At 46.2% G+C, this 54,785-nt stretch overlaps 1 protein-coding gene across 1 annotated transcript; it reads left to right on the plus strand.

Moving 5' to 3' along the window:
* The first annotated feature begins 19,812 nt into the window (after positions 1 to 19,812).
* Positions 19,813 to 42,938, plus strand: LOC121305741 (ephrin-B3-like). The gene is made up of 4 exons (XM_041237493.1): positions 19,813 to 20,239; positions 35,095 to 35,187; positions 37,413 to 37,520; positions 41,172 to 42,938. Exons 1-4 carry the CDS (start codon positions 19,852 to 19,854, stop codon positions 41,555 to 41,557), a joined length of 975 nt encoding a protein of 324 aa, XP_041093427.1. The 5' UTR covers positions 19,813 to 19,851; the 3' UTR covers positions 41,558 to 42,938.
* Positions 42,939 to 54,785: the final 11,847 nt, after the last annotated feature.

A 54,785-nucleotide genomic window follows, 5' to 3' on the forward strand; every position in this document is an offset into this window, starting at 1 on the left:
CCAGGGGATTAGGAGGGTACCCCAGCTCGTCTGGAGAAGCCCCAAAAGCCGCACTGAGGTTTCTTTTTTTGCACCTTCTCCCTGTTGTCTGTGTTTCAAACAGGTTGTCTTTTCAAAAAGAAACGATCCAGGAGACGATGATGTCATGATGAGGGCCTCATTGGAAAATGAATGAGAGTTATTTTTGCTTGATATAGATAAAGATAGATATACATAGATAGATAGATATAGATAGATAGTATAGATAAATATATAGATAGATAGATAGATAGATAGATGTATTCATAGGTATATACTGCATAACACTATTTGTAGGGTCTAGACTTTATTCAGTTGACACAGAGCTTGATCTGCCGTGCACACGACCCCCCCCCCCCCCCCTTAGCACGGGCGCCTCAGTGCTTTTCCATTAGTGTCGCTGGGGGTCTTTAGCAGACCAGTCGGGGGTGGGGGGGGGGAGCAGATGAAATAACCGACACCTGCCCTTCAGAGACGTTGTTACTAGAAATAATCCTGGCAGGTATTTCGTTAAAGACAGTTTTTTTTTTTGTGCTATTTAAAAAAAGCTTTGAAGACTGCCGTCACTGTAAATAAACATTCAAGAGTCCGCATTGAAACTGATGCAATGATTCCCCCTAATCCAGAATCTGTCTGTTGTGGAATTCTCTCGTTTCAAATGACTGTAAAATCTGACTGCACTGGGATGGGGGGGGGGTCTCTCCTAGTGTTTAAAACTTAGTATAAAAAACTAAAAGCAAGACACTGCCTGTATATTAACTATGAGAAACTTTAGCAAGCGTACCCTTAGAAAAAGATTCCCAGAGCGAAATGTGTGATCAAGCACAGTGACAGCATGGGAAGCATTGTAAACCACAGAGAGGTCTGGTAAAGCATAGGGAAGCATTGTAAACCACAGAGAGGTCTGGTAAAGCATAGGGAAGCATTGTAAAGCACAGAGAGGTCTGGTAAAGCATAGGGAAGCATTGTAAAGCACAGAGAGGTCTGGTAAAGCATAGGGAAGCATTGTAAAGCACAGAGAGGTCTGGTAAAGCATAGGGAAGCATTGTAAAGCACAGAGAGGTCTGGTAAAGCATAGGGAAGCATTGTAAACCACAGAGAGGTCTGGTAAAGCATAGGGAAGCATTGTAAAGTACAGAGAGGTCTGGTAAAGCATAGGGAAGCATTGTAAAGCACAGAGAGGTCTGGTAAAGCACAGGGAAGCATTGTAAAGCACAGAGAGGTCTGGTAAAGCACAGGGAAGCATTGTAAAGCACAGAGGGGTCTGGTAAAGCACAGGGAAGCATTGTAAAGCACATGGGATTTGGGAAGTTAAAAAAAAAAACAGCCAAGATTAATTCAAAATCTGTTTCAAAGTACACTTCATTTTCAAATTTGAGGTATTAATTACCCTCAATTTACCCAGTAAAGCAACAAAAGTAACAATCTGTGTGACGTCTGTAATTGCAGCCAGCTCTGACCTGACCTACAGCTGTTGACACAGATGTGTAGCTGCTACCCTGGGTGGAGATTTTCCCAGAATGCAGTTTGGTTCGATAGGGGCAAGAATTGAGTTCAACGCTCCGGATCAAGAGCCTTTTTTAGGGGGGCGGGGGACCTGGAGAGTTTGAACGGAACCCCTTTGCGAATCTCAAAGTGCTCTTGTCTTGCTGAGCTACCAAGCTTCTTCGTCAGTGTGTTGTATGTTTTTACAAATCTCTCCCTGACAATAGCTGCAGGTTTTTTTAGTTTTTTAGTTTTTTTTTAAATTATTTTTTTGTAACCAATCTACGGCATATATAGCTGCTGCCAAAAGTTTAGAATCACCCTGTAGAGTGAACTCGTTTTGCTTGATCAAGTCGAATGAAACCTGCTGAATAATGTTATGTTAACATATTGAGTTACACACAACGCTTTTGATTATGGTTTATTTCCATTAACGATAACAAGATTATGTGACATTTCGAAATCTAACATGAAATATTGCTGTACTGCTATTCTGGCTTCCAGTAGACACTTTTTGCGAGATCATTTTGTATTTTCTTTGATTACATGATGTTAAATGGGGATATCTAATTTATGTTCACATATGTATCTATTATTATGTCTCATTCTTCAAAAAGGAGAGTCCGCAGAGTTCACAAAGGTCAGCATCGCACACGTGCATTTAGGTAAGATATGTAAGACAGGCAGTGAGAGTGAGACTACCTGAATCCTCTCTAGAGCTTTCTCCCAGAACATCAGGAGACCCGATCTTGATCTGCCTTCTGTTTCCTTCTCTTTGCTGTGCCCAGTGATACAGTCTGAACTGTATGTGTGTGTAATGCTGGCTTCAATACATGAACTGACATTGCCATTGGTAAAATGCGCACGTATTTGCACAGATCAGACTAGTTTCCTTGCATTAGCAGCTATCGCACAAACAAAGACGCGCCCCTCAAAGAAATCCCGGCTCTTTGTCTCAGCGTGTCGTCTCTGATTTGAGCGAGGTCAGGAATGGGTTTTTGTTCGTTTCAGTCTCTCTCTCTCTCTCTCTCTCTCGTTGTACAGATCTGTCTTATCCCTCCACTACTCCCAGTTTCTCTTTATTTCTCTCGCTGTCTCTGTCTTTTGGTCTTAGGGTCTTCAGTGGCAATGCAATAATGCTTCTGTGTGAAACTAGAATGGGCTCTCGGTATGCTAACTGTACCCTAAACGATCTTCAATAGCAGACAGACAGACAGGGGCACTGCAGTGGCAATACAGACAGACAGACAGACAGGGGCAAAACAGTGGCAGTGCAGGCAGGCAGGCAGACAGACAGACAGACGGACAGGGGCACTGCAATGGCAATGCAGACAGACAGACAGACAGACAGACAGACGGACAGGGGCACTGCAATGGCAATGCAGACAGACAGACAGACCAGGACGTGACCCGTGACGGACAGTGGCACTGTCCAGGCAGGCAGGCAGACAGACAGACAGACGGGGTACAGGGCCAAAACTCTGTTTAAGTCACCAATCCTGTCCGTCACTTACTCTCAAGGGACAGGCAGGCAGGCAGGCAGACAGACAGACAGACCGTGTCACTGCAGTGGTTCTGTAGTGAATGAGAGTGCGATAAGAACACAAGCATTGGGCAGCTACAGTGGGATGAGGGAACATGTTATATTTTAAGCAGCACTGATGACTGTGTTGCAAAGCCATTGGTATGGCTGACAGCGATAGCATCTGTAACCTCGTGGTCCTGGTTTGCCCAGCAGTGTGTGTGTGTGCATTACGTGTGCCTCTGTGTGTATGTGCGTGCTCGAGAGAAGCACCTGCCAGCCAAGCACCAGCGCACGCTGGGCACTGCATGGAGGATCTTTTTTAACTTGTGCAATCGTTTTGCAGAATGTTATCTTTCATGATTTTATGCGTTCCCACGTTGGGGGAATTTATTAGACCTGGTGGGTGACGGTGGCACTACCATGCCAATGCAGTGGTTCTGTATTCTACGAAGGGGCAGTGGGTGAGGCTGCCCCTGCTATAATGGGACCACTGTATTACATTGCGGGCAAGAGACATTATTCTCTTCAGACTCCTGCACCTGCTATAGTGGACCAGTCTCCCCCACTCCGACGGCCAAGATATTACCTCCCCCTCCCCCCCCGTTCTCCCAGAGGGTATTTGAAGGGGGGAGATGAAACAAAGACAAGAGGACGATGCTCTCCCCCCTCCCCCCCCCCCCCACCCCCACCCGATTCTTCTTTTTTTTCAAAACGCAGAAAAAGAAAATTTCACGCCGACAAAAAAAAGTTTTGCGTCTGTTTCTGGTTTAAAGTGCGGCTGGAATGAAAGGGACCATTGTGAGAGGAGAGGAGAGAGGAGAGAGAGAGCGCACTTCACCGATCACACTGAGAGAGCAGGGAAATGTGACCAAACAAGAGTGTTGAGGGCTGAGGAGAGAGGAGAGAGGAGAGAGGAGAGAGAGAGAGGGCGTGAAGTGTGCTAGTGTGACTGTCTCGTCCCTTTACACTGGTTTGTGTGCTCACAACTCCCGACTCCTCTCTCTTCGGAGAGAGAGGAGAGAGAGGAGAGAGGAGAGGTGGCCGGAGAGCGCACTTCACCGATCACACTGACAGAGCAGGGAAATGTGACCAAACAAGAGTGTTGAGGGCTGAGGAGAGAGGAGAGAGAGAGAGAGGAGAGAGGGAGAGAGGAGAGAGGGATCAGCGACACACGGTACCGATCACACTGACAGAGCAGGGAAATGTGACCAAACAAGAGTGTTGAGGGCTGAGGAGAGAGGAGAGAGGAGAGAGGAGAGAGGAGAGAGGAGAGAGGAGAGCGCACTTCACCGATCACACTGAGAGAGCAGGGAAATGTGACCAAACAAGAGTGTTGAGGGCTGAGGAGAGAGGAGAGAGGGGTGAGGGGAGGTAGAGGGGGAGAGGAAAGTTGGAAAAAGAGAGACTGTAGTTTCAATAACACTGATGAAGGCACTAGAGCCCAAACGCTGCTCTGCTTGACTCAGTTTAGTTTCAGTAACACTGATGAAGGCACTAGAGCCCAAACGCTGCTCTGCTTGACTCAGTTTAGTTTCAATAACACTGATGAAGGCACTAGAGCCCAAACGCTGCTCTGCTTGACTCAGTTTAGTTTCAATAACACTGATGAAGGCACTAGAGCCCAAACGCTGGTCTGCTTGACTCAGTTTAGTTTCAATAACACTGATGAAGGCACTAGAGCCCAAACGCTGCTCTGCTTGACTCAGTTTAGTTTCAATAACACTGATGAAGGCACTAGAGCCCAAACGCTGGTCTGCTTGACTCAGTTTTCTAGTTTCAAACACTGATGAAGGCACTAGAGCCCAAACGCTGCTCTGCTTGACTCAGTTTAGTTTCAATAACACTGATGAAGGCACTAGAGCCCAAACGCTGCTCTGCTTGACTCAGTTTAGTTTCAATAACACTGATGAAGGCACACACACACACACACACACTCACGTTACTGCATACTGATAATCAATTTCAAACCCTTTGTTTGCACTATAATGTCAAAGATAGGATAACAGTAGGAGGACTGCTGTTAATTGTTTATTGGTTTAAACTCTCATGCATGTTTTCAGTGGAAAAGGTATACTGGTATACTGTCAAACCGATTTTGCTCCAGGAATGTTGGCGCCCTGTTGCACTGTACGAAGTCTGTATTAGTGGTGGAATTTGATATCCGTGCCAGAATGTTTTTGCATTTTGTTTTTTGTACACAGAAAACGCAGGATAAAAGACTTGCAAATATTCATGGCTTTACAGTTCTTAATTTAGAATTTATAGATTGAACAGCCTCCCTCTGCTCTGTGCTGGTGGAGCAGAGAAAGAGAAAGGGAGGCTCTTACAGTCTCTGAACAGCCTCCCTCTGCTCTGTGCTGGTGGAGCAGAGAAAGAGAAAGGGAGGCTCTTATACTCTCTCAACAGCCTCCCTCTGCTCTGTGCTGGTGGAGCAGAGAAAGAGAAAGGAAGGCTCTTACACTCTCTGAACAGCCCCCCTCTGTGCTGCAGAGGACGAGAAAGGGAGGCATTGAGTCAGGAAGAAATGGACAGAATCTGGGTTAAATTGCGAGAGATTTATTTTTTTAACCTAAAAAAAAAAAAAAAAAAAAAGCAATCCAGGTGAGAATTCATGTCTTGGGTAGCATTAGCTGCGTGTTTCCACGTGTATTAAAAGGAGACCAGGCCCCTCTGTGGCGAGTGTGAATTTATCTCAGGATCTTATCTTTTACTTTTTCCTTGAGTGTGACTGAAATCAGAGGACGACTTTTTTTTTCCTTTTGTTTTTCTTTTTCAATGTGATCGAGTGTCAAATCTATGTGTTTGTGAGCTGTAGTTAAACACTCGACATTAGCTAGCTAATATATATATATATATAATATATAATATCTATATTAATATATATATATAATATTATTACGGAATCTGTATCCCCGTGAGGGAGGTCAGTAGGTCCCTCATCACCCCGAGGGAGGGTCCGGTGCCTCTGCCTCCGTACCTTTGACGACATGGAGAGTGAACTGCTCCCTCCCTCCCTCACCCCCCTAAGAGAAAGGGGGCTCCCTCCAGTCCAGGGCAGGCTTGAGGCACGGAGAGTGAACTGCTCCCTCCCTCCCTCACCCCCCTAAGAGAAAGGGGGCTCCCTCCAGTCCAGGGCAGGCTTGAGGCACGGAGACTGAACTGCTCCCTCCCTCCCTCACCCCCCTAAGAGAAAGGGGGCTCCCTCCAGTCCAGGGCAGGCTTGAGGCACGGAGACTGAACTGCTCCCTCCCTCCCTCACCCCCCTAAGAGAAAGGGTGCTCCCTCCAGTCCAGGGCAGGCTTGAGGCACGGAGACTGAACTGCTCCCTCCCTCCCTCACCCCCCTGAGAGAAAGGGGGCTCCCTCCAGTCCAGGGCAGGCTTGAGGCATGGAGACTGAACTGCTCCCTCCCTCCCTCACCCCCCTAAGAGAAAGGGGGCTCCCTCCAGTCCAGGGCAGGCTTGAGGCACGGAGAGTGAACTGCTCCCTCCCTCACCCCCTAAGAGAAAGGGGTGCTCCCTCCAGTCCAGGGCAGGCTTGAGGCACGGAGACTGAACTGCTCCATTTCTCACTTGACGAGGTAAAAGGGATTCCTAGTGTAAATCTGTCAAGGTCATCTAAACTTGTCATAGAGGGTTTGTGATCGTGACTGACGAAAGTAGTGGTTTGCTCTAAAAGGATGGGATGAACCTCCTCTCTGTCTCTCCTCTCTCTCTCTCTCTCTCTCTCTCTCTCGCTGTCTCTCTCACACATGTCTGTAATTACTGAGGCCGTGGGAGAGAGAGAGGAACGGGGGGGGGGGGGCACGACGACTATTCCTTCCAGCTATACCGTACCCCGGGGACCGAACTGAGCGTGACACCTGCTGTGTATTATAGAAACCACTCCACTAAAAAAAAACATGCCTTCTAACGCTGAGGGAACATGAAGCCACTTTTTCAGGAACAGCGAATTATAGTTTGTAGTATTGCATTACAAATTAGTCTAGCATAGTCTAGTTCGCATAGTGAATTACAACTTAATTTAAAACTCATCGGACCTCCCCCCCCCCCCCCCCCCCCCCCGTTAAAAGCAGCGTGAAGTGGGAAAGCGTCTTTCCTCTGCTCCTGTGTTAGCTGTGATCAGTGCGTGCGTGCGTGTGTGTTTGGCGTGCTTCGTGCACGTTGAGAGTTTTGTGTGTGTGTGTGTGTGCGTGCTTGCTTTGTCGTGAGAGTGCGTGTGTGTGTGCGTGCTTGCTTTGTCGTGAGAGTGCGTGTGTGTGTGCGTGCTTGCTTTGTCGTGAGAGTGCGTGTGTGTGTGCGTGCTTGCTTTGTCGTGAGAGTGCGTGTGTGTGTGCGTGCTTGCTTTGTCGTGAGAGTGCGTGGGTGTGTGCGTGCTTGCTTTGTCGTGAGAGTGGGTGTGTGTGTGCGTGCTTGCTTTTTCGTGAGAGCGCGTGTGTCTAGTCAATTCTTATAATTTTTTCAAGAACACACGCAGCGAAATTATAGTTTGTAGTGGTGCATGCAGGACGACGATCGATAGTGTTTGGAGTGTGTGCGTGGGGGGCTTTGTCGTGAGAGGGCGTGTGTGTGTGCGTGCTTCCTCCCCCGGGAGAGTGCGTGTGTGTGTGCGTGCAGTCGTGAGAGTGCGTGTGTGTGTGCGTGCTTGCTTTGTCGTGAGAGTGCGTGTGTGTGTGCGTGCTTGCTTTGTCGTGAGAGTGCGTGTGTGTGTGCGTGCTTGCTTTGTCGTGAGAGTGCGTGTGTGTGTGCGTGCTTGCTTTGTCGTGAGAGTGCGTGTGTGTGCGTGCTTGCTTTGTCGTGAGAGCGCGTGTGTGTGTGCGTGCTTGCTTTGTCGTGAGAGTGCGTGTGTGTGTGCGTGCTTGCTTTGTCGTGAGAGTGCGTGTGTGTGTGTGCGTGCTTGCTTTGTCGTGAGAGCGCGTGTGTGTGTGCGTGCTTGCTTTGTCGTGAGAGTGCGTGTGTGTGTGCGTGCTTGCTTTGTCGTGAGAGTGCGTGTGTGTGTGCGTGCTTGCTTTGTCGTGAGAGTGCGTGTGTGTGTGCGTGCTTGCTTTGTCGTGAGAGTGCGTGTGTGTGTGCGTGCTCGCTTTGTCGTGAGAGTGCGTGTGTGTGTGCGTGCTTGCTTTGTCGCGAGAGTGCGTGTGTGTGTGCGTGCTTGCTTTGTCGTGAGAGTGCGTGTGTGTGTGCGTGCTTGCTTTGTCGTGAGAGTGCGTGTGTGTGCGTGCTTGCTTTGTCGTGAGAGTGCGTGTGTGTGTGCGTGCTTGCTTTGTCGTGAGAGTGCGTGTGTGTGTGCGTGCTTGCTTTGTCGTGAGAGTGCGTGTGTGTGTGCGTGCTTGCTTTGTCGTGAGAGTGCGTGTGTGTGTGCGTGCTTGCTTTGTCGTGAGAGTGCGTGTGTGTGTGCGTGCTTGCTTTGTCGTGAGAGTGCGTGTGTGTGTGCGTGCTTGCTTTGTCGTGAGAGTGCGTGTGTGTGTGCGTGCTTGCTTTGTCGTGAGAGTGCGTGTGTGTGTGCGTGCTTGCTTTGTCGTGAGAGTGCGTGTGTGTGTGCGTGCTTGCTTTGTCGTGAGAGTGCGTGTGTGTGTGCGTGCTTGCTTTGTCGTGAGAGTGCGTGTGTGTGTGCGTGCTTGCTTTGTCGTGAGAGTGCGTGTGTGTGTGCGTGCTTGCTTTGTCGTGAGAGTGCGTGTGTGTGTGCGTGCTTGCTTTGTCGTGAGAGTGCGTGTGTGTGTGCGTGCTTGCTTTGTCGTGAGAGTGCGTGTGTGTGTGCGTGCTTGCTTTGTCGTGAGAGCGCGTGTGTGTGTGCGTGCTTGCTTTGTCGCGAGAGTGCGTGTGTGTGTGCGTGCTTGCTTTGTCGTGAGAGTGCGTGTGTGTGTGCGTGCTTGCTTTGTCGTGAGAGTGCGTGTGTGTGTGCGTGCTTGCTTTGTCGTGAGAGTGCGTGTGTGTGTGCGTGCTTGCTTTGTCGTGAGAGTGCGTGTGTGTGTGCGTGCTTGCTTTGTCGTGAGAGTGCGTGTGTGTGCGTGCTTGCTTGCTTTGTCGTGAGACGGCGTTTACATTTTGGATAAGGTGTGTTCAGATTCACAGGTATTTTGAAATGATCCGGTTTCATCCCATAATATCCAGTGACAGTGCAGCACTGCAGCAGTCAGCCTTTATTGAGGGGCAAAGGATAGCTTTATCATCATACAGACATCTCTAATACAGCCGGGGCAAACTGGTTTGTCTTTTTCTCCTTGCTGTCCTCCAATACCCTGGTGTGCCAATTAGCAGAACCGGGAGATCGGAGGAGCCCAGCTCCTGATAGCTGTGTGACGGGGGGGCGCGTCTGCGATTTATTAAAGCGCTTCGTACGCGTGGGGGGGGGGGGCAGGGCAGCTGCACTTATTTTTGATTTAATTCACAGTGTACGACGCGCCTGTGTGTTTTCGCGCGGGTTCGAGTTAGTACTTTGTTCGGCTTTTTTGAATTAGATTTTTATTCAGAGCGGTGCACTAATTCAAATGGCCGATTTATCAAGTTGATATATTTCTCTTGTGTTACGGAATTTGTACGCAAACCCTAAGAGGTTTGTGAAGCATGGTCGCTTTTCATGTCTTTATTTACTTTTTAATTTTGTTTAAGAAATGCTAAAAGAAACTTAATTACCCTGATAAAAGTTCTCCATAGTAAAGCACAGAGAGGTGTGATAAAGCATAGGGAAGCATTGTAAAGCACAGAGAGGTCTGGTAAAGCATAGGGAAGCATTGTAAAGCACAGAGAGGTCTGGTAAAGCATAGGGAAGCATTGTAAAGCACAGAGAGGTCTGGTAAAGCATAGGGAAGCATTGTAAAGCACAGAGAGGTCTGGTAAAGCATAGGGAAGCATTGTAAAGCACAGAGAGGTCTGGTAAAGCATAGGGAAGCATTGTAAAGCACAGAGAGGTCTGGTAAAGCATAGGGAAGCATTGTAAAGCACAGAGAGGTCTGGTAAAGCATAGGGAAGCATTGTAAAGCACAGAGAGGTGTGGTAAAGCATAGGGAAGCATTGTAAAGCACAGAGAGGTCTGGTAAAGCATAGGGACTCATTGTAAAGCACAGAGAGGTCTGGTAAAGCACAGGGAAGCATTGTAAAGCACAGAGAGGTCTGGTAAAGCACAGGGAAGCATTGTAAAGCACAGAGAGGTCTGGTAAAGCAGTGTATGATAAGTGCATAGTATAACAGTAGGAGAAGCATGGGGGGGGGAAGCAGTGTGCAAAAACTGGTTAATGTCTGAGCTGCAGCTGAAACCAAAAAGTCTTCCAAACCTGCAAAAGAAGAATTGCCTTTGTTACAATATTTTGAAGCCTCTGGATGCTAGGCAGCTATATCAGTTGTCAGGTCAATTTTTCATTAGATGAGACTAATGGACTTTTTTCAAGAAGTGCTTTCGCCAGCATGTGATTTAATACTAATGAGTCCATCGTCTACACCTGGGCTATAATTAAACGATAAGGCAGCTCTCGGCTTCTAGGGAGAACATTGCTCAATAAACCGCAGGATGGTTGAGAGTCTTTTTCAATGACAGGCCTTGTTGACGACCCAGTTTGTTTCCCGGATCCAGTCTGGGAGCTTCTCTGTCTGTGTGCCTGGTATTTGTACTGTAGTTGGCTCTGTGCACACGGGACTACAGTTTCTGTTACCATACTAATTATAACAGAGTTGAGTTATTGAGCTGTTACTCCATCAAGGTGCAACCAACCGCTAACTACTCTATTTTTAATATTTCTCCTTTCCAGCAGATTCATGCACATTGCTTCAGTCATTCTGAGTTACCTTTGCAACTCTGCTTATGCCGAAGAGAGCTCTAGCAAGCTGGTTTAATGTACATTTTTACACTACATCTAGAAGTGTTCTGCAGGTAGTTCCACAAGCAAATGGTTTGTACCCTGAATTTGACCAGGAAGGAAGTCTCTCCGCCGCTCCAGTCACTTGACGACCAGCGCGCACCCTGTAATTACGTCCCCCCCCCCCCCCCGCTACGAGGGCTGTAATTTTTCAGGGCTGGCAGCTGTCCGCCCCGCCACTTGTGTTGGATTTTGCGCTGCGTGCTTTTCTCTCTGCCACGGTAATAACCGTCTGTGGAGGGCTGGAGTGAATCCCATTGTCTGGGTTTTCATGTCCAGCTGCCCCACAATAAAAATGAGGGAGGGCAGCAATGCGTTGATTTCTAGTTCATCGGAATAATGCCTGTTACAGTTAGATTTGTGTAAATCGACGCTGTAGCTCTGAAGCAGCTGCAGGGTGACTCTGACGGTGTTCGTCTTCGCCGCTCCCGAGTCAGCGCGGGGGTGGTAGCGGTGAGCCGAAAAATAATTGGACGTTCTAAATTGGGAGAAAATAATACAAATAATTAGCGATGACTACATGTTTTAAAAATAGAACGAACCATTTCAGCAGCAGAAATGCTGCCATTGCTCATTAGAGGCAAGGAGACGGCTTGGGATCCCTACCTCTAGCCTATACTGAGAGAACAGCATGAAAACATTTTCACAGACACAAAACGCTGCAGCATTAAAGCCTTCTGCCATCCTTAACTCCCTCCCCGAAGGCAAAGTCAAGTCTCCAGCAACGTGTGAGTCATTCACCCGCTATTGAGACTTCGCACAGCCTAATTCGATCTCTCCCCCTCTCTCTCTCTCTCTCCCTCTCTCTCTCTCTCTCCCTCTCTCTCTCTCTCTCTCTCTCTCTCTCTGTCTCTCCGTCTCTCACACACGCAGCGGCGTGATTAACCAGGCATCTGCACGGCATCAACACTGTCAACGCACTCTGCTCCGGCGCTCTTGACAGGGCCCGTCCGTGCCGACTTCATTTCAGCTGAAGCATTGCCAGACCCAGAAACAGGACTGCGTGCGAGCATTGAGACGAACGCCCCACCCCACTGTGGGCAGAAAGTCAAGTGACAGTTTGAAGTTAGATTATAAGAGGCAGTTTGGTCCAGCTGGTAAAGTCCAGGGCTTGTCACCAGAAGGTCCCCGGTTCAAATCCCAGCTCTGACGCTGACTGACTCGCTGTGTGTGACCCTGAGCGAGTCGCTTCACCTCCTTCAGACGTAAAACAAACGAGGTCCTATTGGAAGTGACTCTGCAGCAGTGGTTGTTGATGATGCAGAGTTCACCCCCCCTAGTCTCTGCAAGTCGCTCTGATTAAAAGCCTCTGCTGAAGGACTCATTCATGATAAGGATATCCCAGTGGCAGAAATGGGTGGATTTTCAGTGTGAGATGCAGGTTCACATTGTAACACAGACACACCCCTCCGTTCAGTCTCACGCTGCAGGCAGTAGATGGTATAACAGAACACCACTATCGGGTCCACTGCCTGAAATAATTAGTCTGCCAAACTTTTAACGAGGGCCAGAGGGGACAGGAAGCTTTAATCCCCCGTTAGTGAGGGCTGGAATACAGATTAAAAGAAAGGGGCCTTATTGCTTGGGACTGTACCGAATATTGGGTCACTTTCCTCTGATCAGTAGATTCCCCCCCAGACCTCTCTGTGCTTTGCAATGCTTCCCTGTGCTTTACCAGACCTCTCTGTGCTTTACAATGCTTCCCTATGCTTTACCAGACCTCTCTGTGCTTTACAATGCTTCCCTATGCTTTACCAGACCTCTCTGTGCTTTACAATGCTTCCCTATGCTTTACCAGACCTCTCTGTGCTTTACAATGCTTCCCTGTGCTTTACCAGACCTCTCTGTGCTTTACAATGCTTCCCTATGCTTTACCAGACCTCTCTGTGCTTTACAATGCTTTCACTGAAGGTTTAAATAGAAAGGAATGTAGATCATTACACAATTAACTGTGTAGAAAATGACATCCCAAGCATAGTAAAGATTAGAGATAAGCGAGGGTGGTTGCCATGGCATCAAAAGCCTATAAGTACCTCCACTGCTTGTTTTCAAGCACACTTTGAGAATGTGTATCGCACAGTAGAAATGCTCAGATTAATGCACGCTCTGCGTATTGGTAATGATGTGCTTCTGTATAGGTGGTCTTTAGTTGAGGCTGGACTTGAATTTGGAAAATATAGGCGCCCATAAGAGTTAGGGTTTGAGTTTGGTCTGGCGTTTTGTACTTGTGTTTGTTAATCTGAAGGGAGTCTCTTTTTGTTCTTTTTTTCCCCCAACCTGTCTCGAATCTTCCCAAAGTCTTTCAGACAGCCAGGGATTACGCTGGTTTTGAGGCTTCGTCCACACCCCCCTGAGCACAGTGCTTATTAAGTTATCACACAGCAGAGGTGGGGGGGGGGGGGGGGGGGGGGAATGCAAGTCAGAAAGGAGAGAGGCTCGGCTAGTGCTTTGTAATTACAGCCCCCAGAACACATCTCCTTGCCGGCTCTGCTTCACAAACCTGGAGATATTTTCTTTTTTTCTTGTGATGAATTCTGTTGTTTGGGGAAAGGTGCTAGAGAGAAAGAAAGAAAGAGAGAAAGAAAGAAAGAAGGAAAAACTGCCCTGGACTGGAGGGCGCCCCCTTTCTCTCAGGGGGGTGAGGGAGGGAGGGAGCAGTCTCTTAGGTGAGCATCTCTTTGCGGCCGTACACCCCCTTGAGACACAATTAAATGGAGAGGGGGGGTGAGGGAGCAGGGGGTGCCTCAAGCCTGCCCTGGACTGGAGGGAGCCCCCTTTCTCTCAGGGGGGTGAGGGAGGGAGGGAGCAGTTCAGTCTCCGTGCCTCGAGCCTGCCCTGGACCTGCCCCCTTTCTCTCAGGGGGGTGGAGGGAGGGAGCAGTTTCTCTTGACAGGGGAGAGTGGAGGGAGCAAAACCCGTTTTTTAAAATAGCGGGATTCATTTCCATTGCTTCATCACCCCTGGATTAGCCAAATATGAGTCCTGCAGCTCGGTTTAACAGCCTGCCGTGTCCTTGGCAGTTTGCCGGTACATTTCCTGGATCATCAAATCATGGCATTTTTCAGTGCATCTGGGAAATAGGACTGAATTGAAACTTGACACCAACATTCTGTATCGCGTTATACTTATAATTATTGGTTTTGTGTGCCTTTGTAATTACTTGATTTATTTTCTTCTTGAAACTGAGATTACAAGTGGGGTGAAAGGTCACTTTCCCTCTTTGGCTGCCTCGGTAAGGTTATTGGCGAGGGAGTCTCTCAGTGGAAACTGAGGCCCCCTGGGGGTTGACAGAGGTCACTGCTTGACTCTGGGTGGCTGTTCCCCCTCAAACTTTAGAGGGGGTATCTCTTCAGGGGGGTGAGGGAGGGAGCAGTTCAGTCTCCATGCCTCGAGCCTGCCCTGGAGGAGGGAGCCCCCTTTCTCTCAGGGGGGAGTGAGGGAGCTGGAGGGAGCAGTTCAGTCTCCCTCAGTGCCTCGAGCCTGCCCTGGACTGGAGGGAGCCCCCTTTCTCTCAGGGGGGTGAGGGAGGGAGGGACCAGTTCAGTCTTAAGGGTGTTCATTTAGTCTGGGGCATTCAGTGATTTCAGTGGAGAGAAATGTTTAAGGTTACAAGGGGAGAGTGGAATGGTTGCAAAACCCGTTTTTTAAAATAGCGGGATTCATTTCCATTGCTTCATCACCCCTGGATTAGCCAAATATGAGTCCTGCAGCTCGGTTTAACAGCCTGCCGTGTCCTTGGCAGTTTGCCGGTACATTTCCTGGATCATCAAATCATGGCATTTTTCAGTGCATCTGGGAAATAGGACTGAATTGAAACTTGACACCAACATTCTGTATCGCGTTATACTTATAATTATTGGTTTTGTGTGCCTTTGTAATTACTTGATTTATTTTCTTCTTGAAACTGAGATTACAAGTGGGGTGAAAGGTCACTTTGAATGATGTAGGTGGCATCATCACCCTATAGAATGAACTAATATCACTTCATAGAGTCCAGTGAAAGCTGCTGAATAATGTTCCCTTGTTAACATATTGAATTGCACCCCCTCTATATAGAATGAACTCCCTCAGCTTCATAGAGTCCAGTGAAAGCTGCTGAATAATGTTCCCTTGTTAACATATTGAATTGCACCCCCTCTATATAGAATGAACTCCCTCAGCTTCATAGAGTCCAGTGAAAGCTGCTGAATAATGTTCCCTTGTTAACATATTGAATTGCACCCCCTCTATATAGAATGAACTCCCTCAGCTTCATAGAGTCCAGTGAAAGCTGCTGAATAATGTTCCCTTGTTAACATATTGAATTGCACCCCCTCTATATAGAATGAACTCCCTCAGCTTCATAGAGTCCAGTGAAAGCTGCTGAATAATGTTCCCTTGTTAACATATTGAATTGCACCCCCTCTATATAGAATGAACTCCCTCAGCTTCATAGAGTCCAGTGAAAGCTGCTGAATAATGTTCCCTTGTTAACATATTGAATTGCACCCCCTCTATATAGAATGAACTCCCTCAGCTTCATAGAGTCCAGTGAAAGCTGCTGAATAATGTTCCCTTGTTAACATATTGAATTGCACCCCCTCTATATAGAATGAACTCACTCAGCTTCATAGAGTCCAGTGAAAGCTGCTGAATAATGTTCCCTTGTTAACATATTGAATTGCACCCCCTCTATATAGAATGAACTCCCTCAGCTTCATAGAGTCCAGTGAAAGCTGCTGAATAATGTTCCCTTGTTAACATATTGAATTGCACCCCCTCTATATAGAATGAACTCCCTCAGCTTCATAGAGTCCAGTGAAAGCTGCTGAATAATGTTCCCTTGTTAACATATTGAATTGCACCCCCTCTATATAGAATGAACTCCCTCAGCTTCATAGAGTCCAGTGAAAGCTGCTGAATAATGTTCCCTTGTTAACATATTGAATTGCACCCCCTCTATATAGAATGAACTCCCTCAGCTTCATAGAGTCCAGTGAAAGCTGCTGAATAATGTTCCCTTGTTATCATATTGAATTGCACCCCCTCTATATAGAATGAACTCCCTCAGCTTCATAGAGTCCAGTGAAAGCTGCTGAATAATGTTCCCTTGTTATCATATTGAATTGCACCCCCTCTATATAGAATGAACTCCCTCAGCTTCATAGAGTCCAGTGAAAGCTGCTGAATAATGTTCCCTTGTTAACATATTGAATTGCACCCCCTCTATATAGAATGAACTCCCTCAGCTTCATAGAGTCCAGTGAAAGCTGCTGAATAATGTTCCCTTGTTAACATATTGAATTGCACCCCCTCTATATAGAATGAACTCCCTCAGCTTCATAGAGTCCAGTGAAAGCTGCTGAATAATGTTCCCTTGTTAACATATTGAATTGCACCCCCTCTATATAGAATGAACTCCCTCAGCTTCATAGAGTCCAGTGAAAGCTGCTGAATAATGTTCCCTTGTTAACATATTGAATTGCACCCCCTCTATATAGAATGAACTCCCTCAGCTTCATAGAGTCCAGTGAAAGCTGCTGAATAATGTTCCCTTGTTAACATATTGAATTGCACCCCCTCTATATAGAATGAACTCCCTCAGCTTCATAGAGTCCAGTGAAAGCTGCTGAATAATGTTCCCTTGTTAACATATTGAATTGCACCCCCTCTATATAGAATGAACTCCCTCAGCTTCATAGAGTCCAGTGAAAGCTGCTGAATAATGTTCCCTTGTTAACATATTGAATTGCACCCCCTCTATATAGAATGAACTCCCTCAGCTTCATAGAGTCCAGTGAAAGCTGCTGAATAATGTTCCCTTGTTCTCATATTGAATTGCACCCCCTCTATATAGAATGAACTCCCTCAGCTTCATAGAGTCCAGTGAAAGCTGCTGAATAATGTTCCCTTGTTAACATATTGAATTCCACACTCACTTTGCTTAGTTTTCCAGAATGTATTCAAAACCACACCACTTTGTAGTTTTCCATATACTTCAAGACAAAAATGTGACATTTCGAAATCTAACATGAAATACTACCGCGCTGCTATTGTGGCTTCCGGTATAGACTTTTTTTTTTTTTTTTTTTTTTTTGATTAGAACAATAATGATGCTAAATAAAATATCTGATTGATGTTCATATATGTATTTTTTATGTCTCAAATCCTAAAATTCTAGGTGATGCAACACTTTTGACCATAAATGGATATAAAATGTATGTGTGTTTTTTTCTCGTAGTTTTACAGAAACAGTGCCAGTTGACAACAGATTTGATGAAATGCTCTGAAATACCATTTCACCCCAGAGAACAGGAGCTGTATATCAAGAGATTAAACCCACCCCCCTACATGCCTCCCAGATCCACAGCAGCAGTACAGCTGAGACCCAGGCTTTAGTCTGGGCTGGGCGTCCCTGTGGTGCCTTCAGACTGGCCCATTGTGGAAGCGATGCTGGGGGATTTATTTAAAAAAAATATTATTTTGAAAAAGAGCCGTCCCTTAGACAGGGCCCCAACGTTCCAATTACTGAGAGAGAGAGAGAGAGAGAGAGAGAGAGAGAGAGAGAGAGAGAGAGAGAGAGAGAGAGAGAGAGAGAGAGATAGAAAGCGAGAGAGAGAGAGAGAGAGAGAGAGCAAGACCTTTGTTATTACATGATTGGGGCTCTAACAGAGGTGGAGGGGAATGATCCCCTTACTAACCTCTCCCCAGGGGGGGGGGGGGTTTAAGGGGGGAATTTGAAAAAGAATCCCAGGGCCATGATTAAGGGCCAGATGTGGTTGGCCTCTCGAGAGCCCCCTTGCCCCACCAAGTGGACCCCCGCCTCTTGTCACTTGTCGAGGCTGGATGGCCGTGAACTGTGTGGAGGATTGCTTTAGTTCATGTGTGGGCAGACCACCGTCGATCTCTTGTTTAATCCAGACAGAGACCAAGACCCATTGCAGGTATACTGGAGATACTTTCAGTGCTGTCTAGTCCCAGTCCTGGAGGGTCATTCTTCCACTGCAGGTTTTATTTAGCAGGCAAAATGAGATGGTGAGGTCTGAGTGTGTGTGTGTGTGTGTGTCCCAGTCAGTGTGGGTGCCAAAATATTGAGTTTGTTGTCGGCTTTCACCCTGTGTGGAGTTTTGTGTGACTGGAGTTAGAAACAGCAAATAAAAATATAGTGAGAGTCAATGAGAAGACCCCACAAGTACAGGAATGCAAACTGTGTGTGTGTGTGTGCGCATGTGTGTGAGAGTGTGAGTGTTTATATTTGCCCTGGGGGTCCTCAGTTATCAGATTAAGGGTCTTTGCAGACTCAGCGCTGTTATACCAGCTCTCCAGGGTTCTGGCGCACGGAGGCATTGATCACAGATGAATCCTGCCCAGAACCCTGTTGCAAACCACAGACTTGAACTTCTCAGCAAGCTGCTTCAACAGCAGGGCTTTGCGTTGAGGTTCCAGGACCTGTGCATACCTGGTCCCGAGAGCCATGTGGTTAAGCTGAGGGAACTCCAAACCCCTTATTCAGGCAGCGAGGCTTGAAACGTGGTTCCAGGAGACAAAGTCTGGCCCCGCGTTCCAGTTGATGAAGCTTAGGACCTGTGCTCCTAAACTTAAGCTTTTCACCCCCATACATGCACGCATGCAGGCATAAATCCACATAAATATAAATTGTGGTGGATGAAGCATAGCTCCAGGTTAATCCCTACACTCAAACAGCACAAAGAAATAATTCTCATATCAGGTCAAACATAATTCTTTTTTTCAACACAGCCTCATAAATTGTGAAGCCCAGCCAAGTTCACAGGCAGTCTGACAGCGTTTTGCCTGAGGGGTGGAACTGTATATATATTATGACTGAACTCCAGAGCGCTGTTGCAAATTAGATTACAACCACATTTTCAGTGGCTCTCAGGTTGAAAAACACAGGAGCACTGAGAGACAGAGAGGTGGTGGTGAGGGGGGGGGGAGGAGGAGAGAACTATGCCTCAAGCCTATGGGAGGGGTAGTGAGGGAAGGGGGGGGCTACAGAATGATTCATCTGGCTTGTTAACCCTCTCCTCACTGGCTGGTTTGTGTGCTCCAGCTTTGTCAAAGACTCAATAAAACCAGATCTCAAGGCCCTGTTACATTTGAAGATGTTCTTTTGAGTTCTGACCTTTTATAAAAGTTTACCAGGATAAATTTACACAGTCATTTTTCGGTCCCCCCCCTCCAGACCTCTCTGTGCTTTGCAATGCTTCCCTATGCTTTACCAGACCTCTCTGTGCTTTACAATGCTTCCCTATGCTTTATCAGACCTCTCTGTGCTTTACAATGCTTCCCTATGCTTTACCAGACCTCTCTGTGCTTTGCAATGCTTCCCTATGCTTTACCAGACCTCTCTGTGCTTTGCAATGCTTCCCTATGCTTTACCAGACCTCTCTGTGCTTTGCAATGCTTCCCTATGCTTTACCAGACCTCTCTGTGCTTTACAATGCTTCCCTATGCTTTATCAGACCTCTCTGTGCTTTACAATGCTTCCCTATGCTTTACCAGACCTCTCTGTGCTTTACAATGCTTCCCTATGCTTTACCAGACCTCTCTGTGCTTTACAATGCTTCCCTATGCTTTACCAGACCTCTCTGTGCTTTACAATGCTTCCCTATGCTTTACCAGACCTCTCTGTGCTTTACAATGCTTCCCTATGCTTTACCAGACCTCTCTGTGCTTTACAATGCTTCCCTATGCTTTACCAGACCTCTCTGTGCTTTACAATGCTTCCCATGCTGTCACTGTGCTTGATCACACATTTCGCTCTGGGAATCTTTTTCTAAGGGTACGCTTGCTAAAGTTTCTCATAGTTAATATACAGGCAGTGTCTTGCTTTTAGTTTTTTATACTAAGTTTTAAACACTAGGAGAGACCCCCCCCCCCCCCCCATCCCGGTGCAGTCAGATTTTACAGTCATTTGAAACGAGAGAATTCCACAACAGACAGATTCTGGATTAGGGGGAATCATTGCATCAGTTTCAATGCGGACTCTTGAATCCTGCACAGTTAAATATCAGTTTGCAAAAGTGCTGGATTCTGGTTTTTATGCTAACCTCCCCACCCCTCTCCCCAGGTTCTCCGACGAGGCTGGCTATGTCTTGTACCCCCAGATCGGGGACCGGCTGGACCTGATCTGCCCTGCCTCGGAGCCCCTGGGCCCCAGATCCACAGAGGACTATGAGTACTACAAGCTATATCTCGTGAACACTCGAGAGGAAGCAGCCCGCTGTGAGATCGCTGGACCCCCAAACCTTCTCCTGACCTGCGACAAGCCCAGCAGTGACACGAGATTCACCATCAAGTTCCAGGAGTACAGCCCTAACCTGTGGGGACACGAATTCAAGACGCACCAAGACTACTACATCATCGGTAAGGCTGGAGGATTGTTTCGTTGTTTTTTCACGGTTTGTGATTTCTGGGAAATGTACCCACTGACGTGCAATATGCGATCTGAGAGAACCATGTAAATATACATCACCCTCTGTATAGAATGATCAAATTTGGCTTCATAAAGTGGAATGATCAGCCTGCTGAATAATGTTGCGTTAACGTACTGAATTGCACACCACTCTGTAGTGTTCCCATTTACTTCACGAAACAATGTGACTTTTCAAAATCTAACATGAAACACTACTGTACTGCTGTATAGACTTTTAAGCGATTTGTCATTTTGTAGATTCTTTGATTACATGATGTTAAATAAAAGATCTGAATTAATCTCTTATAAACAGGTCCAGCTCCTCAAACCCACTGCCTTCCACACTGCAGCCCAGCGCTTTCTTTATCTAACCACTGAGCTCCTCAAACCCACTGCCTTCCACACTGCAGCCCAGCGCTTTCTTTATCTAACCACTGAGCTCCTCAAACCCACTGCCTTCCACACTGCAGCCCAGCGCTTTCTTTATCTAACCACTGAGCTCCTCAAACCCACTGCCTTCCACACTGCAGCCCAGCGCTTTCTTTATCTAACCACTGAGCTCCTCAAACCCACTGCCTTCCACACTGCAGCCCAGCACTTTCTTTATCTAACCACTGAGCTCCTCAAACCCACTGCCTTCCACACTGCAGCCCAGCGCTTTCTTTATCTAACCACTGAGCTCCTCAAACCCACTGCCTTCCACACTGCAGCCCAGCGCTTTCTTTATCTAACCACTGAACCACTGAGCTACCTCAAAACCCACTGCCTTCCACACTGCAGCCCAGCGCTTTCTTTATCTAACCACTGAGCTCCTCAAACCCTCTGCCTTCCACACTGCAGCCCAAACAAACAGCATCCTGTATTTCTAAAGGTTTAATCTATAAACATGATGGTGTAACAGTAGATAGAAGATCATAGCGTAGTGTGTATTTTGTTCCACAAACGAAGTTCTTTCAGGAGTGCAGCTTGTATCAGTTTACCTTGTGGCAGTGGGGAACGCACGGGGAGAGAGAGAGGGGGAGGGAGAGGAGAGAGAGGGAAGGAAGGAAGAGAGGAGGAGAGGGATGGGAGGGAAGAAGATCTGAATCTGGTGACGTCAACGCTGCCTTTGGGGACTCAGAGGAGTTGTACGGAAAGGTGTGACGTGTCGGGTCGCGAAAGAAATTCGATTGGTGACTCGCGAGGAGTTTGGGTCGACGGAAGGTGTGACGTCGGGTTTTATGCGCCCAGAAAGCAGATTCGATAGCACATAAGACATCCAAAGTAGGGTAAGGTTTGACTATAGCGTAAGCGAACATTAGGTTCCAGCATGTATCACTAACATATACGTTGTGGCAGGGGCGATATTTCCAAATATATACATTGTCAACCAATGTCACACTCAGACGGTAGAGACCAGGGAGAGGGAACACCGTCGACTTGCGTCTCCTTCTACTCTCTCTCCCGCCTCCTCTCTCCAGAGGAGAGGGAGGGAGGAGGGAGAGGAGGAGAGAGAGAGGGAGGGATGGGAGGGAGGGAGGGAGAAGATCTTTGCTTGTTGATCCTGCCCTTAGGGAAGCAATTTAATTAATCCAACTTGACGCACGTTAATATATTTAAATTGAGCTAAAAGAAGTGGAACTGATATACCAGTGTCAGGGGGGGGGGGTTAACCCCTCCCTCGCTGTATAGGGTGATTCATCCACTCTGCCCTAAAGCCTGGTAAAGCACAGGGAAGCATTGTGAAGCACAGAGAGGTCTGGTAAAGCATAGGGAAGCATTGTAAAGCACAGAGAGGTCTGGTAAAGCATAGGGAAGCATTGTAAAGCACAGAGAGGTCTGGTAAAGCATAGGGAAGCATTGTAAAGCACAGAGAGGTCTGGTAAAGCATAGGGAAGCATTGTAAAGCACAGAGAGGTGTGGTAAAGCATAGGGAAGCATTGTAAAGCACAGAGAGGTCTGGTAAAGCACAGGGAAGCATTGTAAAGCACAGAGAGGTCTGGTAAAGCATAGGGAAGCATTGTAAAGCACAGAGAGGTGTGGTAAAGCACAGGGAATCACTGTAAAGCACAGAGAGGTCTGGTAAAGCAGTTGAACAAGCCCCACAATTTATTATTCCTTAGAAAGGACTGGGATTTTAAAAAGGAATCAGAATTGAGAAACACTGATTTGTCCCTCGTCTGGAGCTCCCAGCCCAGCTACTCAGAAGTGCTTCACCTTGTGATTTTCACTCTGCTACACTTGCAGTGTTCTCTCAGCTCAGCTGCTGTTGCCCTGTGCCCCAGCACTGAGACTCTCAGTGTTTCTCTTCACAGAACAGGTTAGTTGAGTTTACTGTGGTTGGCTTCTACTTAATCTCTGCTAATGCAACCAGAATGCTATTCTACTCTTGACAGGCTGTGTGTGCGTGTGTGTGTGTGTGTGTGTGTGTGTGTGTGTGTGACGACTGTTTGCCTACAATAAAAAACCTTTGGAAACCTTCACACACACACACACACACACACCCGAGAGAGAGAGAGAGAGAGAGGAGAGAGAGAGGAGAGAGAGGGGGAGAGAGAGGGGGAGAGCTCTCCTCTTCATGGTGTTTCAAAAGGAACCACTGTGATTTTGCAGAGAGATTTTACACTGTAGCAAACAAAACCATTCCACCCCCTTTAACTGTTTGGCATTGTTTTCTTTAAATTCCAATTCCAATTCCAATGACAGCAATTCTGCAGCAATTACAGAACGATACTGAAAAGTAACAAACAGCTCCACGCATGAGCACGTTTAATCCAGTGATACTAAATCATCTACAACTAGTCACAGCTACAAATACAGAAACAAGAACCTGAACTGCAATCAGTCAGTTGCAGGGTTTAATTACAATTACAGTGATGCAGGTGTGATCAGTCTCAGTGGATTAGGAGTGGCACAGTCGCATTGTAATCTCAATGGATTGGGAATGGCACAGTCGCATTGTAATCTCAGTGGATTGGGAATGGCACAGTCACATTGTAATCTCAATGGATTGGGAATGGCACAGTCGCATTGTAATCTCAATGGATTGGGAATGGCACAGTCGCATTGTAATCTCAATGGATTGGGAATGGCACAGTCGCATTGTAATCTCAATGGATTGGGAATGGCACAGTCGCATTGTAATCTCAGTGGATTGGGAATGGCACAGTCGCATTGTAATCTCAATGGATTGGGAATGGCACAGTCGCATTGTAATCTCAGTGGATTGGGAATGGCACAGTCGCATTGTAATCTCAATGGATTGGGAATGGCACAGTCGCATTGTAATCTCAGTGGATTGGGAATGGCACAGTCGCATTGTAATCTCAGTGGATTGGGAATGGCACAGTCGCATTGTAATCTCAATGGATTGGGAATGGCACAGCCGCATTGTAATCTCAGTGGATTGGGAATGGCACAGTCGCATTGTAATCTCAATGGATTGGGAATGGCACAGTCGCATTGTAATCTCAGTGGATTGGGAATGGCACAGTCGCATTGTAATCTCAATGGATTGGGAATGGCACAGCCGCATTGTAATCTCAATGGATGGATTTGTAATCTCAATGGAATGGCACAGTCGCATTGTAATCTCAGTGGATTGGGAATGGCACAGTCGCATTGTAATCTCAGTGGATTGGGAATGGCACAGTCGCATTGTAATCTCAATGGATTGGGAATGGCACAGTCGCATTGTAATCTCAGTGGATTGGGAATGGCACAGTCGCATTGTAATCTCAGTGGATTGGGAATTGCAGTTAGCATGCAGAATAAATGCCTACATTGAACAGCACAAGGATGTTCGATGGGAGCCTTGAGTTTAGCTTTTAAACGGGTTAAATAAATACATTTGTTGTTTTATTTCCACTTTTTTGCCCAGATAAATAATGCAGGGTTTGACGGGAGAGAAGTCTCACCCACCTGAATGCCAGTGTAAATTATTGATGCCCGCGGGTGGCTATCGATTCACGCTCCCTTAGACAGCCGCTGGGGCTGGCAGGAGGGAGTCTGTCTGCATGGGTCGGGCTGAAGAGCTTCTCTGAAACTCAATTCAAAGCAGATCTGTATCCTCTAGAGAATCATGATCCAGCAGAGTACTCAGTGATGAAGAAAACTAATCAATCAGCTGAAAACTCACTGTTTAGACAGACAGACAGACATAAAGATAGATATAGATATGGAGATAGATAGATAGATATACAGACAGATAGATATAGAGGTAGATGGATATAGATAAAGAGAGATAGATATAGATAGATAGAGTTAGAAAATAGATATAGATGTAGAGATAGATATACAGAGAGATAGAAGCTGGATAGATATCGAGAGATATAGATAGATAGATAGAGATATAGATAGATATAGAAAATTCAGAAACAGCGCACAGCTCTCTATCCAAGGAGAATCAGGATACTCATGAATCACTGGCAATACTCCCCGCAGAATAGTCACTAGAAACATGCTATTTTAATAGTTCTGTTCTTCAAACAGGACGGGACAAATAGCCAGGGAGACTGACACTAGTGTTTTAACTTTGAAGCATTGTTTAAACTGCACAGTGATTTACAGAAGACTGTTCCAAGACCACTGCGAATCAGACAGTGAGGAGAAGCTGACATGAAACGTTGAATCTGTATTATAAATACATGTTCAAAGGCATGGAATTTTACAAAGCATAAATACAGTGTGTGTGTGTGTGTGTGTTTAAATACAGTAGATATTGTGCAAATATAATTATTTATTTTGTTCATTCTTTGTACATAATAGAAAGAATATAATTTCAGGTTTTGGATCTAGTGGAAACAAACTGGTTCGTAAACAAGGCCTGGTTTCTGTTACCATGCACCTCATGTAATTGCATTTCAGTGTAAACTATCGTTGAAAAAAACTTCTAGTGCAAGCAGTATTCTCTCTCTCTCTCTCCTCTCCTCTCCTCTCTCCTCTCCTCTCTCTCTCCTCTCTCTCTCTCCTCTCTCTCCTCTCCTCTCCTCTCCTCTCTCTCTCCTCTCTCTCTCCTTCTCTCTCTCTCCTCTCCTCCCTCCTCTCTCCTCTCTCTCTCTCTCCTCTCTCTCCTCTCTCTCTCTCCTCTCTCCTCTCCGTCCTCTCCTCTCTCTCTCTCTCTCTCTCTCTCTCTCTCTCTCTCTCTCTCTCTCTCTCTCTCCTCTCTCCTCTCTCTCTCTCCTCTCCTCTCCTCTCTCCTCTCTCTCTCCTCTCTATCCTCTCCTCTCTCTCTCTCCTCTCTCCTCTCTCTCCTCCTCCTCTCCTCCTCTCCTCTCTCTCTCTCTCTCTCTCCTCTCTCTCTCTCTCTCTCTCTCTCCTCTCTCTCTCTCTCTCTCTCTCTCTCTCTCTCTCATCGTGTGTTCCCATCAGGTGTTGCTATTTTTTCCCCATGTACAATTTGAAACGATAGAAAATGATTGAATGGATAAATATTCACAGTTAGGAATGACTGTGCTATCGGGAGCCAGCTGGTTTAGATGAGATTGTATCCAAGCCCTGGACTTGCTGGTCAATCGATGAAGCAAAGCTCTTTCTCTGCCTCTGAGTTGTGCTGTTTGTCAGAGTGCGGGGCTGTTAATAATTCAGCAGGTAGCGCTCATTCATTTATCAAGGTTAAGATTTTCTGATTTTACAGGATCGGGCGTCTTAGAGACAAACCCACAGTTCACCGTACCACTTCTGAATATGCTTTACCACACCTCTCTGTGCTTTACAATGCTTCCCAGTGCTTTACCACACCTCTCTGTGCTTTACAATGCTTCCCTATGCTTTACCAGACCTCTCTGTGCTTTACAATGCTTCCCTATGCTTTACCAGACCTCTCTGTGCTTTGCAATGCTTCCCTATGCTTTACCAGACCTCTCTGTGCTTTACAATGCTTCCCTATGCTTTACCAGACCTCTCTGTGCTTTACAATGCTTCCCTATGCTTTACCACACCTCTCTGTGCTTTACAATGCTTCCCTATGCTTTACCAGACCTCTCTGTGCTTTACAATGCTTCCCTATGCTTTACCAGACCTCTCTGTGCTTTGCAATGCTTCCCTGTGCTTTACCACACCTCTCTGTGCTTTACCAGACCTCTCTGTGGTTTTAGTATTATTATGTGCTTTCTCACAAGACTATTTATTATTATTATTTTATTATTATATTAGTTTATTATTATTTATTTGGGAGACCCCTTTACCCCAGGAGACTCACACAGGTGTCACAGTGTGCCAGAGCACAGGGTTACAATGTACCAATCAGGGCATTGAAATATAGCTAAACACAGTATAGTTTACACTAATAATAACACTGCTAGAATACAATATGAACTAGGATGCAACAAGTTAGGATTACAATCTACAGTGACAGATTAGAAAGGATAGCGCATCAGCTGAGGATCCAGCGATGTGGTGCTGAGGTCAGGCGAGTCCAGTGCAGAGCAGGAAGGGTGGATCAATGCACTATAATCAATCAATCTTTATTTTATATAGCGCCTTTCATAGTGGACGATATGAACAGGAATCAGGCTGCATTGCAGTTGCTGGGAAGCCAGCATTTCGTGTGACTGCTCTCAGGCACCGTCTCACTCTGTCTGCCGGACTGTGACAATCTGCTCGCCGGTCGAGGAAGGGTTCCTGTGTCGCCCTGGAGCTGTGTTCTGTTCCGTGGTTGCCTAGCGCAGGGGCGGGCCTCCTGCTCTCATTGGCCGAGAGGTCTCTCTGGGCGCTGGGTGTTTTAATAAAGCTATCTGACAGATCAAGGCAGCAGTCGGGGTCAGTGCTGAAGCCGTGGCCTTTTGCAGGGTTTTCTTTAGCCTAAGATGTCAGACTTAAAGGTCATGCTTAAAAAACATAGGAGAGATTTCTCCTGAGCAATGCTTTATTTTTGTTCATCTGTAAATCTATACTGAATGTTTAGTGTAGAGAACTCTGTACTGGGGATCTGAGAGCAGCTAATACAATACAGTCTAGTGAGAGCAGCTAATTCAATACAGAGAACTCAGTGCTGTACTGGGGATCTGAGAGCAGCTAATTCAATACAGTCTAGTGTAGAGAACTCAGCGCTGTACTGGGGATCTGAGAGCAGCTAATTCAATACAGTCTAGTGTAGAGAACTCAGTGCTGTACTGGGGATCTGAGAGCAGCTAATTCAATACAGTCTAGTGTAGAGAACTCAGTGCTGTACTGGGGATCTGAGAGCAGCTAATTCAATGCAGTCTAGTGTAGAGAACTCAGTGCTGTACTGGGGATCTGAGAGCAGCTAATTCAATACAGTCTAGTGTAGAGAACTCAGCGCTGTGCTACAGTAATATATAACACAATACTAAACAGAATTCTGTTATGGTAAATTCAATGTGTAAGCATGCTGGAACATATCTCTGTAAAAATAAACACCAGATGAAAGTGACTTATTTCCTCCAGATTAAAACGGGCCACTGAGTTTTAAGATCTTAATCACCAGACCAGCTGTTCTCCAGCAGAATCCAGGGCAGTTTGTGTCAAATCTCTTTTAAAGGGGCAGAAACTGGTTGAGCTCAACGGCTTGAACACTTCCATCTATCCATTATCATTCTGCTTCTCCTGAACCCATACCTGTGCATGACGAACACAAAACTACAGTCAAATAAAACATCTTTTAGGGTGTTTTCTTTTTAATTATGTCTCAACCCTAATATATATCCTGAGCCACTCGAAAAAAAAGACAGTGAGAACACGTTCAAAATGATGTCAAGCTGGTGCGTTCGCATCTCAGAGAAACTGGAGAGGAACGGGAAATTAAAACGAGGTAAAGGCGAATCGTGCAAATAAAGGATAACGAGACGGACCGTCTGCAAAGCCCTGAAACACGAGGCTTAAAAAAACACCGGACTGACCCTCTGAACCTCGTCTTCTTTAATATCAGCATCGCAAGGGGGTCCGAGGATTAGAAAAAATAACAGACGCGCCAGGAATCCCGTCTCGGGTCTCTGAGACGGTTTAGAAACTCGCCTTCGCTCTCGTAGAAGACCTTGATGGAATTATTATCCTATAACTCACTGAAGCCCCACTGTTATTCTCTCTCTCTCTCTCTGGAAGTATAATGATTGAATTTTTTTCATTCTTTGTACATAACAGAAAGAATATAATTTCAGGTTCTGGACCTAGTGGAAACAAACTGGTTCGTCAACAAAGCCTGGTCTCTGTCTCTTTCTCACTCTCTCTCACCTCTCCTCTCTCTCACACTCTGTCTCTCTCTCTCTCTCTGTCTCTGTGTCGCTGTCTCTCTTTGTCTCTCTCCTCTCCTCTCTCTGTTTCTCTCTCCTCTCTCTCTCTCTGTCGCTGTCTCTTTCTCAGTCTCTCACTCTCTCTCTCTCATGCCCTGAGTGTTTTTCTGAGCGTGGATGTCAAGTCGCATTATTGCGGCTGGCTGCCTTTTTTTCTCTTCGTTTTCTAAACGAGAATCGCTCTTCTAAGAAAGTATTCAGCTGGGGGACAAAGGATGGAGCTTGCGTTCTGAGAGATATAGATTTTGTCCCGACCACATTTTCAGTGTTTCTTGTCATTTTAGACAGATGATAATCTCAATTTCGTGCTCAAGTAATTTTTAAAATGCTTGGTTAACTTGTAATGGATTTTAATGAAACAGCTAAAGTTGTAATGTTTAAATTATGGTTGTTTTATGATCTGCTTATTTCAACGTATTTTTTCGCAGCAGCTAATGCATTGGCAGGCGTAGAGACTCAAAGCGTTCAGATTTTTTCAAATCATGAAATGCAACTTTCCAGTCCTCTGTTTAAATCCTTATCTCGTTACTCCTAATTTTGAGAACACTCTCGGGGGGGGGGAAACAGTTGAGTCCTGAGCGCAAGCAGAGAGCTGATCGCCAGCTGTTTCTCATCCCTTGTTGTGGCTTTCTTGGTAGTCGTGCTTGTTTGAAGCAGCGGTCCGTGATTCAGGAGCTGTGGCCTGGTGGTTAGAGCTGAGGGGGGCTGTCTCGTTCTCTACGGAGCGGGGGGAGGCTGTTCAGAGAGTATAATAGCCTCCTTTTCTCTTTCTATGCAGCACAGAGGGGGGCTATTCACAGAGTATAAGAGCCTCCCTTTCTCTCTCTCTCTGCTCCACCAGCACAGAGCAAAGGGAGGCTGTTCAGATAAGAGTCTCCCTTCTTCTTTCTCTGCAGCACAGAGGGAGGCTGTTCACAGAGTATAAGAGCCTCCCTTTCTCTCTCTCTGCTCCACCAGCACAGAGCGGAGGGAGGCTGTTCAGATAAGAGACTCCCTTTCTCTCTCTGCTCCACCAGTGCAGAGGGAGGCTGTTCAGGGAGTAGAAGAGCCTCCCTTTCTCTTTCTCTTTCTCTAATGAGACCAGCATGTTGTAACAAGGGCCCCTGGCCCCTGGCTTCAACACAAGGGAAATGCAGCGAGATAGCGGAGAGAAAGACAAGAAAAGAGACCCAAGCTGCAGGAGATATGTTAGGACAGTTGCACAGCTCCGAAACATTAACAGGATCTTCAGCTTGTCTGATAACATTAGTTATAGAGAGCGTGAAACGGCCAGGGGCCGAACCCACGGCGAGCGAGAGCGTTCGTTATGAGCTGTTGCTTTATGAAGGGCATCGCATGTGTAGAGTTAGTGCCGAGCGAGGGCGCATTGAGAAGCACTAGGTAAGGCTGCTGGAGAGAGGAGGATTTAGGACACTTATTGAAGCTGAGAATGTATGTGGCCTCTTGTTTTTATTTTAAATGCATTATTATTAGCAATGACATTATTTCCAGTTTTAAAGGGCTACCTGCGAATGCTTTAGAATCAGTTTCTTTTAACCCTTTCCAGTCCGATGTTGGACCCCTAATTTAAGAGCAAGCAGGACCTGGACGCAAAATATGGGAGGGATGGATTGGAAAGAAAAAAAGATGAAAAAAATGACAAGTCAGTAACAACACAACACTGCCCAGGAACCACCCAAAAACACTCGCCTCTGCCTAATTAGGGTATAACATTTCTTGTGTTCTTGAGAGAGCAGTCCAGATTCTCTCTCTCTTCCCCTCCCGCTCTCTCGCTCTGTTTCTCTCTCGATCTCCATCTATCTCGCTCCCTCTCTCTCTCTCTCTCTCTCTCGCTCTTTCACTAACAGGGCCAGCTCTCACGTAATTCTAAAACGAAAAACAAAGATGGAAATCTTTCTGAAAAAAGAGTCCGAAACCACCGAGAAAGAACGTGCACACGAAAAGGGGGGGGGGGCGTTTTTTTTTTGACCTACGCATGACCTATTCAGGCTTTAATTTGACTTTGTAGCTCATCTAATAGGAAGACGTAGTGCCCCCCCCCCTTCATCTCCTGTCTCTTCGCGTTGGAGATTGGGGTAAACAGTCCGGAAGATTTTTATATTTTTTTTTGCACTATGTAGGTCAGCCGTGTCAGTCCAGACTGTTGCTGTGTAGATGGGGGGGGGGGGGCAGGCTTCATTAGGTAGATTCACGTCCTGCCTTTCGAAAGTATTCTCAGAGGAAAGAGATCCGATTATATGAAAAGATTCATTCTGTAGATTTCAAGAGGGAGAGAGAGAGAGAGAGAGAGTGTGTGTGTGTATGAAACAAAATATCCTTAGCTAACTCCCATACATTCCCTGAGTCCCTGCCAGCCTGCGCTGATTGAAATGTCAGTGGCAATGTCACCCCCCCCCTTGCCAGTCCTGTGCCCGCCCTTCACTCGTCCCGCTAATGGGATCGCGCTTCTTGTCTGTGTTTTTGTGGCCAGCAGCGATAGCAGCTCTAAGGGAGCGGAGATGGAGAGTCACACCTCAGTGCGCCGGGACTGCAGACAGCGAGAGAGCGACTTTCTAATGAGTTTGTAACAGGAGTGCAGACCGCTGTCATTCTGGAGAGCTTGTTCTTTTTACTGGTCTTTCTTCTTCTCATTTCTGTCTTGCAGTTTTGCACAGAAGGTTAAACTCTTGGAAAATTGCAGCCAAAGACCTTTTTTTTTTTTCACTGCAGAGGCATCATACGCAGTCCGTTCCTGTGTTGCAATTTTTGTCCCTGATGTGAGGCTATCCCACCTCTAATTTGTAGGACAGTGAAGAGACGGGCAAGAGGAGACAAAGGGAATAAAGAGTTTAAAATCGGTTTCCCCGCTCCCTCATTAGTTCCGCTTTTCCTTTTTCAGCGAATGTCTGTACAGCAGTGTGCAGGGTGTTTATCAGAGCCTCGTTTGTACAGCAGTGTGCAGGGTGTTTATCAGAGCCTCGTTTGTACAGCAGAGTGCAGGGTGTTTATCAGCACCTCGTTTGTACAGCAGAGTGCAGGGTGTTTATCAGCACGCCGTTTGTACAGCAGAGTGCAGGGTGTTTATCAGAGCCTCGTTTGTGCAGCAGAGTGCAGGGTGTTTATCAGTTTTGTGCAGCAGTGTGCAGGGTGTTTATCAGAGCACCTCGTTTGTGCAGCAGTGTGCAGGGTGTTTATCAGAGCACCTCGTTTGTGCAGCAGTGTGCAGGGTGTTTATCAGAGCCCCGTTTGTACAGCAGTGTGCAGGGTGTTTATCAGCAGTGTGCAGGGTGTTTATCAGTGCAGGGTGTTTATCAGCCCTCGTTTGTGCAGCAGTGTGCAGGGTGTTTATCAGAGCGCCTTGTTTGTGCAGCAGTGTGCAGGGTGTTTATCAGAGCGCCTTGTTTGTGCAGCAGTGTGCAGGGTGTTTATCAGAGCGCCTTGTTTGTGCAGCAGTGTGCAGGGTGTTTATCAGAGCGCCTTGTTTGTGCAGCAGTGTGCAGGGTGTTTATCAGCACCTCGTTTGTGCAGCAGTGTGCAGGGTGTTTATCAGAGCGCCTCGTTTGTGCAGCAGTGTGCAGGGTGTTTATCAGAGCACCTCGTTTGTGCAGCAGTGTGCAGGGTGTTTATCAGCACCTCGTTTGTGCAGCAGAGTGCAGGGTGTTTATCAGAGCACCTCGTTTGTACAGCAGTGTGCAGGGTGTTTATCAGAGCGCCTTGTTTGTACAGCAGTGTGCAGGGTGTTTATCAGAGCACCTCGTTTGTGCAGCAGTGTGCAGGGTGTTTATCAGAGCGCCTTGTTTGTGCAGCAGTGTGCAGGGTGTTTATCAGCACCCCGTTTGTGCAGCAGTGTGCAGGGTGTTTATCAGCACCTCGTTTGTGCAGCAGTGTGCAGGGTGTTTATCAGAGCGCCTTGTTTGTACAGCAGTGTGCAGGGTGTTTATCAGAGCGCCTTGTTTGTACAGCAGTGTGCAGGGTGTTTATCAGAGCACCTCGTTTGTGCAGCAGTGTGCAGGGTGTTTATCAGCAGCAGTGTGCAGGGTGTTTATCAGAGCGCCTCGTTTGTGCAGCAGTGTGCAGGGTGTTTATCAGAGCGCCTTGTTTGTACAGCAGTGTGCAGGGTGTTTATCAGCACCTCGTTTGTGCAGCAGTGTGCAGGGTGTTTATCAGAGCACCTTGTTTGTACAGCAGTGTGCAGGGTGTTTATCAGAGCACCTCGTTTGTGCAGCAGTGTGCAGGGTGTTTATCAGAGCACCTCGTTTGTACAGCAGAGTGCAGGGTGTTTATCAGAGCACCTTGTTTGTGCAGCAGTGTGCAGGGTGTTTATCAGAGCACCTTGTTTGTGCAGCAGTGTGCAGGGTGTTTATCAGCACCCCGTTTGTGCAGCAGTGTGCAGGGTGTTTATCAGCACCCCGTTTGTGCAGCAGTGTGCAGGGTGTTTATCAGAGTGCCTCGTTTGTAGTTTTGATTTGTTGTGCGTGTGAAATCAAACCACTGGAACTGAAAACCTGGAAAATTGTCACAATGGGAAAATTAGTGCTTCTCTAATTGAATTGATGACTTTCTTTCTTTCTGTTTTTTTCTTTCTTTCGTTTTTCCTTTCTTTTTCTTTCTTTCTCATCGTTGTTCTAGTTATTTGATAGCTGTTGTAGCATTAACAAGCAGCCACACGTGTTCCCATCTTCAAAGATGAATTTCTTAAAATGGTTAAGGAGCCCCCCGGCTGTCTTCCTGTATGAAATTCGAGTCGCTGGGTGCAGACGATTTGAATGGAATGAAAGAAAACTTTTCCGACCCGGCATTTCGGATTCTCCAGACCAGCTCAAAGCAAGAAGAAATCGACTGAACACAGAATCAGACAATCTGAAATAATACATTAAAAAAAATTATATATATAACGATGAATCAATGTTGGGGCAAGAGAACGTAGAACCACAAAATTACTGACACCTTGAAATAGTTCCACAACAAAAAGCAATTAGATCGACGGCACACTTCATAGAAACCCAGTCCAAGAGTCCAAGCGCAAGCCTGTAGGTCTAAAATTAAAAAATTAAAAAATTAGAAAAGAATTCCTCGGAGACGAGATTTTTTTTTTTTCCTTGGTCTCGTTTTTATCTTGACAGCAGCCTGATGGAGAACAGGCTCAAAAGAGATTTCACGTGGAAGAGGGAGGAGAGGGGAGGAGAGGAGAGGAGGAGAGGGGAGAGGAGAGGAGAGGAAGGGAGAGGAGGAGGAGAGGAGAGGGAGAGAGGAGAGGAGAGGGGAGGGAGAGGAGGAGGGGAGGTGAAAGGAGGGGAGAGGAGAAGAGGGGAGGGGGAGAGGAGAGGAGGAGGAGAGGTGAAAGGAGAGGAGAGGAGAGGAGGCGAGAGGAGGGGGAGAGGAGGGGAGAGGAGGAGAGGAGAGGAGGGGGTGCAGAAATAAAACGGTAGCTGGATTGCAGTTGATACATGCCGCTCTGTTTTGGAAACGTTAAAAGACCATTGAAAGATTTATGAGCGCAGATCAGTGTCGAGATGCATTTGAGGATTTGAAAGTTTGCCGCAAGGAGTGTGTCTGGGTGTGTGTATGTGTGTCTGGGTTTGTTTGTGTGTGTGTGTGTGTTGTGTGTGTGTGTGTGTGTGTCTGTGCGTGTCTTGTGTGTGGTTTGTCATTGTCTGGGTTTGTTTGTGTCTGTGTGTGAGTGTGTGTGTGTCTGGGTTTGTTTGTGTGTGTGTGTGTGTGTGTGTGTGAGTGTGTGTGTGGTGTGTGCAACATCATTGTTTTCTGTTGACATTCTTGGTGGCCAGATAAACCCTCTGGTAGCCAAACTTTGTCACAGAATGTCTCTGCCGGAGCCCCGCTTCCTCGTCTCTGCTGGAGCCCCGCTTCCTCGTCTCTGCCGGAGCCCCGCTTCCTCGTCTCTGCTGGAGCCCCGCTTCCTCGTCTCTGCTGGAGCCCCGCTTCCTCGTCTCTGCCGGAGCCCCGCTTCCTCGTCTCTGCCGGAGCCCCGCTTCCTCTGCACATTATGCTCCGGGCGCAGCACCCTGTGACAATGTTGCACGAATTATGACTCTCCCTCTGTAACCCAATATATTGCGCAACATAAGTGAGAACGGGGTGATATAGTGCAAAACCCAAGTTTGAAAATAACTCTGGAAGTATGCGGTTTGCGTGCCTAATCACGTCTGGTTTGTGATATCTCCCGACACCCCCTCGCTGCCTTCGCTGAAGCCTCGTCTCCAGCGTGGGGCTTCCGTGTTGATCAGATAGCGTTGTTGAGGGTGTGTGTGTGTTTACATTCTCCAGACTGCTTCGCTTCCTGCAGGAAACCAGGTGTTTCTGTGGAATGTCTGAACCTTTTGATCATATTTATATTTAAATTCCTTTGAAATTTAAGAGGCAGCTCAAATTTCTCTCCAAAAAAATCCCATATCAAATAAAAAGCCCTTCTTTGACTGTGTAGATAGAAAAACGAACCCAGAGCGCTGAACTTGGTGTCGTTCTGGAGTTCTGACGATGATGTCATGGTTGTGTCACGACAGAATGTTCGTTCCGGGAGGTTTCCAAAGTTCCGATCCAGCACAAATTAACCCCGCCTCTTTTGCGTTGTCTCTCCTCAGCCACCTCAGATGGTTCTCGTCAGGGATTGGAGAGCATGAAAGGAGGGGCGTGTCTAAACAAGGGCATGAAGGTGGTCCTCAAAGTCGGACAGAGTAAGTGTGATTTTATGTTTTGTTTGTTTCTTTAAACTGAGTTCCATATAATAATAATATAATAATAACATCTTTATTTTTATATAGCGCCTTTCACAGTGGACCTCCATCACAAAGCGCTTCACAGAGGCAGGCTTTGAACTGCGCACTACATGCAGAGTCACTTCCAATAGGAGATTGGTTTAACATCTCATCCGCTGAGCACAAGGAGGTGACTCGCTCAGGGTCACACACAGCTAGTGGTGGTAGATCACCCACCATTTCACCCTAAAGTCTGGAAGGAGAAGGAAGCTTGGATGGCAGTCCGCTGTGCAGGATTAGGATTCCTAGATCCCCCCCTTGGGGGGGGAACCTTAAAATGGAATTATTACAAGTTACTGAAAAAATATTATCTCGTCGGGGCAAACTGCGAGCGCTATATTAAACACGGCTCCCTTCTGCCGCGACAGAGTTTTTAGACAAAAAAAAAAAAAACAACAACTTTGTTTCTTCGATACACAGTGCTGCCCTTTGGGGGCTACGTCTCTCTCTCCTTCCTGTACGGGTCTGTTTTCTCAGACTGTGAATAAAAATCTGTGCCCATCACTAATCAGCACCCTGTGTAAACTCTTAATAGTTAGCGAGTCTTGTTTAAGAGCAGCGAAGAGGGCGTTGGGGAACAATCAGTGGAGTGACTGTCGATGCAGAGTCATCCTTTACAGGCAGAAGCGCGGTCCCAGTGCATTATCATCCCAGAGTATCACTTCAGCTTCAGCAACCCACAGCCCTCCCAGCATTGCCAGTGCAATTTCCATAGAGACCTTATTAGCAGTGGGAACTTGGAACGGCTCTGCAGTTGTGTTAGCAGCAATGAGGCTTGACTTCTTCACAGTGTTGTGTGTTACGAGAGCACAGTTGTGTTTTTATGCACCACCCCTTGCTATGTTATGGTTCCTGATCAGAAGCACGTACTGATCAATATGATTCGTTGGCTGCAGCTCATTTCAGGGAGGTGCAGTTTTTGCTTATTGCGTGTATTTTCTGGTCTCCCTGCTTGAGTCTGAAAGGGGGCTGGCTTTGCAAGCTGTCCGATAGACCCTCAGATTGCAGTCTGCACTCGGCTGCGGTCCCATCTCCTTCCGTCTCTCGTCACCCCTTAAGAACCTCTTGCAGGATTCAAGGAAAGTAAACTCCTAACACAAATTAGGACTGGGTTTTTTTTTTGTTTTTTTTTTTCCCAGCAAACACAAAAGCTTGCTTTTTGTGTACTCTACTAGCATCTTTTAAAGGCTGTGAAACACCTTTTCTCTCCTCTCTCCATAGCACTCAGTCTCACCTCCTTCCCCATCAAACCTCTCTCATTTATAAGAGCACCATATCACGCGCTCTTCTTCTCACTGCCTGGATTCAGTGCTTCAATTAAACACGTTAGTTACTCGTCAAAGAAACTTTAGATTTCAAAACATTTCTGCGGTTTTATTCCTGCTTCCCTTGAGGTCTGCGGCCATTCTGAGTGGGTGCTGTTAAATCTGCATTATCTGGCTCTTGGCTTGCTCTCAGCTTGCCTGGAGATTCCTAAGTGCCAGGCACCACTCAGCCTTCCTCGTGCCATTCAAATGACAATACACGCAGACCAGCGTTTGGGTTCTAGTGTCTTCATCAGCGTTACTGAAACTAAACTGAGTGGGGTCGCTGGAGCAGCTGATTCCTTTCCTGTCAGTTTTTTCAAGGTGACCTGCAGATGCTGTTCTGAATTGTTCTTCTCTTTTGGGAGGCGGGTGGGTGTTGTGCTAGTTTCAGAGCTCAAGAAGTCATGCTTATTTTTATACACTGTGCTGTGCTCCAATCAGTCAGTCTGCAAGTTAGTCAGTCGCAGTCGCGTGTAAGGGGGGGGGGGGGGGGGGGGGGGGGTGCTTTTGTTTCTTTGTCCTAGAACTACATACAGGGATGAGAGTACAAGTCCCGTTCCCATGGCATAGCAGTTTGATCCGTTGCTGGTTTTGGTAAGTTTAATCAGACACACCTGAGCTTGTTGCCTAGACACACTGGGGGCTGATCAAGCTGGTCGTAAAACCTAGACTGGATGACACCGCTATGCAAAAGGAGTCTTTAGTCCCATCTCTTATATTCACATATATGGGGGCAAATATAAATTTGATAAATTAGCATAGATGTATTCAATTCAATGACAAACGTTTCCACTAGAAGTCTTCTTGACTCTGGGATCCCCTTTTTTTGTTCCCCAGATCCCAACGGTAACGGGCCTGACCCCCAGAAGCCGAACCCAGATCTCTTGCCAGGACAGCCTCCAGCGCCAGACCCTAACCGAGTCCCGGGCAAAGACAAGGCCTCAGGTACGAATTTTTTTTTTTAATTGTATCTCAATCCTAAAATTCTAGGTCATGCTACAAAAAAAAAAAAAAAAGGCTTTTGAAAATGGTGGCATTGAAGAAGGAGAGATCGGGAGAGAGAGGGGAAGAGAAAGAGAATCGGGATAGAGACGGGAGACAAATTATCGTGGCAGAGAATGAGAGGGAATGAGAGAGGGAGGAGAAGAGCGAGGGAGGAGAAAGAAGGGGAGAGAGAGAGAGAGAGCGGGGGGGGGGGAGGAATAAGGCAGAGAGAGGGTGATAGAGAAAGTGACAATGCAGTTGTGTATATTTCCTCTCTCTGGTACCTCTCTGAGTCCTGGGAGAGAGAGAGTGAGAATGTGTATTTTTCTTTTCCTGATGATATTATTATCAGTCAGTGCTGTGCCCCAGGCTGCTTGCCAAGGGAGGTGTCCCGAGCTGCCAGGCTGAGCGGGGGGAGCTGCCGAGCCCCCTGTATTGAAAATGCTGGCTGTTCTCTAACCACAAACCGCAGCTTGGGTATTAGATCCGTCACTGTAGAAACCAACACACTAGCAGAGCACTGCCCAGCCGCCTTCATCACTCACTTCATGGCATTCTTTTTCTTCTGTCCTTTCCCTTTTTTATTCTTTCTTTTTTCGTTTCTATTCCCTTTTTCCTTATTCCTTACTCCTTCATTTTTGCCTTTCATTATTTTTTTCCTTCACCTTTTTTATTTCATCCCTTTTTCTTTTTTTCATTCCTTTATAGGTTGTGCTTGCATTTCGTCTTGCGCGTCTCTAAATATAACCAAACTGGACTGTCACCCAGGCCCGCTTTCTTTCGCTCTGATGTACAGAAGGCTTAACTACGGAAGGAGGCAAGCAATACAGTGCCCCTGCTGCCAAAAAGAGGTTTTGAATTTGCCTTTGCTGTTAAAGTCTCTGTTGTTGGTGCAGACCGCGCTTGATAAATTACACAGCGCAGGAACAGAACAGCACTTCAGAAGGTTGCAAACACCGTCAAATAATAAGAGGGCGGAGGGCTGACATTCGAAGGTACTCTGATTGATTTGTGCTGCAGCTGGCTGGCGTGCTCTCCTGCGCTTCCTCCCCACAGCCGGACCATCAGTTTAACGTTATGAAAGAGCTGTCAGTCGTCCTGCCAGTGCTGAGCTGTGGAAATGCTCAGTAATGCGTTTAGGTCGGTCCTCCCTGAGCGCACTTGCGATGTTTTGCGCCGCAGGCAATCCTGGTTTGTGTGCGGGGCAGAGCTGCCACTAATTGAGCATTATAAAAACTACACAAAGCCCAGACCCCACAGAGACGTAACCTCCACTTGCATCCTCACTGTCTGCCAACCTTGCTTCAAAACGCTGTTTCGCTAGAGATTTTTTTTTTTTTACCCTGCTTTGTGCATGGAAATGGGGGGGTCGTGGGGGAGGGAATTCCCCGGTTATTGACAGTGCTGTGGCTGGTTGATTCTAATACATCGTCCGGGTTGTGTGTTGAATCGAAGCTTCAGGTTTCAAAGTGGCTGACATGCTGTTGCCCTTGAAATGCCACTCAATGATAGTCAGACTTGTTCATACAAAACTGCAGGAGGAGACGCACCAGTGGCTGATTTCCCAGCAGAGGCAGGCTACACAGACACAGATATGTTCATTTATGATGCCTGGTCATCTGTGTGGAATGTCTGTCTGTGATCTACAAAGAGTTATTGCAGGTGATCTGAATCCGGTATTTAAGACTTTAATCACCCTTTCCCTGTGCAAATGTTTTTAGGATCTCAACACACACCCCAACCCCAACACTAACCTCCAACCCCAAACAACCAACCTTATTCCCCCACCAACCCTAACCTCCAATCAAACCTAACCCTAACGCCAACCCTAACCCCAACCTCCAATCAAACCCAACCCTAACCCTAACCCCCAAACCCTAACCTCTAATCCCCAACACTAACCTTAACCCTAGTCCTAACCCTAACCCCAACCGACCCTAACCCCAACCGTAACCTCCAATCAAACCCAACACTAACCTTAACCCTAGTCCTAACCCTAACCCCAACCAACCCTAACCCCAACCTCCAATCAAACCCAACCCTAACCCTAGTCCTAACCAACCCTAACCCTAATCCTCAACCAACCTTAGCCTCCAACCAACCCTAACCCTAACCCTAACCCTAACCCAACCCCAAACCCAAACCCCAACCTAAACCCTAACCCCAACCCTAACCCCAACCCCAACCCCAAACCCAACCCTCCAATGCCTAACCATTGGTGGTAACCCTCAACCCTAATCCCTAGTCCTAACCCAAACCCTGTTTGGTGGTTGTGTGTAGTTGTGTTGGGATTAGGAACCTCAACCCCTTGGATCGGTTTTATGTCACCCTAACCTTAACCCTAACCCTAACCCTAACCCCAACCAACCCTAACCCCAACCCACAACCCTAACCCCAACCCTAAACCCAAACCCCAACCCTAACCCTAACCCCAACCCTAACCCCAACCCTAACCCTAACCCCAACCAACCCTAACCCTAACCCTAACCCCAACCCCAACCCTAACAACCAAACCCAACCCTAACCCTAACCCCCTACCCCAACCAACCCTAACCCCAACCCCAACCACCTAACCAATCAAACCCAACACTTGGTGCCTTGGGTTGGACCCTGTCCCTAACCAACCCAACCCTAACCCTTAATCCCCAAACCCCAACCAACCTCCCAGGTTAGTTTGGGGTTGGGATCAACCAAACACTAACTGAACCCTTGTCAATAACCTTGGGAAACCCTAACGCCAACCCTAACCCCAACCTCCAATCAAACCCAACCCTAACCCTAACCCCAACCAACCCTAACCCTAATACTTCAAATCAAACCCCAACACTAACCGTCTCTCCTAACCCCTAACCCTAATCCTCAACCCCAACCACTAGCCTAACCCCAACCAACCCTTGGGAAAGGAGGACCAAGTCTAACTACCCAACCCTAACCCCAACACTAACCCTAACCCTAGTCCTAACCCTAACCCCAACCAACCCTAACCCCAACCTCCAACCAACCCCAACCCTAACCCTAGTCCTAACCAACCCTAACCCTAATCCTCAACCAACCTTAGCCTCCAACCAACCCTAACCCTAACCCTAACCCCAACCCTAACCTCCAATCAAACCCAACACTAACCTTAACCCTAGTCCTAACCCTAACCCCAACCAACCCTAACCCCAACCTCCAATCAAACCCTGACACTAACCCTAACCCTAACCCTAACCCCAACCCTAACCCCTAACCCCAACCCTACCCTAACCCCAACCCCTTTAAACCCTAACCGAACCAAACCTCAACCCCAAACCAAAGCAACCTCCAATCACAACCAACACTAACCTTAACCTAGTCCTAACCCTAACCCAACCCTAACCCTAACCCTAACCCTAACCCTAACCCTAACCTCCAATCAAACCCAACCCTAACCCTAACCCTAACCAACCCTAACCCCAACCAACCCTAACCCCAACCTCCAATCAAACCCAACCCTAACCCAAGTCCTAACCCTCATTGTTTTGTCACGTTGATAAACTGGTTACAAAGTGTAATGAATCAATACAAAAGATTCAAAGATAGCAAAAAAAGTAACAAAACTGACCCCAAACCTCTCCTGTTTCCTGTTCGCAGATCCTTCAGGGAACTCAACGAAGCAGGGAGGCGGGGAAAACGGACCCTTCCCTCCTTCAAACATTCCCATCATCGCCGGGGCGGCGGGAGGCTCCGCCTTCCTGCTCATCATCGCCATCGTCATCGCCGTGGTTTGCTACCGGAGACGCCAATCGAAGCACTCGGACAGCCACCACCCGCCCCTCTCTCTCTCCACTCTGAGCAGCCCCAAAAGGGGCGGGAACAACAACGGTTCGGAACCCAGCGACATCATAATCCCGCTACGGACTTCCGACAGCGCGTTCTGTCCCCACTACGAGAAAGTGAGCGGCGATTATGGCCACCCTGTTTATATCGTCCAGGAAATGCCTCCTCAAAGCCCTGCAAATATTTATTATAAAGTCTGAAGACAGTTTGACACTGTGGGATTTGTTGTTCTTTTTTTTTTTGTTTTTTTTTACGCTGTTAGTGGCGTTTTTTATCGCCGCTGTTTCTACGTTGGTTTTCTTTCTGTTTTACGGAGAACTTAAGCGTCTTTTTTTGGTCTTAGAATTTCGTGGTTTCTCTCCGTTGTTTCGAAGTAGGCAGTTTTATTGCTTTTAGCTGGCCTCTTCCTATAGAGGAACTTCTGCAGAGAACGAAAAATGCCTGTGAAAAAGGATTTTGTTTTTGAAGGTGGAACGCTGAATTCTAAGTGCTTTTCATCTTGGCTTGTGTCGACCAACTTCAGCCCCCTCAATGCAATCAAACAAGATCTAAAATTCGCTACAGCAGACAAAAGCCACCGCTGTTCGCCCCTGCATTTTCAATGGGAAAACAGCTGGGGGGGGGGAAGGTGCATTTAAAAAAAAATCAGATTGTTGATGAGAATACAGAATATCTAGGATCGTGGATTCCGTTGTGTGGACCGACGGCAGAATCATCCTTGAAACAAGCTCTCCTCTTTCTGTTTGTGGAATTCTAGATAGCAGAACGACTCTAATACAGTACGCGCCCCCCTCGGCGTAAACTCCAATCCAAAGAATAAGCAAAAAAAAAAAAAGTGGGGGTGGGGGGCAACTGTGTTTCGTCAACACTCTAAACTAGACTGGCCAAGTGCTGGATAAGAAAGGGTTTATCAGAGTGGAAACTTGGATTCAGAACTGTACAGGTCAGTAACACAGCCCTCGTACCAGCAATAAACCGTGTTTCCTGCACAACAAGACTGTCTCAAAGCAACGCTCCCCCAAAAACAGCGCCCCCTGGTGCATCGGAGGTCTAACGACAACATTTCCAGTTGAAGCCCCAGGTGGCGCCACCTAGAGTTCAAATGAGCAGCCACTGAACGTTTTTTCAAATGTCTTTTGGTACTTTTTACTGCTTTCAACGTCTCAACACAAGCCCCGTGACGACATCAGACACTGGAGTGGATGCATTGTTAATATGGATTTATATTCCTGTAAATATTAATGTGGTCTCTCCCCCATCGTTTCTGGTCAGTCCACGCTGTGTTGTGTTGTTGCTGAGGGAGGGTGTGTTTTGAAGGTGGTTCATGGGTCAACGGGAACTGAAATGCTGTCGGATTCCTGGGCAGTGCCAGTGCTGTGGGTAACCTAGCGGGCGGAAGTGGGCATAGCGTGATGTGCCAACGCTGTTAACTGAGACAAGAGGCTGGTGTTTACACAGTAGTTGTTCGCCAATACAGTCTCAAACGGGGACTGCTTAAGCAGTAACACCTTTTGTTTTTTTATTCAAAACATCATCACCACCACCCTTCTCTCCTCTCACACCTTTCTCTCTCTCCTCTCTGTCTGTCACACCTCTTTATCTCACATCTCTCCTCTCTCACACCTCTCTCCCTCTCCTCTCTCTCTCTCTCACCTCTATCTCTGTTCCCTGCACTCCCTTATCAGCAGTGATGACTGTTGCTTAGCGACGGTAACTATGACTTCAGCATCCACACACACATACTCACACGAGGGTCTCACTGACTCGCTCCCTGATGGCTGGATGCACTCGGGTTGCCATGGCGACAGTCGGCGTCAATTTTCAACCTATGTTCTGTAACAAAACAAGAAAACAACAAAAAAAAAAAAATGTACTGCTTTTAATGTTTTAAGAAAGAAAATACCATTTTAAAATTCATTGTATTTGTGTGTTTTTTTTTTTTTTTTTATATATAGCTATTTCCTGGAGAAAAAAAAAGAGAGGTTTTGTAATTTTTTTTTTGTTAAATGTAGATTTAAATTATGCAAAATAATTATAAAAAAAAATAAAAAAAAAAAAAATATATATATATAGCACTGGATAAAATGTTGGAGACAAGCTGAGAAGAAAACAATTTTTGTCTTTTCAATTCACCACTATATTAGTATTTTGTGCTGGGCTGCAGATTATTCTGTGTGATAACGAAAGGTTTGCAGTTTGCAAAGGTATGAAAAAATACTCTGTATCCATAACCTGAAGAACAAAAACGCTTTAAGGACAAGTGCGTTCTGCAGCGATGTTTTCAGATGCCATGTCTCCGAGTACAAAGAAGCTACACAATTATATTGCAAAAAAAGCCATAATAGTAGTCCAGTTAGATTTTGAAATGCCAAATGTTTCAAAAGTCAGTTTTTGGTCAGGAAAACTACAAAGCAGTGGCGCGTAATTCAATATGTTAGCATTGTTCAGCTGGTTTTGTTCCACTTGTGGCTGTAGCTTTAGTTTAAATGAACCGAGACCCCGCTGCAGGACCTTCCCTGGCTCCTCGTGTTAATTCTGTTACACCTCGTATTGTCAAGTACTGTGCACAGTGTCATGGTATGCATTGTTACAATTTGTGATGAAATAACCCTATTGAATTTACCTTTTTAAATAATAATAATAATAATAATAACAATAGCATTAACGATAATAAATGTTTCGTAAATATGATTTTGTGTCTCGTCTCTTTCTATATATAAATAATCACGCTTGCTAATGTAAATGTTGGCGAGCGAGGTAATCTCACGCAGTTTGGGGAGGGAGGAGAGCTCGGCGAAAATCGACACTGGAGTCGGACGTGGCGTCCTAGGCAGGAGGTGACATCATCAGGGTAAGAGGTACTGGAATTCTGGCACTGTGATTGGTTGATTTCTGGTTTAAAATGACTCAGTTGCTTTGAAAGGGCAGCCAGAGGTAATGCCGCTGGTGCTAAGAAGAGGCGTAAGAATGGGTGGTAAAGCCTTTAAGTGATGCGAGGCAGCTGCTAGCGGCCCCTGGACTCCCACTCAGCCTGCCCTCCAAACCCCGTATCACAGCCCTGGAGCAGCGTTACACAAGGGCAGAGGCGTGACTGGGGACAGCCACTATGCAGAGCCTGCAGGAACCCCCCCCCCTCTCACAAATACCACAGCTATTAGTCCAGATCTGTGCTCTTTTCTCTCTCCCTTTCTCACTCTCCCTCTATCTCCTCCCCCTCTCTCTCCCTCCCTTTCTCTTTCTCCCTCTCTCTCGGGTTTGTGACAGGTGTTCATTCATGCATGCCTCGTGTATATGACCCTAACATAATATGTTGCCAATTATGGGGTAATTAAACCCACATGAATTAACAGGTCTGAATTCAGAATTAATTGGTGGGGGGGGGGGTCGCGCTATTTGTATCCGCACAATTCTTCTCAGCTCCTAAAAAGTTGCAGAGTTCTACTTATAAAATGTTACAGCTGACTTGAAATCTAATAACTGTTTGAGAGTTGAAGTAAAAAAGGTCTGATTAAGCTAATTATCAGTTCAATGAAGGGTCTGGTTCAGTAATTGAGAGCTCAGTTGGAATTAAATCCAGTAGCCGCACGGGGGCTAGGATCAGGGATTGGGGGGGGGGGTCCCCAGGGCCAGGATCGGGGAAGGGGGTCCCCAGGGGTCAAGATCGGGGAGGGGAGGTCCCCTGGGGCAGGATTGGAGAGGGGGGGTCCCCAGGGCCAGGATTGGGGAAGGGGGTCCCCAGGGGTCAGGATCGGGGAGGTCCCCAGGGGCAGGATCAGAGAGGGGGGGTCCCCAGGGCCAGGATCGGGGAGGGGGGGTGTCCCCAGGGCCAGGATCGGGAAGCGCTGCTCAGCAGTCCCTGGTTTGTCAGTGAAGGTCAATTAAGCCAGGTCATAACTGAATGACCCGCTTTCCCCTTCTATCTCTCTCTCTTTCTCGGCTGCCCAGCTACTGTCGGAGCTGCTAACCTGTTCATTGAGTGTTAAGATGTTTTGACCGTGGCCGGGTCGTGGAGTCCCAGTCGACAGTAGGTGCTTATTGTCTCCGGGGGGGAATTGAGGCCAATGACGTCGTTAGAAGTTTTAGAATAAAACAATTAATGACTAAAACTAAACACGTTTTAAAATGCATTAAAAAAAAAACAAAAAAAACTTCAATTTGTATTTGAACCTTGAAGAAACAGAACACAGTGTAAGCTATATTTTCGTTTGTACAAAATGTCAATTATTTTTGTGTATGCCCTTGCACTTAATTCAAAGATCTTGTAACTGATGTGCTGACCTAAAAAAAAATAAAAAATTCACTTGCGTGTATTGGGGATTCAATTCAAGCAAACGGTTATTTCAGCTCCTAAGTTATTTCAAAAAGATATTGAAAGACATTCAAACGTCAGTCACTTCACAAAACAACACTCGCAGTTTATCGTTTATCAGTCACCTGATTAAAAATCAATGGCGTGTTTTGGTTTGTTTGTTTTAATTCCCTTCTCAATTCCCTTTTCAAGTTAGCTGCTATCACTCTACGAAAAATACACAACTCATCTAATCAGCTTTATCAGCCCCCTCCCCCGTCCCCTGCCCCGAACTGAAAAGAGTCTCATTTTAACTCCGTGGGAAATTTGACCTCTCATGTCTTTCCTTCAACATTAGTGAAAAAAAAACGTTTTGCAATTTGCAGCTTGGTTTCAGGACCCTTGCGTGGCACACCAGGGGAGACTCGGGGGGGGGGGGGGGGGGGGGGGGGGGTTTGATACAGCAAACCTCAAACTAGGTCTCAAGCAGCTGAGAAAGTTGGTGGACCGTCATCAGAAAGCTCTTTACAGAGGCAGGCTGTGAAGGAGAAACATCTCTTTTAACACCCTGATCTTGTTATCGTTCTGCAGGCTCTCTGTTAGACCAGATCTCTCTAAGAGGCTTCAATTAAAAACAGGTAACTGCAGGTAAGGGATATTATTCAGCAGGTTTCGTTTGACTTTATTAATGAGTTAATTCTATCTAGAGGGTGAGGCCAAACTTGTGTCCAGAGGTCCGTATGAAACCAGTTAAATAACACGTCTTCAACATGATTTATATTGAAAACAGGCGGTCAGAACTGTGTCCTGTTTCATTTGACTGTTCCCGGCTGAGAGTTAAAACTAAAAATTAAATCCGTCTCTTTTTTTTTTAGCTTCTAATCATTTTTTTTTTTAGCTCTTGGGCTTGTGAGAACGTAACGGGGCGTCGAATCAAGTCGGGACCAGATCTGCAATTACCTACCTCATTTATCTTCAGCGCGTGCAATTCTCCATTCGTCTGAATTAATGGCTACTTAACAGGTTTAACACGTCATTCTCCTTTCCCAATTATTATTATTATTATTATTATTATTATTATTTATTATTATTGTTTTTAAACATTTTTAAAATGACATCACAATGGTTCTTGAACAGCAGCAGAATGACATCACAATGGTTCTGAACAGCAGCAGAATGACATCACAATGGTTCTGAACAGCAGCAGAATGACATCACAATGGTTCTTGAACAGCAGTAGAATGACATCACAGTGGTTCTGAACAGCAGTAGAATGACATCACAATGGTTCTGAACAGTAGTAGAATAGTTTTAAACAGCCAAAAACACTGCCATACACTGATACCTTATCAGGACCAGGGCAGTTAGTCTCTCTGCAGGTGTTTTGAGAAATGCCATATTTGGTCTGCTGTGCTGACACTGCTGGCATGGTAAGCTTAGGGCCAGGGTATGTTCACAGTTTACATACAGGGATTGTAATGGATGCCATCTGGAGTCACTATAAACAAAACACACTTTTCTATAAATACAAATGTAAGCTTATATATGGGGAACTTTTATAAGGGACCCCAGGCACTATTTATAAGTGTTAGTTTACCCTGTTTTTTAAAACGCTTTAACAGACCTCTCTGTGCTTTACAATGCTTCCCTATGCTTTACTAGACCTCTCTGTGCTTTACAATGCTTCACTATGCTTTACCACACCTCTCTGTGCTTTACAATGCTTCCCTATGCTTTACCACACCTCTCTGTGCTTTACAATGCTTCTCTATGCTTTACCAGACCTCTGTGTGCTTTACAATGCTTCCCTGTTCTGGAGCAAAATCAGTTTCACTGGTGTGAATTTTGGTAGCCAAAATTCATGCATCACAGTAACTCGAACAAAAAAAAAAAAAAAAAAAAACCCTCAAAAAATCTCCTTTTCAAAAAGTTACCAAAAACGGCTCTGATCCCACTGCCTGTGTATCATTTCACAGTGTGATTCCACACCACAAAACAGAGAAATGTTCTCTAACTCTCCTGCCAGCCCCCTCCTCTCCCTTCAAACTCTATTCAAACTCCTCAAAACAGGTGTTCCTTTAAAAGAGCACCCCCCCCCCAGCTTTAACAATGACCGACAGGCTCAATCCGACACCCCCTCCCTCCAATCCTCCCTCCCCCAGCACAGAAGCCCTTATCCCTCTTCACTTAACAGCTGCCTGGCCCTTGTGGAGCAAATTCAATTGCCTTTTCTCTTTTCTAGCGCGATCTCGTACTCTCTCTCCTTTTCCCTTGTCGCACAAAAGCAGCGGCCCATCACAATCCACCCCCCCCCCCCCCAAATCGGACACGCCTCTTCTGCCTCCCCAAGAGTTCTTGACCCCTGTGACCTTTACGGAGCCAATCGCAAACTCCCATCTGTTGCTGTTCCCTTTGGAATGCAAACTCGCCAGCTCTGGAGTCTTAGGGGAGCGAGTGAATCGTCTGAAACAAAATCTCAGAGCTATAAAGACAGTGTTCAGATAAATCTAGAAAAAAACAAAAGAAGGGACTTGATTTGAAGTCTTTAAAATCCTAAACGGTCTAGATGAAGTTAACCCAGGACAAGTTTAGCGCAGAGAGAACAACAAGCGGGCACGCATAGAAGCTGAGTTTAGAACAGACGGTGGGGAGCCCTTCTTCACGCAGTTACTCCAGAGCAGTTTCAACCACCCCAAGCTTTACTGAGAGCTCGATTCGCCACCACGGTGTAAAGGAGATACGCTCAGGTGCATCTGATTAAACTCGTGGCGCAACCAGGAGAGGATCAAACTGACTATGCAGCGGGAGTCTTATTCCCATCCCTGCTGTGAGCCGGTGTGTCTCAGAGCTCTGCAGGATTAATCAGTCTGGACCCTCTCCAGGTTTAGTAGCTGGATTGGATAGACTGATTCCCAATAAGCGTGGATTATGTTCTGAAAGGCTGGTGAGTTTTCACAGTGGAGGCTGGCACGCTCAACAATCTTAGCGGAAAATTATGTGCCATTTTCTTTATATATGAGAGAGCGAGAGAGAGAGAGAGAGAGAGAGAACCCCGTGATGTATTTCCCCTTGTCAGTCAATTTTATTTTTACACAGAGCCTTTCCTGTAAAACACTTCAAAGTGAGGTGCATCGCTTTACATTCAAATGACATTAAAAAGAAACTTTATTCCATTGAATTTAAAAATAACAATTTAAAAAATGACACTACAAAGTCATTTTTAAAAACGTCATAACAATTTATAAAAGATTTTCCATTATAACTAATACTAAAACAGAAACCTACGAACGAAAAATTCAATTACTAAAGCCAGGGGAAACAGGTGTGTTTTAAGTCCAGATTTACACTTTTCTACAGAGTTTGCCACAGTAAAAGCACACCAGAGTTTATGCTCTGTAATTTATTCTGCAACTTTCGGCTCAGCTTTGCGCTGGTGGAAACAAAAGGGGGGGGGGGCTCTCCCTTTGTCTCGGCGAAGAGCATTCCACGCTTGTGTCAGCTGCTTAAGGAGCCTGCCTCCCCTTTAAGAGAGGCTTTTAATGAGACATTAGGGGCAGGTCGGGTCGGAGGTTAAAGGCCATTCATTTGACTCGCAAACTATCACCGCGGGTCGAAATGGTCCCAGGAAACGGGGGTTCAACTTTATTTTTTTTTTGGTGTCTGTTTACAGGACCTCTTTACCGCACTAAATCTCTTTAAACACAGCTGGGGGAAAAAAATTGTTTTTAGACACATAACATCAAGACATTTAGTAATCCAAACCCGGGGGGGGGGGGGGGGGGGGGCAATTCTACTTGCTCGTTAATTTAGCTATTATTTTATTAAGAGAGACAATTAGCTATTCTGGGATCCAAGATATTGGTCAGCAAGAGGTGGTAAAATGTCTAGCCTATCTACAAAGTTTGTTGACACAGATTGTTCTGTATTTTTGGGGAGCGGGGGTCACCGTTGCTGGTGGGGGCGATGTCTTTGGCCACGTGCCACGTTCCATCCATCCCATATGGCCACGGCACCCGTGTGCCAACATCTGCTCCAGATAAGAGAGTCTCTTGAGCACTTTCAGCAGGTAAGGGCCTGATGTCTGCAGTGGCGAATTCACCACAGGGCTTCGAAGAGGAAGCTGGAGTTAATTAATAATTATTAATTACTATGCTATGAATTACATTACAATAATGCTGGGAATAATTAGCAGATCGCACTGGAGAGCGTGTAGCGCTGCCTCGATTCAGCCTGTGCTTTTTAGATGCTTTCAATTGTAAAGATTTTTCCATAATATTGGATGTCTGGTGAATACGCTGTCTGCTCAAACTGCTCAAAATGATGTTGTTATAAGAGATCTCTACGCCTTACTCATGTTTCCCATAGTAAAAGCATAGCAAAGTGTGATCAAGCACAGTGAAAGCTAATGCATAGGGAAGCATTGTAAAGCACAGAGAGGTCTGGTAAAGCATAGGGAAGCATTGTAAAGCACAGAGAGGTCTGGTAAAGCATAGGGAAGCATTGTAAAGCACAGAGAGGTCTGGTAAAGCATAAGCATTGTAACGCACAGGGAAGCATTGCATGTATTAAGCTTCTTTTAGTATTTCAGAGTTCTGCATGATGGCGTGTTTAAAGGCTGTGGATGATACATCTGAGGCCAATGGAGGCCATCCTTGGAAAGTGTGGGTTGGGAATTCTTCCACTCTGCTGGAATTCGGAACATAGAATTAGTGGCATGGCATGTAACACGCGGCGTGACACTGAGGGGGGTTGTGTGGGGGTGGTCAGGCACTAATTGCCACACAATTGCCGTCATACAAGTTCTTCAACAACACAGGGGCCTGATGCCAGAACGCAACAGAAAGCTGCCCTACTCCTCGCCCACGTGCCACGTTCGATGGTGGTGGTGGGGGGGGGGGTCTGTTTGCTTAGTGCCGCCCACCCATGCTGCACAGCGGTGCATCGTGGGATTGTATGAGAAGTATCCGTGGAAACACTAGGGCATGGGGATGTCTTGAAGTCCCCTGGCTTGTATTCAAGTACTGGAGCATTGGTCTGTTAGTAAATATCTGTTTAAACATTGCAGGGACTTGGTCTGTGCCCTCATAAGGTAGGGTTAGTGAGATTTTCCTTCCCTATAGGCAGTTTTTTGGCCCGTGAGCACTATAACTGAGCCCCCCCCACCTCCAAACACACACACACACATACATACATATAGATACAGACAGACAGAAAACACACACAGCTGTACCAAACCACTGTTTGAATGTAGCCAGCTAGCAAAATACAACATCACACAGCGGACAAAATTTTAGAAACACCTGCCCTATGCAGCACATACTTTTTGTGTGTGACATGAGCAGGGTTACAATCCCTGTTACCGCTTCTAAATGGAGAAGTACACATACATACATACATACATACATATATATATATATATATATTATATATATATAAAATAACTATATATTATATAAAATGAGGACAAAACGAGGGACAGAACGACGGGGTTTCAAATGAAGTCGGCCAATGGGCTTTATTAATATGCATGTAAAACACTTACCTGCTGCATTTCTGCCGCGCTGCTCTGTCCATAGGGGGCCGGTGGGATTTTAATCCGCACCCCGGTTTTCTGGAGGCGGTTCAGAGCTGCGTTTTCGTGCGAATCGAGCCTCGTCCGCCGCCTGGGGGAGCCCCGGGCCGGGGTAGCCAGGTGCCGGCGAGCAGGTGCGCTCCGACACGGGCCAGGGGAGACAATAATTAGCGGCGGAGGGGAAGAGAAGGGAGCGACGGGGCTTTTTTGTGTGTGTTGTTTTGGCAGGACGCCCGATTTAAATTAGATTTATGAAGCATATATGAGGTCGATTTAACCACAGGTCCCGATACTGCAGGCCTACTGAAAAACAAACAAACAACAACAAAAAAAAAAAAAAAAAAAAACGTAATTTTAAAGCCATAATCAGGTCTCGCCTCAAAATTTGTTTTTTAAAAACTTCAGTAAGTTTAACATTTTAATGGCACCAACAAGCAAGCTTGCTTTTCTACCGCCAGCAGCACCACAAAACACTTTCTAAATATAACCCCCCTCCCCGCTCAACCTTCTCTTAAAACTGAAGGTTAGAGAGTTTTATGTTGTTTTTTTGTTTGTTTGTTTTTTTCCAAATCACGCCTTTAGGAGACAGGTTACCCTAATACCAATCCCCAGTCCTCTCGTTTCAACCTCACAGCTAGAAAGAGCTTGCCTCTGCTTTAAACCCTCTATAAACACCGCACACCATGTGGGAATCGTTCCTCCTGTATAAAACGCGGTTAATCAAGCGTTTGATTTCATCAGTGACATTGTCTGTGTGTTTTAAAAGCTTAAAAGTTGTATTCTTTCTTAAGGTATTTTTTTCCCCCATCAAAGTTTGGCTTCTCTTGAAGTCCTCGTTTTTTTTTTTGTTTAAATGCTGTGCTTGCATTGTGAGCATTCAGTAGGGAGGGCAATAAGACTCCTATTGCATAGCAGTTTGATCAACGCCTGGTTTAACAATGAATTAATCAAGCTGCTAGTAAAACCTGGAATGGATGAAACTGATGTGCAACAGGAGTCTTATTCCCCTCCCTGTTCAGTTCGAGTTGCTTTCTTGTCGAACCTGTGTTCTTGTCTTCGTGGAAAAGAAGGGATCTGTGCAATTTTGCCCTGTCGCTCTGCCATTGGATTTGAATGTGCTCAAAGAAAAAGCTCTTGCTATATAAACCTAGCAATATATAAACCTTCATTTTTCATGCAAAACAGTTTTTAAAGATGCCTCCTGCTGCTTTGAACAGTACCTGGTTTTTTTTTTGGTTTTTTTCAGCTTTGCTCACCACCTCCACCTGCTGGCCAACAGCCCCCCCCCCCCAACCCCACTGCGCGACCTCACTTGTTGCCCTGCAGCGGGAAGGGAAGGCTTGGAGGGTATGAGGTGATGTCATCGTCGGAATGCCCGGGCTGTGTTCCAATCTGTTACTATGGCAATGGCTCCTGCTAGGAGCACTGCACTTGGGAATCATTTTTTGTAAGGCTGCTGTCTGCACAGTTTCTATGAACTAAGGTGAGGACCGTTTCACTGCCCACCTTTACTTTGTTTAGCTGAACTTTTTAAAAGCCCCCCATTCTGTTGTGTGTGCCCCCCCCCGTTCTCCTCTCATTCATTAATGGAACACATTCTTTTCTCTTCTACACTGGTTTGCCATGTTTTTCAATACGCTTTACCATACCTCTCTGGGCTTTACAAGCCATGGTAAACTAACACTTATAAAAGTTTCCCATAGCAAAGCATGGGAAAGCATAGTTAAACACTGTAAAACACAGAGAGAAAGCATAGGGAAGCATTGTAAAGCACAGAGATGTCTGGTAAAGCACAGGGAAGCATTGTAAAGCACAGAGAGGTCTGGTAAAGCATAGGGAAGCATTGTAAAGCACAGAGAGGTCTGGTAAAGCATAGGGAAGCATTGTAAAGCACAGAGAGGTCTGGTAAAGCATAGGGAAGCATTGTAAAGCACAGAGAGGTCTGGTAAAGCATAAAGCACAGAGAGGTCTGGTAAAGCATTAGGGAAGCATTGTAAAGCACAGAGAGGTGTGGTAAAGCATGGACATGAGAAAAGTGCACGTAGAGACACAAAGGTCGTCGGAGATGACGTCTCCGACAATTATATAAGGTTGTTGTGTGTGTGTGTGTGTGTCAGTGTGTGTGTGTGTGTGTGTGTGCACAGTGCGTGTGTGTGTGTGTGTGTGTGTGTGTGTGTGTGTGTGTGTGTGTGTGTGTGTGTGTGTGTGTGTCTGTCGCTACATTGCTAGCTCTGTTTGCTGTTTATTCAGAGTCTGTCCCACTTGCATGCATTGTTTCAGAATCAGTCCCCAGAGTCGTTGACTGCAGGCTGGCTCCGGGAACAGAAAGCAGGTCATTGTTTGATTAATAAGAGCAGAGATTTGGTTTAGTTGCTGATTGTTCCTTTGTTTTCTCCCCCCTGAATTCCCGTTGTGATTATCCCGCTCCTTTCCTGCGGAAGATTTCTTTGTCTATTTCTATATCTCTCTTTTCTCTTTAAAAAAAAAAAAAATCATCTCTCGTTTTCATACGGTCCTGTTTTTCCTTAATCAGCTACTAACAAAGGCTTTAAACCCTATAATCTAATCCTAACACTTTTCCCGTCTGGTGCATGTGTTGCAGTGTTGCAAAGCACATGCTGTACTCTTTCACATGCATCTCTGTGTTTAGCAGCCTCTACTGCAGAGCTGTTAATATATTCTCCATAGTGTGTGTGTGTGGTGGTGCGTGCGGCGGCCGTAGAGAGATGTCACACACAATGAGATATTGTTACCTGCAGGTCTGTCTCAGAGTGTTGAATCGTTACGCAAAGCTTTCTATCTGGGATACTCATGTAACTTGTACATTAGCACCAGAGCTTGACGGTAATATAAGACCATGGACTCATTTTGTCATCTTTCTCGGTGTAGTTAGGGTACTGTTGTGCCAAGAGCTGTGTAATTCTCCTACACAAATGCCAGAAATACCTTGTGAGAGCTGTACTAAATATATTACCCATGTGTGTGTGTGTGTGTGTGTGTGTCAGTGTGTGTGTGTGTGCTGTGTGTACATTGCTAGCTCTGTTTGCTGTTTATTCAGAGTCTGTCCCACTTGCATGCATTGTTTCAGAATCAGTCCCCAGAGTCGTTGACTGCAGGCTGGCTCCGGGAACAGAAAGCAGGTCATTGTTTGATTAATAAGAGCAGAGATTTGGTTTAGTTGCTGATTGTTCCTTTGTTTTCTCCCCCCTGAATTCCTGTTGTGATTATCCCGCTCCTTTCCTGCGGAAGATTTCTTTGTCTATTTCTATATCTCTCTTTTCTCTTTAAAAAAAAAAAAAAATCATCTCTCGTTTTCATACGGTCCTGTTTTTCCTTAATCAGCTACTAGCAAAGGCTTTAAACCCTATAATCTAATCCTAACACTTTTCCCGCTGCCCTTAGAAAACTTTACCGCTGTAAAAGTCTTTCATCATGCTTTTCCCATATGCGTTTACCATAGTTTACCCTGGTTTACAATGTCTATTAATATTCTTTACCAGACTTCTCTGTGCTTTACAATGCTTCCCTATGCTTTACCAGACCTCTCTGTGCTTTACAATGCTTCCCT

Source organism: Polyodon spathula, chromosome 44, assembly GCF_017654505.1.
Source record: "Polyodon spathula isolate WHYD16114869_AA chromosome 44, ASM1765450v1, whole genome shotgun sequence".
Lineage (NCBI taxonomy): Eukaryota > Metazoa > Chordata > Actinopteri > Acipenseriformes > Polyodontidae > Polyodon > Polyodon spathula.

Excerpts from the sequence above, each read along its gene's own strand:
- LOC121305741 (XM_041237493.1), top strand. The coding sequence starts at position 19,852 with ATGCGGACTCTTGAATCCTGCACAGTTAAATATCAGTTTGCAAAAGTG. Across the intron at positions 35,188-37,412 it reads GGTCCTCAAAGTCGGACAGA|ATCCCAACGGTAACGGGCCT; the intron begins GTAAGTGTGATT and ends TTTGTTCCCCAG. Across the intron at positions 37,521-41,171 it reads GGGCAAAGACAAGGCCTCAG|ATCCTTCAGGGAACTCAACG; the intron begins GTACGAATTTTT and ends TCCTGTTCGCAG.